This window comes from Oculina patagonica, chromosome 10, assembly GCF_052425735.1.
Source record: "Oculina patagonica isolate OP01 chromosome 10, crgOcupat, whole genome shotgun sequence".
NCBI lineage: Eukaryota > Metazoa > Cnidaria > Anthozoa > Scleractinia > Oculinidae > Oculina > Oculina patagonica.
This window is the reverse complement of record NC_135767.1, coordinates 10,967,292-11,030,682: the sequence shown is the minus strand read 5'-3', so window position 1 is coordinate 11,030,682 and position 63,391 is coordinate 10,967,292. Positions and strand designations below refer to the sequence as shown.

Here is a 63,391-nt window from a genome sequence, read left to right as displayed (position 1 = left end):
AAAAAATGTTTGGGGAGGAAAATTTTTCATACCCACCTACAATGGTCAGATGGTCCGTCCCTTAGTTCCTAGTCTTGACCAACTACAGCGATAACTGGAAAATAGAACATAGTTCCCTTTACAAAAGAAGTAAGTCAAGACATTGGTTACACTAACCAGCTGAAACAAGACTCGAAAAACATATCATTACCCTCTACGAAAAAAAAGCCGGTGATCATTAGTATCCACGTCGCTGTTTACTCTTCGTTGTTTCAGGTACCATAACGCACTGTTAATTGTTTGACTTCATGCTTCTTTTAACATTCAGTTGTCTTTACACATTTGCAAAGGTGGAACGCTGGACGTTCCAGCTCACGAGATCTTGGCTGACGGCACAATAAAAGAAATACACAAAGTGACCGGCGGCGCCCACGGTGGAATATACGTCGACAAAAAGTTCGAAAAGTTGCTTGAAAATCTGTTTGGCATTGAAATTGTCGAGAGGTTTCGCAGAGAGCATCCTGTAGAGTGGCTTCGACTGATGAATGATTTTGAGATAAAGAAAAGAGGAAGGCGAGCATTTGATGGCAAACCCACACGAATTATGCTTCCACGCGACTTTATTAATATAGTCTCCAGACCTAGTAATCCTAATTTTGCCATGCGCTTTGGAAAGCCTTGCAATCTCGCTGATGTGGAGATACTCAAAGATGAGTACCTCTGCTTGGGGCCGAAGGCGATGAAGAATTTGTTTGATCCTACGGTCAATGGAATCGTAAGACATATGAAAGATTCTGTGTTTAAGAGCCCTGTACTTAAGAAGGTAAGCTGTTTATTTATGGTCGGTGGTTTCGCCGAATCTGTCATCCTTCAAGAAGCAATCAAAACAGCATTCAGCTCAAGATATAAAATACTCGTCCCTAACTCTCCTGGCATTGCAGTTGTCCAAGGTGCGACCATGTTTGGTCAGAAGCCAACTGTTGTTACTTCAAGAGTCATGGCCACAACATACGGTTTTGAAACCAACAGAAACTTTGATCCCAAGGTACATCCCCTCGCAAAGAAATTTTTTGCTGAAGGTGTCGCCAAGTGCAAAGATATATTTGATATTGTTGTAAAAGAAAATGATGCTGTGAATGTCGGGGAGACAAAGCGTGTCACTCGGAATCCATTATACAGTGATCAGAAATCTGTTTCATTTCAATTTTATACTTCTACAGACCCGAATGTTAAGTACACAACCGATGCCTCGGTGGGTCCCTCCATAGGAAAGGTGGTGGTCGATTCACCTGACACCTCAAAAGGAAAGAACCGCGATATCGAGTTGTGTGTCTTTTTCGGGGGAACGGAAATAAAAGCGACCGCAGTCGATAAGAGCAGCGGAAATGCTGCGACTGTGTACCTCGACTTTTTGAGTAAATCATGAATTTGAAGTTTAATACTAGTGGTTGATCAAACATCTAAGTCGGACTTATCATAATAGTCCAGTAACAAGTTAAATTTATCATGCAAGGCTTCCTAATGAGGATGTTTGGTTTAAAAAGGAAAAAAATGCGGCTTATTTTCATTGTTTTCATTTTGACAGAGATTTTTTTCTTTACAGTTTTTGTGTCCAAGAAAAAAATTGAGGGTGTGGGTGAGGTTAACTGATAGCTGACAGACCCTGACAATCGACTAAATTTTTAACTGTTAGCTGAGAAACACTGCGTTTTTAACTTAGGATTAGCTGAGATTGATAAATTTTATCTAAATATCCTGGGCACACACACAAATAGGCCACTTTGAGCATAGTTAAACCTTGACGGAAACATCGAGTTGCGTGACCAAAACGGCAAGACTATACTCCCGACAGGCCTATCGGCGAATAAATGCCAATTCGGGTCGCAAGCATTTTGAAAGCTTCAGAAAGTCATGGCCTTAAGGTCGCGGGGGACACCTTAGGCTCATCATTATGCATTTATTTAAAGCGTATGCACGAAGTACAACGACTGACATCGACCACTTTACGAGATATTTTATGACTGGACAAAAATATGGGCGCCTGCGCGTGATTTGTAAAAAATCCCTGTTTCTTTGATATTTTAACCAATTTAAAACAACACTTAGCGATGTATTATATGGATGTATTATATGGATTTTAGGGAGTGTTTGAGCTTATTTTCATTTAGATTTGAATATTTCTGCAACTCAGAGTAATCACAAAAACATTCGGAATAAACAATCGTGTCCTTTTTAAAAACGCATTGTTCTCACTATAAAAGCGTGGAATATAATAACCATAAATACATCTCTCCTTGGCAAAATGATCGTATTTAGGTCGGGAGACCTTCGGAAATCTCAAAGTTTGGACTTTTCCGACAATTTTGTGGCAGAGAATACAGCGCGGATACAGAACTTCATGAGTTGCCACTGCAGATAGGTAAACTATGAATACTGTAGTGTGTCATAACAGAAGCGGAATTTTAAAAGAGCGCTTATAGAAAGAGGTAGAAGACATTAAATTCAAATTTGCGCACTTAAACCGCCATAACTTGCTGGTAAATTTTAAATTAAAAAATCCGCTTCTGTTATGACACTCTAGAGGTATTGACTGATTAGTTTTTGACAAGATTACAGTGTGCTGTCTCCTACTCGTTCCGCAAACTCTGCCACAAAATCATGTTTTTCCCAATTTGGCACTAACGAGGCTATAACATCGCCAATCTTTCATCATTTCTTTGTCTCTGTAAAATTTGAGCTTAATCGCACCCATTATAGCTGAGAAATAAGCGTTTTAAAAGATGCAGTTCAAGCAAAATTTTCCTTCATGAATTTATTCATGCTGTAGGTGTCCCCCGCGACCTTGAGGAAAAAGTTCCATGAACGCCACGAAAAAAATACTAATTAATTTACGCGTTTGACATTTATAGAAATTACAAGAATATAAAACTCACTAAAAAATCATAACTAAAATTTGTCGAAATTAAACTAATAGCTGAGAGTTGGCCAAAAAGTTAGCTGATAACTAACGTTCCAGTACCTCCATCCAGGCCCTCGAATTACTTACTCTTTGTCAACAATTGTTAAGTTTGAGTTGCTACATTTCCTTTGTTTCTTTATCAGTCGCGTGAGACAGAGTACAAATATAAGGTTTAGTCTCGCCTTTCATATTTTTGAGTAAGGGTTCGTTGTATTGAAGACTCGACCATAAGCACATGATTTTAAACTTAGTAGTTTTTCACATTGTACAAGGACTATTGGGGGAGGGGTAGCTGAAGGATTCGCATGCAATTTATGACGATTTGTACGGATGGAATTGAATTCTATTTTGGCGATTTCTTGACAAGTGGAACATTTTGAAATCAGAAATGGCGGTTTTCGAAATGAATGACGCCCTTTTTGTGCAAGGACGTCATGACTGGCAAGTGACCACCCTTAAATAAACAATTACAGATTGATTCACATCATACAAGTTACAATACCTTTGTAGATAGAGAAACTTCAAGGAAACCCAGGCAGAATAGGCTTATTTAACCTGTGCAATGTTATCTCTAGTAGTTTTTTACTAAGCAAAGTTAAGCTATAATCAAGCGCTTTTCTAAGTAGTTTTCAACTTATTTAGACATTTTGGTTAGTGACATGATGGACATTGTATTTCAGTTGACATTTTAATCCAGGATATTACCAATTGGCCAAAGAGATGGCCTTTGTATCTGTTTTGAAATACATGTATTTAGAAGTTGTTGACTGTACTGATATACATCACTGTAAATAAAGTACTTTTTGCTGTATGCTTGTGTTTTCTTGGTTTCCGTCATTATCGTTGTTATTGGTTTAATGACAATTACCAAAGCTTAGAACTAGACTTAAATACCAAAAAAAGTCGATAGGGCAGAAGTGTGAGATTAGGTGTTGATAGCATATGCATAGTGCGAGCGAAGCGAAGTCCGTACAGAAAATAATACAAGCACTGATTGGTTGATTTTAGTTTCTGGCCCTCTTCGCTGGCAGCGGACCCAGTCCAGTGTCGCAGACCGAAATTCGTCATCAACTGGTACCAGAAGTTCATGACCAGTGATTCTTATCCGGTAGGTTTATTAAATCCTCACTAAATGCACGTTTTGATAAACAACAACTTGAACAGTACGAAATTGTCGTGGTGCCGTTCGCTTGTTTTCAGTAGTTCGGCTCTTCTTGCTCAACTTCAAACATTTGTTCAACCAATTAAGGGGCACTGTAAAAAATTCTTTCACGCGATTGGTTACTAGTTCGCAGCAAAAGCTGCCTACGTGGTTTTCTCGCGCGTCGCGCGCGAGGCTTATTCTAAAATAACCTACACGCGAATCTGATGGCAAAAGACCCATTACCATAGATGTAGACTTCTGTCCTGCAGGACAAATGGTAAATATCCAGAGTAAACAATTCGTTCATTTATATATTTCGTCAAATACGGCATCATTGAAGCCGAATGTCCGCCCACCATTTGCAAACGAGCGCATAGAAAGCATACCGTTGTCTGAGTAGCCAATCAGAGCTCCCAAAGACAAGTTATTATTTATTTGCCAGATTTAGGGCCCGTCCACACCTATCCGTTTAGTTATTTACAAGCGGAATACAGTTTTTCCGCTTTTTTTAAATCGCCTCCACACGTATTGTTTTTCAATAAATTGTTTTTGCACGTCCATATGTATCTGTTTCTGTTTGAAAACGGGTATTTTTTCTAACACAGAGTTGGAGGTGTCGTTACTTCTCGCTAACTCTCGTTCCCGTTTGTGGGTCTGGTGTTAACATTCAGGTTCACTTGATATATTGAAGACCAAGCTTCCTATCTTACTACAGTGCTGTTGCAACAGACATCTCTTACCCTGCAATAACAAGTGTCTAATGTACAAGCCTTATGGCTGAAAGTTAGGCATGCCAACAACATTATTTACTAGTAACGCTTGATTGACAAGAGATTTCTCCAAAGGAACATCAATGTCAAACGCGTGAGGTCTTGCGGAAATTGCGTGCTGGGATTGGTAGTTTAGAATGGTGAGCTGGAAGAGGTTCAGTGAAGAAACACGGGTGAAGTAATGCCTGAATTAAATTCATAGACAAATATTTAAATTCTATTGAGTGATCATCACCTAAATTCTACTTACATCTATGACTACACTGTCAAACAGACAGATAGGGAGAATTAGAGAAGTATTTATGAGCTTTTATGTATTATCACATTCTTAGCAGTAACCTGAAGAGTAATGCATTGCTATCAGTAATTAGTATAAATCTACTAGCGTTCTATCACGAATGCTGTTCTCTGATTGGCTACGCTATTCGCTATCTATTCTGTTGTAGAAGGTGAGTAGCGAAACAGCGTGCGGTTGTCAACAGAATGGTCGCCGCTTTTTCGCTTTTAAAAATTGGCCGTAAAGAAGGACTTGGATTATTCACTATTCCAGGCGATGTTGGAGAAGATAAAGACTGTAACGAAATATGTAATGAAGATTTTACACGGTAAGAAAAGCAATTAATATTCATTTACGCTTTTAAAAGCGGGCGAATCTATAATTTTATAACATTCAGAGATGCGTTTCACCGAGACATTTTGTGGAAATAAAGTTTAAAATGTCTTTGCAAACTAACACAGTTTCATCGTCCCATCGAGGAGCAGTAAAAGAAAGGCTAAACAGATTCGACCTGCGAGTTTTTTATGCATCAATAAGACTTAAATAAAACAACAAAATTGAAAGCGAATTCAAGGTTGCGGGCGACTCGTTCAACTTTTCATAAATTTCTTATCGTTCACGTTTCCTACATTTAAAACAACTTGACTTCCAAAGGGCCTTTGTAAGTCAGTCTATCTTTAAATTGTCATTTTACAATGAAAATCCGGCTTTTATAATTAGTTCAATTTCGAGCAAACGACGGTTTAAATAAATCGTGAATGAAATGCAAAGGCGCACACAGAAGCTAAACAGTGCAATGTGGTTTCTTCCTTGCGAACAACTTGCTTAACTTTTTTTAATCTTTTACGTTTTCGAATTTTAAAAAACTTGACTTCCAAGGGCCCTTGTGCGTCAGTACATCTTTCAATCGTCATTTTACAATAAAAAGCTTGGCTTTTACTTCAGTTTCGGGCATATAACGGTTTCGATAAATCGAATTATCCGCGTGTTGTGTGACCTATTTACATCATTATTCAATAAAAACGAGAGCCTGTCTTGTTGTTAAGTTTTGAACGTCTAGTAGATTTATACTAAAACAATTAGATTATTCGCTCTCGATTTTTACGTGTGATAGTTGATGAGGGCGAAGCCCTCATCAACTATCACACGATAGAAATCTCGAGCTCATAATCTAATTGCTAAGCAGAAATTATGTTCTTACTAAGTGTCACAAGGATACATTTAAACTATCAAAGTCTTATTTCGAGAGATCGTAAAGGAAACTGGTACATGTATTCCAGGCCTGTTAAACCTGTTTGTTTATAGAATTAGCGATGACAGGCCCATAACGGTGACATGTGCTGGTTTGTGTTTGTTTGTACAACACCTCTGCTGCAGAAATCCTGTCTTTGGAATGATACACCAAATGCCCGAATTAATAAAAAAAAAAATACGCGTACATGTTAAGCAATGTCATCATCATCATCATCATCATTTATTTGCCACTTTAGAATTAAACATACAAAATAACTTAAATAGTTAGGGCGAGGAGACCTCCAAGAAACCACAAGGCTTATGGGGGAGGCCACCTTGGGTTAGCAATAAGTTAGTAATTTCGCTGTGAATGTGCAGCTAGGCCAATTTCAGACTCATTTTATTAGAAATTTAATCATTTTTTTCTTAAAAGAAGAGAAGCTACTCGAACCAGTGATCGATTCTGGTAGAGAATTCCAAATTTTAGGACCCTGGAAAAGTATTGTAAACTGCTTTAGATTTATACAGGTTTGCTAAACGTGTAAATGGTAACACTATTACACGAAAGGGTTTGTAGAACTATGTGACATTTTCAAATTATTATCGTCCAATATCAAAATGCTGGGAACAGAGATTATATATGTAATGGTTCTTTTTCTCACTCACCGCTGGTGGAGCATCAGGTATAGTGTTTTCCAGTGGGATGGGCGGCATCTCAGGGAACACAATCTTGACGTTACCTGGCAGCTCTGTTATTCCCTTTTTTCATGGTAGATGTTACAGTTAATCTCCGCTTTTCAGTCTCGAATGAATACACCTTACTAATAGCTATCCCTTCATCAGTATCATAAAAATGTGCGGTGTTTTAGTCCAAGCAAAAGGTAAATTTCAACTCTGTGCAAGCACTGCAAAGGGCAGTTTCAGTTCACACACACATAACCCACAATCCTCAACTTTGCTCCGATGAAGACATCAATTTTTCAAATTTGCAACTGCGGTTTTATTCACCTTGTCAACTTCTAGTTAATAATCAACTAAGACTTTAAAGTAATATTGTTGAGGTCATTATGTAGATATTACAGCGAAATATCTGCGTAGCTAATTAAATGACACTTTATTTTAGTAAGTTATCACATTTCAGGCAGATTGTTATGAACATTTGTTCAGACCACATAATTGTAGCAAACGACAGTTTGTGGCGTCATGACTCGACAAGACAAAGCAGATGATGGCCTGACAAAAATATTATCATGATAAAAAAAATATTAATATGTTTCTCAAAAACGTTTAAAGCGGCGTTCACACGACAAACTAGAGTTGGCGAACGCATGTTGGCAAACTCAAGGTGGTGTGTGTGAACTACAGAACAACAGTTGATAAACACGATGAAAAACTTTTGGTGAGAATATAGACATGTTCTATTTGTTGCCAACAGTTAGCCAACTTGTTTGACGTTGTTGCGTCGTTCACACACACCAACTTGATGTTTCCAACGTACACGAGATGCCCATTAGTTTGTGGTGTAAAGGCCGCTTAAGAAATGTAAACTTGCTATGCTATTATTAAAATTTCAGATATGATACAGAGTTACGAATTGTGGAAAAAATATTAGACCTTAAAAGGTCATTTAAAAATGACTTAAATGTATTCTGGTGTGTAGCTTCTGGGAACGAGGTTGTAAACGGTCATGTTCGATGAATTTGAAGTTCCTTCGCGCTGGTACAAACCCGTGTGCCTAATAATAATTACATCCAAAGACGGTTATACTGTTCTAGAACGTCGTCTTGGTTTTACGTCACTATTGAGATTTATTGGTATTGAGGATGACCTGGTTTATAACGCTTAATCATGCTGCTACAAAACATGTTGACACTCTGTTGTTGTACATTGTTTTCTAAAGTGTTCTGTAAGTTTCTGTATGCTAAAACAGTTTGCTTAAGAGTTTTGCGCAACTGGTGTGTAGTCAGCGCTGCTGTTGTAGAACAACCTCTCCAGCGCTTATAATTCTCCCTTCTCCATCCACCAAACCAGGCCACAGATAATAAACCTTTCGTCGTTGGTATCTCTCAGGGCTTGCCTCGGGCTCCACGACTTTGTGGCAATCTCTGTTGTAAGTGAAGGTTTGGTATTCCAGCCTCAAAGATGGAACTTGGGTAACCATTTGCCACGTTAACTTGATGCAAGCCTTTAAATAATCATCCAGGTCGTCTAATAATTTAAGCGATGGAATTAGCTTACACGACCGCTCTCCGTCCGGCACCTGACCCAATCTGAGGATTTCTTGCTTAACGCCCTAAAACAAACGTCCCAGTCGCCAGCACTTTAGTTTTTTTATGAAAGATCAAATACGAGGCAGGTACATGTAATAGATTATGACTGTGCGCTAGTATGGATAATATTCTCATGTGTGTTCGACAGTTTTATTAACAAACCATAAATTGAAACTTTCAATCTGAGGAACGATAAAAATTTGGGGCAACAGTGGTTACAAGACTAGAAAAGTGTTGTTCCGTGTCCAGCCACAATGCCACGTTCGAATTCAATTTTTGTTTTCTTCTCAATCATTTATTATCAGGGCATGCGTGTAACCTTTGTTTTGTCTTCTTGATATGTTCTTAGAGGAGGACAAAGCAATCTCGTCCCCAGAGGACGTGATCCTCGTTGCGCAAGAGATCGGGACCTCGGTCTGGGCGAGACTGAAAGCCCGCCGAACAAACGGCCAAATCTGATTGGCAGTTGATCTCCGACGCAGGTGCACAAGCAAACCGGAACCAGAAATTCCTGGTTCCGTGTTTTTGAATTGCCTAGGGCCGTTGCATTTCCCGACTGCTGGTCAAGAGGTACTCAGGCTCTGGGAACGAGATTGAGGACATAGATTGCGCACGAATAAAAAATTATTTACATAAACGGAACGGGCATACATTACGCGTATATTTTTTGTTGGTCTCTCACCCAGTCAAAAAGGAAGGAAATAAAAATGGGAAGTGATTTGTTAAATTTGTTAAATATAGTTTCGTTGCAGCTATCCGTCGCAAACACGCAAACTGCTTTCGTCCAGAGCAAATATGTCGATCACAGATACATTTGAGGAAAACGCTTTTAGTTGTTTCATTGAACATCAAAATGGAAAAGTCACCAGCTAATTAACCGCAGTACTACGAGCGATGTTACATAACCGGTTGACATGCACCATAGTGGCAGTAAGCGTTAATTATGTCTGTGTTGACTAGTTGCTCCTGTTTTTTCGACATTTTAAAGTACCAAGTTGGTATATTCACCATTATAATAAACACTTACCTTTAGGAATCTATCAGTGTCTATCTGTGGCGCGGATTCTTTGATTGAGAGTAATAATCCATCTAGGACATCTCTGGGATATTCTGATCCACTTTTGTATAAAGGAATTGAGATCTGGAGAGAGCCCTCTTTTTTCTGTTGGAGAAAACAGCATAATATATAATATTAGGGCAGTTGAAAGCAGTTGCAAGGTTAACCCTAAATATGCTGAAATTACTCCAAAACTACGTTTTTAACCGTTTATCGGATTTTTTGGCGCTATGGTGCTACATTTCTCTAAACCTTGCTAGAAATGCACTTTTTTACACTGCAGTAAGTTTTTGATGAACATTCCATGGAAAAATGTACAGTATTTTACGTTGTCGCATGCGCATAAGCCACAATTTGGCCTGCTTTACCATCATTTTTACACAAAAAACTGACGTTTTTTTTTTTATTAGCTCTGTCGGAATGCAGTCAATGTTCAAGATGTACAGTCCTATGGAGAGCTATCCAACCTCTATTAGTTGCACTTCACAAAAATCTGCTATACTACAGCAGTTTTCAAAGCTACATTGTAATAACTTTTACTTGAAATGTTTTTACTACATAAATAAATTTGATAAATAATTAATGCGGAATTTCAGTCTTACCTTCAGACTTTGTTCAGAGCAATAATGACCAATGTAAGGACCATGGTCCACTACAAACTTTGATATTTCTTTGAAAGCGTCAGTCATGGCTATTTTCGCGGCTAAAACATACTCGTAAACTGCCTGTTGATAAAATAACGACATTCTTACCTGCAATATCGATGTACCCATATAAATGCAGGCGAGACTTAAAATGGTGATGTTGGAATAGAAGTGGTTTGACACTGTGATCGGTATTTGAAAACCCTTGACACGTACATGTAGTTGTTCAAAGTGTGATGGAAATGAGAGTCATTGTAGCAAGCAAATGATCTCATTTAAGGCAATCGATCTTTGGAAGACCTAAAGGATTTTAATATGTATGTTTTCTCAAAAAAAAACATCAAACCTTATCTACTGTCCAAACAAAACTTTTAATAACTGACTTCTTGTAGCTACTATTATTTAATCTGTTTAAAATCACTTTCTCCAAAATATGTCCGCCTTACGTCTCTTTCTAATTTTATATTATATTATTTTATTGACAAAATAATACAAGTACAAAGATTGTTTACGTAGACTGTTTAAATTACAATTTTTAGGGGATAAAAGAATAAGGAAAAAACAGAAAGGAAAACACAAGGAACAAGGCGGGTTTCACATTGTAATTCGAAACACTTTGATGGGCTAAAGCGCATAATGTTGTCAAGTTTGTTCTAAATTTCAAAAACGTGTTATTTTAGAAGCGATTCTGCATGCTTTCACAAAATAACTTTTCCTTGAAAACGAGATGGAAATTTTCAAGACTTGGGGTGCTGTTATCGACCAAGCTTGACAAATTTTATATTTCGCGATGATTAGCATAGAACATGGTTTAAGGCGATTAAGGAGTGTAGTCTAGTTTATACGCGAACATAATATCTGGATTTTTTTTTTCACGTTTTAGGAACAATTCTCCGATTGTCTTACGTTTCTGACCATTTCCCACTCATCTTATTTTACTGAAATTGTTATGTTATTATGTTGTTTGTTTTAGTTTTTTTTGTTTACTTTTCTTTACTTGCTCATTCTGGTTCCTCGCCTGTTATTATATACCTTATTACATGAAATTTTCGCCACACGTTAATTTCGCGAATTTCGCGATTCCAAAAAAAATCGCGAAATTAAAGTGACGCGAACAATAAGTGTCGCGAACATAACATGACGCGAAAATAAAGTGACTCACATTATTTCAATAATCAAGAAAGAATAAGTTTAGTACCAATGAAGGAAGGAATTTGTAATGTAAATGGATGTCGTTGTCAATTGACTGACAATAACTCATGCACGTACAAGCATGACCTACTAAAATAACTCGTAGACATTGTGAGAACTGATCTGTTGTTGCTATTTCCGAGATTTAGTCCCGTCCTTTGGCATTGTTGTTCCTTGGAGTCAGTCGTTTTATTTAATTCAAGGGCATGTTAAATGATATTGCCAAGAAATGTAAATGGTATCTTCCCAAAAACGCAAAATTAAAGTGATTTGAAAGACAAAACTTTCGCAAAATCGCGAAATTTAAGTGTCGCGAAATATGCGCACCTCAAAATTGCGAAATTGACGTGTCGCGAAAATTTCATGTAATAAGGTATATTCTGTTATATATATGTTATATATTATTGAATATAATTAAATTAAACTTACTGTGGCGCATGAGGGCAAACTAGGAAACCTACAGGTTCACTTGGCCTCCACTCCCAAACTTAAAAATATAATTAAAAAAAAAAAAACTAATACAATTATAAACATAAAAAAGATTTTAATTTGTATTTTTTGTGAGCGTTCTGAGGTAAATGAAGTTGTGTTCAGTACTTAAAACAGTACCAACCTCAAATATCATACAGGTTAATCTCTTGGCATTGATATCTGTTTTTTCCTTGTATCCTCGCTGGATCATGAGGCAGGCATCAACACGCTCATCACTGGAGAAGTTCTTGAAATCCTGTACCACTCTAGATTGCCTGTTTAAGCTGAGTGTATCTTCAACATTTCGTTGGTCTCGTTTGGCTTGCTTTTCACTGCAATGTGCCAGTCTTCGAGGAATAGAAAAACATTTGGTTGTAAGTCATAATGTTGCTCATAAAATAATTTAAAAAGGCTAAAAAGAGATAAAAGTTATTAAAGTTCTAAAAAGAAAACGTTTTCTTTTTAGAACTTTAATAACTTTTTCTCTTTTTAACCTTTTTAAATTATTTGATTGTAAGTTTTCATATACACACCTGGCTTAGCAAAGGCAAACCTGGGGTAGAGGTATTAATGTAACGGACATATACAAACAGGCTGTAGTGCTGGATCTTTAGCTGGGGGTGACATTACAATTACGGAATATTTCGTCTACATTACGTTCAAGTAGAAGTTACTCCGTTCAACGCGGATAGATGGTCATAGATGACATTTTAAGGTAAAGAAAGAACAAACGTTTTCTGAGTATATTTGTGAAGTCATGACGCGCAGGTAGTAAACATCCGATAAGGAGTTTTTACATTTTTGAACATTTTTAAAGCTCTATGTTTTGTATTTTGTTATCAAAAATAGAAATAGTGATCCAATTTCACAGTGTTCATGATAATAGTCGCATTTTAAATTTCAATTGTACTTATACGTTACTTTTTTAATATTTTAGAATTTAGATAGTAACCAGACGAAATAAGTTTGAGTTAATGTTTTTAGAACTTATTTCAGTGTCGTGGTAAAGTTGTTGTTGTTGTTGCTGTTTATAAAAGGTTTAGAGGCTAACAATGGGATGCTAGATTGGAATACAACCAAAGTGTACCTTGTAATTAGTGATTCTATTTTTCTTTCTTTTGCTTCAAGGTCTCTTTTGCACTTACTCAGTTCTTCCTCCAAATATCTGTGTTAGACATTGGATATTGAAAGCATCAACCACGTTTTAAATAACTCACATTACATACATATATCCTCTAAAGTTACACCCTTATAATTATTACAAGCAACTACATATATTCTTGCAGGAGTTTGGTAATAGTCTGGTAGAACTTATAAAGGCTTGTAAGAACAGGTTTAGCAGAGGCATAGCCCTTAAAACGTAACTAACGAGATAAAAAATAGCTATAGGGTAATCCTTGTTCAATGTTATCTGATAACCATATTGGTGGCATCAATGACTCAAATTTCATTTGTTACTGCCTGGTTATAAAACAAATATACTTTAATTCCTGTGTAGTTAAATTAACATTATTTTGCTAAAGGAAACCGAAAGCTGTAAATGTTTTTTACTTGCATGGTCACCTTGCATAACTTGAATCAGCTACCTCGACTTTGTCCTCGGCATTCTTTTTGTTAATATCCTTGAGCGCCTTTGAAGGCAATTTACTTTCTTCAGCCTCTTCCATTGATGACTTGGCACCTCTGGAATGTTAATTGTTTAAAAACAATCTTGAGCTGAACCAGAACAAAAAGAAAGCAAAGTTGACTAAAAAACATTATTCCTATTCTAATACTTGCTCTATTATAACCTTTTTACTAATGGCCTGTCACTTCTGCAATAATAATTTTTCACTGAACCAAAACAACAAGCAAGCAAACTAGAATGAAAGAAATATATAAAGCATTTTTTTTAATCTGTTATATCAGAGAACCTGACAAGCTTATAATGTGTGGTATTTACAAGCAACATTTCTTAGCAGCCAAGGGTGTTATCCTTCGATATTTTAGCAAGCCCAAAAGGGGTTTATTTATTTTATTGCCTTCCGATTAATTTCTCAAAACGCGCTTTATTCTGGTTAAAAGAAAAACAAACCCACAGTGACAATCGCGCCTAATTTCAGGTGAAATTAATTTTTGTAATCACACTGTGACTTGATTAAAACGTTAGACCCGAAAAGGTGAGTTTGTTCGTTTGTTTTGCACTCTTCTTTAAAATCGGACGGGGTATATTGTCTGATACCCGTCGTCCGAATTTTGTAGGACGTGATGTGTTTTGTCCAATGTGGAGTGTCCTCAAGAGTTATACCCTTATCTTACAATAAATACTAATACACTATTGCAGAAGACGTTTTGTAAGAGCCTGGTTCAACTGGTAAAGGCTTGTAAGACCAGGTTTACCAAGGGCATAAGCCTTTTAAAATGGAGTCATGAGAAACAAATAGATATAAAGTAATCCTTGTTCAATGTTTTAGCTAAGTCCTGAGCATATCGGTGACATTAATGACTATAAATTAATCTGTTACTGTCAGGTTGAAAAAAGTAAGAAAGCTTAATTTTTGTGTTACGACTGTTTTAACAGATACTGTTTTAAAAGATACTATTGCTAAAATGAACTGAAAGCTGTAAATATAGTTCCGTCATTCATGGTCACCTTGCATGGCTTGTTTTAGCTACTTCGAGTTTGTCCTCGACATTCTCTTTGTCCATGGCCTCTGAAGGAAATTTATTTTCTTCTACCTCTTCCACTGATGGCTTATCACTTCTGCAAATTTAATGGTTTAAAAACAATTTTGAGCTGAACCAGAACAAGAAAAAGCCAAGTTTAGTAAAAAAGATAACGCCTCTTCAAATCCTTGTTCTGAATTGAAATAACTGTCACTAACTAGCACAATGATTTTGCTCTGAAACAAAACATCAAGCAAGCAAACGTGGATAAAAGAAATGTATAAAGTATTTTTTTAATCTGTTAGATCAGAGAACCTGACAAGCTTATCATGTGTGGTTTATCGAATCATGAAAAAAAAAAACGAAAAAGTTTACTCCATCTAAATGAATCAGTGCTAGTTGCAGGCCCTCCCCCCCTCCCCCCCCCCCCTCCCACCCTCTCACCTCAGCATTTTTTCAAAATGGTCTATCAAAATACTGTTTTCTAAAAACAGTTTGGATGCAGGGGACCACGCAACAAGGAAAAAAACTGCTTGGCTTGTCTGCTGCCGGATCTCTTGTTCAAGAAATGCTCGTACCAGACGTCACTCTACGTGCTAAATCTTGCCCTCCTGCCGTTTTACCAGCCTTACAATCAATCCGGTTTTACTGTTAACCATTTCACTGGAATTTTTGCAAGTTAGAATTATTACAGGAGTAAATTCTTTCTTAGTGTTTACCTAGTAACCATTCGACTGCTGGAGCTTCACAAAAATTTCTGCCGAGCATAATTAACACAATTTATTGTATATCATATTTTTAAAAATCTATGACCAGGGATGGCTTAAGTTACTTACACATCGGACATAGGTACATTGTTTTCTTCACCCTTGTCTTTCTTGGAATCGGAACGTTGCTGGCCATGTGTAGACAACTGCTGTTCTTGAACTGTCTGAGTTTGTCTAAAATTGATACACTCTTATAGTCAAAGTCAGCAATCAGATATCGACAAATGGTCACCCTCTTATTTTCTCTCTTCCTTTTCTAGCAACATTTTCTTCGTACTCAGTCTGCTCAGTGCCCGTTGAAATATTTTTAACTGTTGTTGTTGTTGTTTAAAATTTATTAATTATCGAATGTGACTCTTTGTATTTCGCTTTCTCTTTAGCCGATACCGTTTATCAAATCAGTTATCGTTGGAAATTAACCCGTATGTATATTTACTCGATCTGCTTCCTTTTTGTCTCTCTCACAGACGAACCTTAATCGAAACGGAACTGGAATTAAGAACCCACGGTCTGTATATACAATAGGAAGGAAGCCAAAGTCAAATAAAGAAATATATGCTTAGAGCAAGGAGGGAATTACCAACGGCAAACTCGACTATTAATAAAAATCACACTGGTCAGCGCTGCAGCAATAGAGTGGATCTCACTTAGTCAACGAAAAGTACAAGTAAACGAATGCAAATCAACAGGCGAGCGGCGAAACCGCAAGTATTGACAGCAGGTGTTATCGTTTTTAAGATATTGATTTAAATTTTTAATTATATACTTTCCGCCGGGCGTAGATTCTAGGAATCACTGCGTGGAAAATCCAGCTACTAATCATCATGAAAACTGTTGAGCTCTACCAAGAAAGTTATAAATACGTCCTTATACGAACCTGTCTTGGCATTGTATGTTCTGAACCATATCCTTGCCCGTCTTGATAAGCTTTTTGAGTTCTTGCTGCAAAGTATGCGGGTAGTCTCTATTCCGTTCAAGTGTTTGAGATAGGAGATCGAGGAATTCTTGAAACGATCCATCGCGATGCATTTGTGTTTCTTGGTGTTTATCCATTTTATATAAGCTCATGCACTACTCAAATAAGAAGAGCAGATGCTGGCGTACTACAGGTAGAATGAAGACCTTCAACACCTAAGAAAGTCTCGGACTCTTCCCGAAAATTGCAAAGATCATTATTTTTTTAGGAAAACGAGGAAATAAATTGCGTTACACTGTAAACAGGATGCATGATGCCTGACCCGAGAAGGTTGGCTGACAATCGCTCAAGATGACCTGGTTGACTATAGCTGTATAGGTATCTACCCTAATTAAAGTGTTGCTGTAATAATGTACTGCTGCTTATCGGCTAGTTCAACCCTGTGTAAAATGAACACCAATCTGCAGGTAAAATGTATTCCAGTCTGTCTAGAGCGATACTACTTTTTTGATTGCGTACTGAGTTGTTAATAATCTGCTTTATAGCCCTGGGCCTTTATTCTCAAAGACTCCAATGACAGACTGTACTTCGCAACTTTTCTTTTTCAATTGAAAAGTGACAATAACTCGATAAATTGTTTACAGGTAAAAATCCAATAACCCTATTTCTACATTATGCGATAGCAATTTTGATTGCGAAAGATTATTCATAACTGTAACAATTGCTTCGATTCCCAGAAAGACAGGATGTTTTTTGAAATTTGAAACGCTTGATTTGCCATCCAGTTGCTTGTGAAGAAAGTTCTGTTTAGTTCTGGTTGTAGAAAGCCTAGACCGTCGCCATCCTGAGTGGTCATTCAGTTATGCATTAAAGACTAGAAAGCTGTTTTGTAAAGGTAAGTTTACTGGCTACAAAATCGTCAGCTGAAAAGTAGAGAAATTCTAAGACCCGATTGATTCGTCATTTTGGCTTTATGTTAATCGTTTGTCGACTTTGCAACGCAAGGCTGTAGTCTTGTATGTAAAGCCTTCGTACAGACCTTTTTTTAATTCGCCAAGGTAACTAAATTCAAGCATAAGAGTGCGCCCCTAAGCTTTGTTGCAAAGTTGCGATATAAGGAGAAGGGCGTCAATTTGGTAAAAATTGTTAGCATTACCATCAAATAGAGGGCGGGCGGTGAAGCATAGATGCAGTGTTATTCAGGTTACCACACCGGAGTGTTATTCAGGATACCCGGCGGGAGTGGTATTCTGCAAGTCTGCAGTCTTCATTTGTCGAACAGTCAAATAAAAGCATGTTTACGTCGGTAAACATAACGTGTATGGTATTTCTAGATATAACGCTCGAGTACCCGTTTGGTCAATTCCAGTGATGTGATCAGTTTAGACAGTACTGGTTTGAGGAAGAGAAAGTAAAGTTAGCTCTTTTTAAGCTGTAATTCACCAGTTCCTTGTGTTCTTGGTATTTTTTTTGTCTTACCGCTGTGTACAAAAAACCTTCGTCTTCAAGACGGACTTGGTCTGATGCGAAACTTTATACATTACTAACTACAATGCCACGTATCTGTATCCTTGACAATAATTAGCTTTGATGAAACCTTGCTAAGTTTGTTTGATTTCTATTAGACGTATCGAGCTCCTTCAACAACCTTTTTTAACATACAAACAGCCTGTAAAGCAATCGGTTTGTAAGTTTACCAAAGAATAATACTAAAAGGTGTAATATATTGCGTGATTAAAGAATTCTTATCAGGAAAAGTTGGTAAACAATCCCACGAAATGCGATTCCGAGAAAAACGTCTGAGACGAAACTCGCAAACAAACTTAAAATTATTGGGATTGAAAAGAGCAAGTTATTTTAATGTAAATACAGTAATAAGGAAATGTTTTCATAAGTCAGTCTGTAATTGTAGCATAGGTAGACGAAAGGGATTATTTTTTGGTATCTTTTGCGAATATTCTGTGAGCTCCTGCTGGGGGTCAGTCCCGTTTTTATTTCCTTAACTAAAATAGATAACTCATCTTCTAATCCTTGCTCTATTTAACCTCTTTCACTAATGGTCTGTCACTTCTCCAATAATAATTTTTCACTGAACCAAAACAACAAGCAAGCAAACTAGAATGAAAGAAATATATAAAGTATTTTTTTTAATCTGTTAGATCAGAGAGAATTAACCTGACAAGCTTATAATGTGTGGTATTTACAAGCAACATTTCCTAGCAGCCAAGGGTATTATCCTTCGATATTTTAGCAAGCCCAAAAGGGGTTTATCTATTTTATTGCCTTCCGATTAATTTCTCAAAACGCGCTTTAGTCTGGTTAAAAGAAAAACAAACCCACAGTGACAATCGCGGCCTAATTTCAGGTGAAATTAATTTTTGTAATAACACTGTGACTTGATTAAAATGTTAGACCCAAAAAGGTGAGTTTGTTCGTTTGTTTTGCACTCTTCTTTAAAATCGGACGGGGTATATTGTCTGATACCCGTCGTCCGATTTTGTACTATGTGATGTGTTTTATCCAATGTGGAGTATCATGCTCAAGAGTTATACCCATATCTAACAATAAAATACTAATATACTATTGCAGAAGACGTTTGGTAATAGCCTGGTTCAACTGGTAAAGGCTTGTAAGACCAGGTTTACCAAGGGCATAAGCCTTTAAAAGTGGAGTCACGAGAAACAAATAGATATAAAGTAATCCTTGTTCAATGTTTTAGCTAAGTCCTGAGCATATCGGTGACATTAATGACTATAAATTAATTTATTACTGTCAGTTTAAAGGAAGTAAGATAGCTTAATAATTCCTGTGTAGATAAATTAAGATACTATCGCTAAAATGAACTGAAAGCTGTAAATATAGTTCATTCATGGTCACCTTGCATGGCTTGAATTAGCTACTTCGACTTTGTCCTCGACATTCTCTTTGTCCATGGCCTCTGAAGGAAATTTATTTTCTTCTACCTCTTCCACTGATGGCTTATCACTTCTGCAAATTTAATGGTTTAAAAACAATTTTGAGCTGAACCAGAACAAGAAAAAGCCAAGTCTAGTAAAAAAGATAACGCCTCTTCAAATCCTTGTTCTGAATTGAAATAATATTCGTCTTTAACTGGCAGTATCTTCCACGAATGGTCTGTCACTAACTAGCACAATGATTTTGCACTGAACCAAAACAACAAGCAAGCAAACGTGGATAAAAGAAATGTATAAAGTACTTTTTTAAACTGTAGGATCATATATCAGAGAACCTGACAAGCTTATCATGTGTGGTTTATCGAATCATGAAAAAAAAAACCGAAAAAGTTTACTCCATCATGAATCAGTGCTAGTTGCAGGCTGCCCCCACCCCCTCACCTCAGCATTTTTTCAACATGGTCTATCAAAATACTGTTTTCTAACTAAAAACAGTTTGGATGCAGGGGACCACGCAACAAGGAAAAAAAACTGCTTAGCTTGTCTGCTGCCGTATCTCTTGTTCAAGAAATGCTGGTACCAGACGTCACTCTTCGTGCTAAATCTTGCCCTCCTGCCGTTTTACCAGCCTAAGCTTACCATCAATCCGGTTTTACTGTTATCCATTTCACTGGAATTTTTGCAAGTTAGAATTATTACAGGAGAAACTTCTTTTTTTAGAGTTTACCTAGTAACCATTCGACTGCTGGAGCTTCGCAAAAATTTCTGCCGAGCATAATTAACAAAATTTATTGTATATCATATTTTTAAAAATATATGGCCAGGGATTTAAGTTTTCTTAAACATCTGGGACGTATGTACTTTATTTTCTTCACCCTTGTCTTTAATAGAACGTTGCTGGCCATCTGTAGACAACTGCTGTTCTTCTGTCTGAGTTAGTCTAAAATTGATACACTCAGCTTATAGTCAAAGTCGGCAATCAGAGTATCGATCGACAAAAGGTGACGCTGTAATTTTCTCTCTGCCTTTTCTAGCAACATTTCTTCGTACTCAGTCCGCTCAGTACCCGTTGAAATTGTTGTTAATTGTTCTTGTTTAAAATTAATTAATATATCGAATGCGACTCTTTGTATTTCACTCATCTTTAGCCGATACTGCTTTTATCAAGTCGGTTATCGTTGGCACTTCAACCTACGCTTATAATTACTAGATCTGCCTCCTTTTTTCCCTTACGGACGAACCTTAATCGAAACGGAACTGGAATTAAGAACCCACGGTCTGTATATACAATAGGAAGGAAGCCAAAGTCAAATAAAGAAATAAATGCTTAGAGCAAGGAGGGAATTACCAACGGCAAACTCGACTATTAATATAAATTACACTGGTCAGCGCTGCAGCAATAGAGTGGATCTCACTTAGTCAACGAAAAGTACAAGTAAACGAATGCAAATCAACAGGCGAGCGGCGAAACCGCAAGTATTGACAGCAGGTGTTATCGTTTTTAAGATATTGATTTAAATTTTTAATTATATACTTTCCGCCGGGCGTAGATTCTAGGAATCACTGCGTGAAAAATCCAGCTACTAATCATCATGAAAACCGTTGAGCTCGGCCAAGAAAGCTTAATAAATACGTCTTTATACAAACCTGTCTTGGCATTGTATGTTCTGAACCATATCCTTGCCCGTCTTGATAAGCTTTTTGAGTTCTTGCTGCAAAGTATGCGGGTAGTCTCTATTCCGTTCAAGTGTTTGAGATAGGAGATCGAGGAATTCTTGAAACGATCCATCGCGATGCATTTGTGTTTCTTGGTGTTTATCCATTTTATATAAGCTCATGCACTACTCAAATAAGAAGAGCAGACTCTGGCGTACTACAGGTAGAATGAAGGCCTTCAACACCTAAGAAAGTCTCGGACTCTTCCTGAAAATTGCAAAGATCATTATTTTTCTAGGAAAACGAGGAAACAAATTGCGTTACACTGTAAACAGGATGCATGATGCCTGACCCGAGAAGGTTGGCTGACAATCGCTCAAGATGACCTGGTTGACTATAGCTGTATAGGTAGCTACCCTAAGTGTTGCTGTAATAATGTACTGCTGCTTATCGGCTAGTTCAACCCTGTGTAAAATGAACACCAATCTACAGGTAAAATGTACTCCAGTCTGTCTAGAGCGATACTACCTTTTTTTGATTGCGTACTGAATTGTTAATAATCTGCTTTATAGCCCTGGGCTATTATTCTCAAAGACTCCAATGACAGACTGTACTTCGCAACTTTTCTTTTTCATTTGAAAATTGACAATAACTCGATAAATTGTTTACAGGTAAAAATCCAAGAACCCTATTTCTACATTATGCGATAGCAATTTTGATTGCGAAAGATTATTCATAACCGCAATAATTGCTCCGATTCCAAGAAAGACAGGATGTTTTTTGAAATTTGAAACGCTTGATTTGCCATCCAGTTGCTTGTCAAGAAAGTTATGTTTAGTTCTGGTTGTGGAAAGCCTAGCTCGTCGCCATCCTGAGTGGTCATTCAGTTATGCATTAAAGACTAGAAAGCTGTTTTGTAAAGGTAAGTTTAATGGCTACAAAATCGTCAGCTGAAAAGTAGAGAAATTCTAAGACCCGATTGATTCGTCATTTTGGCTTTATGTTAATCGTTTATCGACTTTGCAACGCAAGGCTGTAGTCTTGTATGTAAAGCCTTCGTACAGACCTTTTTTTAATTCGCCAACGTAACTAAATTCAAGCATAAGAGTGCGCCCCTAAGCTTCGTTGCAAAGTTGCGATATAAGGAGAAGGGCGTCAATTTGGTAAAAATTGTTAGCATTACCATCAAATAGAGGGCAGGCGGTGAAGCATAGATGCAGTGTTATTCAGGTTACCACACCGGACTGTTATTCAGGATAACCGCGGCGGGAGTGGTATTCTGTAAGTCTGCATCTTCATTTGTCGAACAGTCAAATAAAAGCATGTTTACGTCGGTAAACATAACGTGTATGATATTTCTAGATGTAACGCTCGAGTACCCGTTTGGTCAATTCCAGTGATGTGATTTAGACAGTACTGGTTTGAGGAAGAGAAAGCAAAATTAGCTCTTTTTAAGCTGTAATTCACCAGTTCCTTGTGTTCTTGGTATTTTTTTTTGTCTTACCGCTGTGTACAAAAAACCTTCGTCTTCAAGACGGACTTGGTCATGATCATGCGAAACTTTATACATTACTGACTAAAAGGGCACTATCTGTATCCTTCACAATAATTAGCTTTGATGAAACCTTGCTAAGTTTGTTTGATTTCTGTTAGACGTATCGAGCTCCTTCAACAAACTTTTCAACATACAAACAGCCTGTAAAGCAATCGGTTTGTAAGTTTGCCACAGAGTCATACTAAAAGGTGTAATATATTGCGTGATTAAAGAATTCTTATCAGGAAAAGTTGGTAAACAATCGCAAGAAATGCGATTCCGAGAAAAACGTCTGAGACGAAACTCGCAAACAAACTTAAAATTATTTGGATTGAAAAGAGCAAGTTATTTTAATGTAAATACAGTAATAAGGAAATGTTTTCTTAAGTCAGTCTGTAATTGTAGCATAGGTAGACGAAAGGGATTATTTTTTGGTATCTTTTGCGAATATTCTGTGAGCTCCTGCAGGGGGTCAGTCCCGTAAGGGGTGACATACAAAACCTAAAATCCGTTGCAGGTTGAACTTATTAGACCTATCAAACATATTTAATTGTTAATTACCTATCTATACATCTATTTTCTATAATATTAGTATTTTTATATTTTACATTTGTATTTATGTTAGTGTCCCCAATTAGCTATCTTTAGCTAAATACTCTTACACTTAAATAAAGTCTATGTATTTATGTATGTATGTTGCCATTGGAACAATTCAAGTTACCTTTATGCGTGTGTATAGAGTGGAATTAAGAGAAGAAGAGACGAAAAAACATGGGTTTGAGGACATTTATCAAGAGATTTGGTGGGCAGTGTATTAATATTCCCTATAAACATGTCTTGAAATCGAATTTAAACACTGCACTGGACAGTATACAAAGGAGTAAAGTTCTTCTCTCGTACAGGCACTTTGTGCTTTAGTCACTTTTGAACAATTCGTGTTTGTTAGGGAGTTGTTTTTATCTCTTTTAAAGATAATTAGGGATATTTCTTCTTTTTGACGGTTTAGGGCCTGTTTACAAGCAGGTAGAGTAACCCTAGTGCTAGGGTTACTCTAGCAAGAGGGTTAGAAGATAGCCCAGGTTTATAAGCAAACATTCGCAGGTAGGGTAACCCTACTACCCTATACCCGCGGGGTCAACTTACACCGGTTACACACAGTTTACACTTCAGTTAATCTTGTAAATATAGCATGTAACGGGTAATAATCTTAGCGCCAAAACCGATTTTCGTTTTAGTTACGCAGTTTATCAGTTCCAGTAAAATCATATTTCAATTTCCAAGCTCATTAACGTTCCAAGCAAAAAATTTTTTATAGTTGGAACGCGTTTGGCGAAGAAACTATAAATACTTATGTTATCATGTTATGGAATGACCTTACATATGCAGCGCCAAACATTTTACCACAAACTTTGTCGTAAGAGGCTGTTATTCGAAAATAATTCCGTTCCAGTGCAAAAATATGACAAATTGTGAATGAACACGATGTTTCTTGGTCACAATTCGCTGTTTTTGTCGGTATTTTTAAACATATTTAGCTTCTTGGAGCCAAAATAAAGTTGTCCCGGGTAGGCGAGTTATCCTTAGCAGAGCGTTTACAAGACCCTAGGGTTACCCTGGCGCTGGGGTAACCCTAGCTGCCTTGTAAACACGTCGATCAAAAAAAGAAGAAATGTGGGAGCGCTAGGGTAACCCTCCTGCTAGGGTAACCCTAGCACAAGGGTTACCCTACCTGCTTGTAAACAGGCCCTTACTCCCATCTCTTTCACGCAACATATTGCATTGTTCTTTGGCCCTTATAACCGCTTTGAAGTTTATTAATGATGTTATGTTACATTTTTTTATGTTTTATTTTCAGTGTCAACTGATTTTACAATATACCTACATGGAAAAGAAGTCCTGAAGTTGGGGAAGATCTAGCAACCGGCAAACAACAACAACGAAACATGGAGGTATGTTATGTTATTTTATGTTTGTTTGTTTATTTATTTTGTTTTCTCAAAGGGATTATCTCCCACGACTAAGTCAACTTGTGTCGTAATGCAACCTAAAGCAAGGCCAAACGGGCCTAAAATTTCACCGAAACATGCCACTACAATGTAAAAGGTATTTACGATACAAATATACCCAAATCCCCCCCCCCCCCCGTCCATGTTGCTTGTTATGCGGTTCATGGCTTTAGAAAGTTAACGTACATATTATTTTTCATAATGAAAAGGTAAAAATCATACTTGCGTATGATTGCTTATTTGACAAAATAACAGCTAACTGATGATTCACTGCTTCGTTTTGGTTGGATATGGTTCTTGGTTTAGTAAATACGTTTCTTTTAACGTCTATTTTTTTTGTTTAGGAATCTTGGAGAAAACGATTTCAGCAGGAAGATGAAGAAGAGGCTTTAGCAAGGGTGTTAGAGCTCTCTCGTATAGAGCATCAGCAGGGCCAGGCGGAAAGTACAAGCCAACCTGATCATAACAGCAGCCCTTCGTTGTCAACGCAATCTCCTCAAAGGGACCTGGTAAATAGCTGAACTTGTGTTTCAACCTTATTCAGACCGAGGATTTTAAGGCCTACGACAAAACATTCCTCCCTTTCTCTCCGTATATCCTTACTACTTATCCTATAACTGTCCAATTTTTAAACGAAAATGATTTGTGGTAGAAAAAATTGACATCATCTTTACGTCACAAATGACAAACCTAGTAAAGAATCTGGAATTGTTTTCAAACACGAAACTCTCTAAGACTCGGATCAGTGAAAACAACATAAATAATGTTTTCATGAAGAGGGAAACATTGAAAATTGTGTTTTACTTGTTTTCCTTTATTTTATTTTATTTTCTTAACTTTGCCTCCAATGTTTGAACGGACTATGTGTTCAAAACTTTAGCCTTTTTGCATAAAATATTTTGCACTAGATAGTTTTTAATTTGATTTTGATTTTTTCCATAACTTGACTTGGAAACCTGATATGCAGATGTTTACAGAAATGTAACATGACGCTCTGTTCTAATTTTCTCAGGAAAACACTGGGCTTGGAGAAAAAGATTGCGAACCAAATCAAAAGGTATCGGTTTTTTTCACTACATTATTATTGTTTTCTTTTTTTTTTTTTTTTTTCAATTTGATTCAATTCAAATGCTTCCTACCGCATTCACCCAATCTAAAATCTCACATCGAAAGTTTAGACCGGAGCTAATAAAACCTGCTCTTGTGGACTGTCTTCTTTGCGCTGTTTTGTTTGTTTGTTTTTACGTGTTTTTTTTTTTTTCGTCTTTTTTTATTATTATTTTCTATACAGAAAAGAATCGGTTTGCACAGAGATGATTGTTTTCTTTCATTAATATTTACAGTTCTTGGCTTATTTGTAACAAGTTTAACGATCCAAAGAGCCTACGTACGATGAATGAAGGAAATATTGCATGGTTTTTAAAATATATTTTTCAAATAATGATAAATAAAAAGTGGCGAATAGCTGCTGGGTAGATTACCTGGGCACGGTGAAAATACGGAAGAAAAAGGTATTGTCTTTTCTTTCCATATCAGCCAATACATGAATCACTATCGCCGAATAATATTGTTTATCCATAAAGATTCCAAAATAAACGTGTTCTTGAATTTAAGCTCTGGTACACTACAAGTGATGGAGTTTTATTATAAAATAGAATACAGTCTCGCAAAGCTGACACGATCACATTACACATGTTTGGTCACAAACTTCAGCCAAAGGTCATACAAAAAATTACCACATATTAATTAAACATAATTGAAGTTTGAGATAAAATTAAATAAATAGTAATAATAATCTCCACGCCGAGATAGCGTTAAAACTTCTTCTTATTGGGCGGCAAACAAGCCCAGGAATTGGATTTTTGAATCGTTGTGTAATTATTGTTTTAATATTATTAATACACATTAAAAAAAGTCCTGAATGATTTTTTTAAGTAAAATATGGATCTTCTAATGAACAGACAGATTTTAATATACAACCAACCTTCACTTGTATCATTTTTTGTGGCCCTTGGTGTCACAAACAATCCCTTAATGTCACATGTCACCTTTCTAGGAGTCTTGGGTGAAACTATATCAGATGGAAGATGACGATGATGCCTTGGGAAAGGCAATGGAACTTTCTCGTACAGAGCATCGGCACAGTCAGGGCTCAACTGCAAGCTCACATGATCATAAAGACCAGCCGATGTACTCGAATCCACCTGCTCTCGAAGAATCGGTAACTTAGCTATGTTAAACCTTAGAATATTAGGAGTTTGGTTCGTTAGTTTGTTGGTTGGGTAGTTGGATGGGTGGTTGGTTTGGTAGTTGGTTGGTTAGTTTGGTGGTTGATTGGTTCGTTGTTAGGTTGGGTGGGTGGTTGGTTGGTTGGTTGGCTGATTGGTTGGTGGGTGGGTGATTGGGTGGTTGGTTGGTTTGTTGGTTGGGTAGGTGGGTGGGTTGTTGGTTGGTTGGTTGGTTGGTTGTTTGGTTGGTGGGTGGGTGGGTGAGTGGTTGGGTGGTGGGTTGGTTGGTTGGGTAGTTGGGTGGTTGGTTGGTTGGTTGGTTGGGTGGTTGGTTGGTTTGGTGGTTGGTTGGTGTTTGTGTGGTTGGTTGGTTGGTTGTTTGGTTGGGTGGGTGGGTGGGTGGCTGGTTGGTTGGTTGGTTGGCTGATTGGTTGGTGGGTGGGTGGTTGGGTGGTTGGTTGGTTGGTTGGTTGGGTGGGTGGGTTGTTGGTTGGTTGGTTGGTTGGTGGATAGCTGGGTGAGTGGTTGCGAGGTTGGTTGGTTGGTTAGTTGGTTGGTGGTTTGGTGGTTGGGTGGTTGGGTGGTTGGCTGGGTGGTTGGTTGGTTGGGTGGTTGGGTGGTTGGTTGGTTTGGTGGTTGGTTGGTTGGTTGGTTGTTTGTTTGGTTTGGTGGTTGGTTGGTTGGTTGGTTGGTTTGGTGGTTGTATGGTTGGTTGGTTGGTGGGGTGGGTGGGTGGTTGGTTGGTTGGTTGGTTGGGTAGATGGGTGAGTGGTTGGTTGGTTGGTTGGTGGGTCGGTGGGTGTTTGAGTGGTTGGTTGGTTGGTTGGTTGGTTAGTTGGATGGATGGCTGGTTGGGTGGTTGGTTAGTTGGTTGGTTGGTTGGTTGGGTGGTTGGTTGGTTGGGTGGTTGGGTGGTTGGTTGGTGGGTCGGTGGGTGTTTGGGTGGTCGGTTGGTTGGTTGGTTGGTGGGTGGGTGATTGGGTGGTTGGTTGGTTTGTTGGTTGGGTAGGTGGGTGGGTTGTTGGTTGGTTGGTTGGTTGGTTGTTTGGTTGGTGGGTGGGTGGGTGAGTGGTTGGGTGGTGGGTTGGTTGGTTGGGTAGTTGGGTGGTTGGTTGGTTGGTTGGTTGGGTGGTTGGTTGGTTTGGTGGTTGGTTGGTGTTTGTGTGGTTGGTTGGTTGGTTGTTTGGTTGGGTGGGTGGGTGGGTGGTTGGTTGGTTGGTTGGTTGGCTGATTGGTTGGTGGGTGGGTGGTTGGGTGGTTGGTTGGTTGGTTGGTTGGGTGGGTGGGTTGTTGGTTGGTTGGTTGGTTGGTGGATAGCTGGGTGAGTGGTTGCGTGGTTGGTTTGTTGGTTAGTTGGTTGGTGGTTTGGTGGTTGGGTGGTTGGGTGGTTGGCTGGGTGGTTGGTTGGTTGGGTCGTTGGGTGGTTGGTTGGTTTGGTGGTTGGTTGGTTGGTTGGTTGGTTGTTTGTTTGGTTTGTTTGTTGGTTGGTTGGTTGGTTTGGTGGTTGTATGGTTGGTTGGTTGGTGGGGTGGGTGGGTGGTTGGTTGGTTGGTTGGGTAGATGGGTGAGTGGTTGGTTGGTTGGTTGGTGGGTCGGTGGGTGTTTGAGTGGTTGGTTGGTTGGTTGGTTAGTTGGATGGATGGGTGGTTGGGTGATTGGTTGGTTGGTTGGTTGGTTGGTTGGGTGGTTGGGTGGTTGGGTAGTTGGTTGGTGGGTCGTTGGGTGTTTGGGTGGTTGGTTGGTTGGTTGGTTAGTTGGATGGATGGCTGGTTGGGTGGTTGGTTAGTTGGTTGGTTGGTTGGTTGGTTGGGTGGTTGGTTGGTTGGGTGGTTGGGTTGTTGGTAAGTTGGATGGTTGGTTAGTTGATTGGTTGGTTGGTTTGGTGGTTGGTTGATTGGTTGGTTGGTTGGGTGGTTGGGTGGTTGGTTAGTTGGTTGGTTGATTGGGTGGAACAGTTGTTGGTTGGTTGGTTGGTTGGTTGATTTGTTGGTGGTGGGTGGGTGAGTGGTTGGGTGGTTGGTTGGTTGGTTGGTGGGCTGGGTGGTTGGTTGGTTGGTTGGTTGGTTGGGTGGGTGGGTGGTTGGTTAGTTGGTCGGTTGGTTGGTTGGTTGGGTCGGTGGGTGTTTGGGTGGTTGGTGGTTGGGTGGTTGGTTGGGTTGTTGGTTGGGTGGTTAGTTGGTTGGTCTCGTGGTTGGTTGGTTGGGTGGTTGGTTGATTGGTTGGTTGGTTGGTTGGTTGGTTGGTTGTTTGCTGGGTCGGTGGGTGTTTGGGTGGTTGGGTGGCTGGTTAGTTGGTTGGTTGGTTGGTGTTTGTGTGGTTGGTTGGTTGGTTGTTTGGTTGGGTGGTTGGGTGGTTGGTTGGTTGGTTGGCTGATTGGTTGGTGGGTGGGTGGTTGGGTGGTTGGTTGGTTGGTTGGTTGGGTGGGTGGGTGGGTGGGTTGTTGGTTGGTTGGTTGGTGGATAGCTGGGTGAGTGGTTGGGTGGTTGGTTGGTTGGTTAGTTGGTTGGTGGTTTGGTGGTTGGGTGGTTGGGTGGTTGGCTGGGTGGTTGGTTGGTTGGGTGGTTGGGTGGTTGGTTGGTTTGGTGGTTGGTTGGTTGGTTGTTTGTGTGGTTTGGTGTTTGTTTGGTTGGTTGGTTTGTTTGGTGCTTGGTTTGGTGGTTGGTTGGTTGGTTTGGTGTTTGGTTGGTTGGTTGGTTGGTTGGTTGGCTGCTTTGGTGGGTGGTTGGTTGGTTGGTTGGTTTGGTGGTTAGTTGGTTGGTTTGTTTGGTGGTTGGTTGGTTGGTTGGTTGGTTTGGTGGTTAGTTGGTTGGTTTGGTGATTGGTTGGTTGGTTGGTTTGGTGGTTAGTTGGTTGGTTGGTTGGTTGGTTGGTTGGTTTGGTGGTTGGTTGGTTGGTTGGTTGGTTTGGGGGTTAGTTGGTTTGTTTGGTGGTTGGTTGGATGGTTGGTTGGTTTGGTGGTTAGTTGATTGGTTTGGTGGGTGGGTAGTTGGTTGGTTGGTTGGTTGTTCGGGTGGTTGGGTGGTTGTTGTGGTTGGTTGGTTGGTTGGTTGGTTTGGTGTTTGGTTTGTTGGTTGGTTGGTTGGCTGGTTTGGTTGGTGGTTGGTTGGTTGGTTGGTTGGTTTGGTAGTTTGTTGTTTGGATGGTTAGTTGGTTTATTTGGTGGTTGGTTGGTTGGTTTGTTTGGTGGTTGGTTGGTTGGTTTGGTGTTTGGTTGGTTGGTTTGTTTTGTGTTGGTTGGTTTGGTGGTTGGTTGGTTTGGTGGTTGGTTGGTTGGTTTGGTGGGTGTTTGCTTGGTTGGTTGGTTAGTTGGTTTGTTTGGTGGTTGGTTGGTTGGTTGGTTTGTTTGGTGGTTGGTTGGTTGGTTGGTTGCTTTGGTGGGTGGTTGCTTGGTTGGTTGGTTGGTTGGTTGGTTGGTTGGGTGGGTTGTTTGTTGGTTGATTTGGTGGTTGGTTTGTTGGTTTGGTGGGTGCGTGGTTGGTTTGTTTGGTGGGTGGTTGGTTGGTTGGTTGGTTGGGTGGGTGGTTGGTTGATTTTTTGGTTGGATGGTTGGTTGGTTTGGTGGTTGGTTGGGTGGTTGGTTTGGTGGTTATTTGGTTGGTTTGGTGATTGGTTGGTTTAATGGTTGGTTGGTTGGTTGGTTTGGTGGTTTGTTTGTTGGTTGGTTGGTTGGTTGGTTTTTTTGGTGTTTGTTTGGTTGGTTGGTTTGTTTGGTGCTTGGTTTGGTGGTTGGTTGGTTGGTTTGGTGTTTGGTTGGTTGGTTGGTTGGTTGGTTGGTTGGCTGCTTTGGTGGGTGGTTGCTTGGTTGGTTGGTTTGGTGGTTAGTTGGTTGGTTTGTTTGGTGGTTGGTTGGTTGGTTGGTTGGTTTGGTGGTTAGTTGGTTGGTTTGGTGATTGGTTGGTTGGTTGGTTGGTTGGTTTGGTGGTTAGTTGGTTGGTTGGTTGGTTGGTTGGTTGGTTCGTTGGTTTGGTGGTTGGTTGGTTGGTTGGTTGGTTTGGGGGTTAGTTGGTTTGTTTGGTGGTTGGTTGGATGGTTGGTTGGTTTGGTGGTTAGTTTATTGGTTTGGTGGGTGGGTAGTTGGTTGGTTGGTTGGTTGTTTGGGTGGTTGGGTGGTTGTTGTGGTTGGTTGGTTGGTTGGTTGGTTTGGTGTTTGGTTTGTTGGTTGGTTGGTTGGCTGGTTTGGTTGGTGGTTGGTTGGTTGGTTGGTTGGTTTGGTGGTTTGTTGTTTGGATGGTTAGTTGGTTTATTTGGTGGTTGGTTGGTTGGTTTGTTTGGTGGTTGGTTGGTTGGTTTGGTGTTTGGTTGGTTGGTTTGTTTTGTGTTGTTTTGTTTGGTGGTTGGTTGGTTTGGTGGTTGGTTGGTTGGTTTGGTGGGTGTTTGCTTGGTTGGTTGGTTAGTTGGTTTGTTTGGTGGTTGGTTGGTTGGTTGGTTTGTTTGGTGGTTGGTTGGTTGGTTGGTTGCTTTGGTGGATGGTTGCTTGGTTGGTTGGTTGGTTGGTTGGTTGGGTGGGTTGTTTGTTGGTTGATTTGGTGGTTGGTTTGTTGGTTTGGTGGGTGCGTGGTTGGTTTGTTTGGTGGGTGGTTGGTTGGTTGGTTGGTTGGGTGGTTGGTTGATTTTTTGGTCTGATGGTTGGTTGGTTTGGTGGTTGGTTGGGTGGTTGAGTGGGTGGGTGTGTGGCTTGCTGGTTGGTTGGTTGCTTTGTTGGTTGGTTTGGTGGGTGGTTGATTGGTTGGTTGATTTGGTGGGTTGTTGGTTTGGTGGGTGGTTGGTTGGTTGGGTGGGTGGGTGTGTGCGTGGTTGGTTGGTTGGTTGGTGGTTGGGTGGTTGGGTCGTTGGTTGATTTGTTGGTTGGTAAGGTTGTTGGTTGGTTGGTAAAGTGATTAGTTTGTTGGTTGGCTTGATCGTTGGTTGGTTGTTTGATTGGTTGGTCACCTATCGACTAATATCCAACCCTATTAGCCAAACTTTACAGAAACAGAGATATTGTTTCCGTTTCTTAACCCTATTCAGACCGGGCTTTTTTTGGTCTTTTCAGAGCGGCGGGGGGCGGATTCCGCCCCCCCCCCCCCCCCCTCCGTAACTTCCAGAATATTTAAGCAATCGCAATGAAACTTACAGGATAAATAGTATGTCCCAAAATCTATCTTTTAGTATATGTCACGTGGGATGATGACGTCACATCACGTGACAATTACATCATAATGTCAAAACAGCCGCCATCTTGGATTTGCCATCTTGGATTTCGAAATTTTTCCAAAACGTCAGAAAACCGCCCAAAATTACTGGAAAATACTCAAAACGAATAAAAATGTGCTTAAAACCCGTAAACAGGTGAAAGTAATTGCTTTAAAGTTATTTTTCATTAATACAAACACGAAAATTACAAATTTGGGAAAACATGCCTGTCAAAATGCCGTTGCCATGGTGACGTCAAGTTTCTGACACAACAACCTACCCTACCAAATTATTCCCAGATAAATTTTAGATAAAGTCGCAAAGTTTGGCAGCGTTTGGTTGAATATTAAAAAAAGTTATAAGCGTTCAAAGTCGGCGCGGGCACTTTCCCCCCCCCCCCGGTCTGGATAGGGTTAAATTCACCCTAACGACTTTTTTTATTTTCTGGACTTCCAAATGCAGCGAGTTCAATCATATAGAAAAGAGACAGGTCAATCAAGAACATCGCCACCGTCATCTTTAAAACAGCCTGGAATGGGTTTAAAAGAGCAAGTTAAACATGTTTCTCCTGGAGGTAGGGTACAATTGCTTTCTATATAAATGCAAATATGCAAAAACCACAGTGTAACAGCTAAGTTTTTGAAACTGAAGAAAAAGTGATCTACCTTTTTTCTGTTTTCATTGCTTTTTAATCTTGCAAGTGACATGTCAGAATCAAATTAAATTGTTCACGAGGTTTTGATTTCAAAAATCACTTCCACTAGTTTTACAAACCTGGGTGATTTGGTTTCGCTACAATACTTGCAGCGCAAACTGATATAATGTTGTAGCATCGATCCTTTAAGAAATAAGTGCTGGAAAGTGCTGAAGATTGTTGTCAATACAACTTAACACATTTTTGTCACTTTCTATGACAGGAGCTTATGCTTCAAGGAAAAAAGAATTAGCAATTCCACTTTGTTTGCCTAACAACTTTGAGTGGGACCCACAGACTGGCAAGTGTATAAAAACAGGGGACGAGCGTTCTTCGCTGTATGTGATCGAGGAAGCGCTCGAACAACTCAGCAATGTTAAAGGTAGACGGATTAATTTTCACCATTATGGACGGCTAACAGCAAGCTTAAGTTGCAACTCAAGCAACTTACATTGTTATGCTTGGACTTACGGCATCGGGAGACCTCACCAAAATTGGAAAAGCCCAATTATCCACATTGTAAATAACTTAAAAAGCGCTATTGGATATCGATAAAAACGGCACTATATAAATAAAGCATTATTTTAATATCATTCTTTTCATATTTCAAAGCAAATTAGCCTCGTTGTCTGCCCGGGGGAGGGGGGGGGATATATTGTACTTATGTCGTTTCTCCTAAAATCGGCTCGTCTAAGCAGTGTAATATATACCTGCGCCAAAATCACATTATAGAGCCAAGTTATGGAATAATGATTTCGATACTAAAGTAATGTTAAATGTAAGTAGTTACCCGATAACTTGACTTAACTACGCAACTACGTAAACCATGCAAGCAGTTTTCTTATAATAGCACCGAAATTGCTAAAACTTTAACATTTTCACCACAATGCTGAAACCAAAGCATGATCATTTATGTCATCAGACATAATAGGAAGCCATCTGAAATTTTTTAATCTTGTTTGCCCTCGCAAGCTTCGTGCCTAATTTGCATTATAACGTAAAAAACAAACATGGTGAATAAGGCATATTGGGTTTTGTACACAGTAATATATAACTGGTCACAATTTCTGGTCGACACCTATTCCTGTAATTTAACCTCTCCACTTCACTTTTGTACTACCTCTTAAACTACCGTGTGTATATCGTGGTATAAATTCTACGAGTCTTCCAGTATGTCTATCAATATGTATAAGAAATACAACAATTTTTGAATAGGTCCCGTGTGCGTGGTGTCCATATCGGGCCCATTAAGGAAGGGAAAGTCTTACTTGTTAAGTGAAGCTTTCAATCAACCAAACGTGTTTCCTCTTGGACATGAAATTCATCCAGAGACCATGGGAATCTGGTTATGGATTGTACCTGAAAAGTACAAGGTACGATTATTCACATTAAAATATTTCTTTGTAAACATCATTTTTTACAATAACTGAGAAAAATTCCCGCGCGCTGGTTGGTTGGTTTTCATTGTCATTATGAGTATACACGCATGAAACTCGTTGCTGACGCAATCAGCGAAGGTTTTGTCAAAGTTTTCAGCACTGACTTCGGCGCCGTATTCTTGATGAGGCGAGAATTATATTACACCACAAGACTAAAAGTCGTCAGTGAAGAAATCATCTAAAATTTACTGGTTAAACCTTAAGCAACTATTGCAAACTGAGAGAGTAAAACATTAGGATGTTTTTTGATGAGGATTCAGACCTGAAGATTGGTGGTGAGCGGGAATATGTGCTGTCAATGGATTAAAGAAACTGAACCACGTTTAAGCGGATTATTTTGTGAACACTTTCCCCTGGATTTAAGGTTAGTTGAGCAATTCAAATTTTTCCTTGTAATTTGTGGCCGTATTCTTACCAAACTTTTAATTTACGAGCCTATGATTCTCCGAATTACAGCGAAGAAATTTTGAGTCTGCAGCAGTGCCGCAATCGCATCTTCCTCGTGCATTTCCTCCTGCATTTCTTTCCTTCGCTTAGTTTTGGCTTTTTGTTATTGTAAAAAAACAAATTGACATCAGTGTTAAATGCGTCTGTCCTGTTATTCATGATAAATTTCGTCATACCATTGTCAAAGTTTGTTGTAGATACACTCGCCTAGCGGCTCGTGGATCTTCAACACTTTGACAGTTTTATGACGCAATATATCTTCAATAAGAGGACAGACGTATAAATAACTGCAGATGTCAATTTGTTAAGTATTGTAAATTGTACCGTGTTTTGAGAGATTCTGTTCGTCGAAGCCAAAATAGTATTACTAAACAACATCTTAATTTGGAAAAAAAACTTATTTGCATTTTCTTTCGACTTATTTACATACGCCAATAATTTAGTTGTGTATGTAAATTAGGTCATACAATGTACTTTTTCAATATTGTTCACACAGGATTCCAATGGACAAGAATTTACACTTGTTCTTCTGGACTCTGAGGGAATTGGCGACACTTCCAGTAAAGACCGTGGTGATCGACAGATCTTCACTTTGACTGTTTTGCTGGCGTCTATGTTGATATACAATTCACAAGGAGTACCCACTAGAAATGATGTGGGGGAGCTGGAGTATCATTTCAAAAAATATTTAAATATATATTCTAAAATGATTCGAAAAGGCACTTTCCTTTTCCAGTAAACATCCCATTTTAATAATCACCCTCGATAAGTGTCCTCCCTTGAGCTCATTAAATAAAATATAAAGGGCCCCATGCGTATTGCAGTATTTAAATCCCATCCCACCCCATGAATGAACGCTGTTCTTTCTAGTGGGAGCAAAGCATGAAAAATAATCAGTCTAGTTAAGCATTCAGATTGGCTCTGCATAATGACGATCTCGCAATGAAAGAACTCCCAGTTTTGTTTTACTCGCCACCCAAGCTGGTGTTACGCTTTGTTACCTGTGGGAGTTCTACGTGGCACGTCTAAAAAATATATTTATGTTACGTTTTATACTCTTCTAACTTACCAGTCGCATAACGTACCAGTCACATTCACTTCTTCAATGTAAGTGACAATAGCATTTACAGTAATAGTCACCGTGAGCGTCAACTTGACAATAGCAATGACAGAGACAATACATAACTTAGTCACAAGTGGCAACTTGAATGATCGTTAATTAATACAAAACAATTCAATAGTTATAGTTTTTCCTTAACGATGAAAAGCTTTATCGTTAACCTCTCGCAACAGATTCAGATACGATCACAGTCTCGACGTTCAAGTGGTTATAAAGATAGCACATACTTTTGTAACACATTTCCTTACTTCTTTTGGCTGCTGAGAGATGTGACACTATCCATTCCAAAGGAGTATAAGGATGTCAAGGACTACTTTTTGAGAAAGGTAATAATTTGTAGCAACTGCAGAATACAGGGCAATTTTATAAGTAGTTCCGCTTATGAGGCTCAGTGGCTCATCATTTAATTCACTGAGATGTGGTCACAGATATAAGAACGCATATGTCAGAATGAAATTTAAAATGTATATAAATGTGTTAATTAAGTCTGTAGGGCCATTTAGTAGCGGAGGTGCTTGGTTTGTTATTCAAGAAATGTGAAATCTTCACCATTTTTTCTACTCTCAGCTAGCAAAATTCATATGCCAATTTATACCCCCAAAGATGGCCATAGTCCGCGTCGTGTTGACTTACATTTTTAACCACCAGTACGTTGCTGATGACTTTCAAAAATTATAGAAGAATCGTGACATTGAAAAGACAGCTATTATCGGCCGATAGTATTATATCTTAATCTTTTTTAGTTTAAAGCACGAGTAAGTTGTTGATGACTTTCTAAAATTGTGGGAGAATGGTGACAATGAAAAGACAGCTATCATCGGCCAATAATATTATATCTTAACCTTTTGTAAGTTTAAAGTGAATGATTAACGCATTGGCAAACTACAGAAAGTTGGCAAACTCATCCCTTTACATTTGAAACTGGCCTCAAATCACAACATGCATGCCCGCCGTAGCGCAAAAAACATGATCATAACTAATAATATAGATAGATGAAATATATTATATACGAACAGAGTGGCATCAAAGTTCCTTCAGTATATTTAGATAGTTAACAGTTCCGCAGGCACGGCGGAGCCGGGGGGGCTGGGGGGGGGGCTTCCCCAGAATTTCCGAAAAATAAAGACTTACTAAGAGAAAAGTCTTTTTAGCCCCCCCCCCCCCCCCCATTTCAAGTCACTAGTCAGCCCCCCCACTTGGAAAATTGCTCCGCCGTCCCTGTTCCGCAGTGTTGGATAAACTTTAAACTTTATTTTTCTTTAGGTTTTTAATGAACAAGATTCGTCATCTTCAGGCCGTGAAAGCAAGGATGTAGTTGACAGCATCTTAAAATTTTTCCCTGGTTTTGACGCGTTCACTTTACCGCCTCCATCAGTTGATTCCGAAATGATGCAATGCATAAACAAGAACAAGGATCAGCTCAACCCTGCGTTTCTGAGAGGTTTAGACCAGTTCAAGGTCAAGATGAACAACATTTTAGCACCTAAACGCAGTTTCAATGACAAAGAGTTTGTCACTGGAGAAGGTAAATACTTTGTCCTCACCGTTTGCCTGGTTTGCCTACTAAACTTGTCTTTCTGAAGCTTAAAAAACTAATTTTTAAAGACAGTTCTATTTCATCTTGCTTTAAAAAAGAGAGGGAGGGAGGTAGGGGAGGGGACGGGGGGGGGGGGGGAACCAGGATTGATCCTGATTCTGTTTGTTGCTTTTGCTTTTATTAGCCCTTGCCACCCTTGTCAGTACCTACGTTGCGGCCTTGAACACACCTGGTGCTGTTCCAAACGTCCAAAGTGCTTGGGAGACGTTCCTTGAGAAAAAGTGCTCAGAGGCAGTTGAAGCCGCCATACAGCTGTATGAAAGTACAATGACGTCCCAGCTGGATGGTGAATTGCCATGTGACAGTGAAGAGATTCGACGAGTTCAGCAAATAGCGGTGGAACAGTGTATGAAAGCATTTCAAGAAGGAACTGTTCAAATATCTGCTGCAAGTAGTGAAAAGTATTTGGAAGAGCTCACGGTAAGAAGGTTTTTGTTGAATAAAAACCCAAGGAAGTTAACTGTGCAGTAATCAATATGTTAATACCAAACACGAAACGGTTTCGTAAATAAATATATGAATAAGTCGCACGTTCGAGCTGCGGATACGATGACAAAAAGTGAATGAATGTTTCAAGCAATTTATAAAATTAAGCCTGAGCTTAGCGAAAAAATTCACCTTTTTTGAAGATTGTTCATTTTTCTACACTGGTAGATAGTACATATTTATTTTACAGAAAGTTATTGCTCAATTTAAAACAGAGGAAAAATGATAGGTTATACAGAAAAAAAACGCTGGGGGGTTTAATTGAGAAAATAAGGTATATTGGTTTCTTGTCTGTCTGATTCAATAAATTACTCCCGTCAGAAGAGCCAATCAGAATGTTATTAAGTTATTAAGCTACAAACAGTCATACATATTTTTGTTCTTCAGAAACACATGGAAAACGGTTTGAAGCTATGGCAAGAAAAAAACCGACAACTTACAAAGGAGTGCTGTCACAGACTACTGCAGTACCTCAAAGAAAAGCATTTGGATTCCATTCTCAAGCGACTGAGAGGACCGCAAGGGTCTTCAGTCAGTTTCCATCAAATAGAAAAAAGCTTCCTTGCTATTGAACAGGACTTTCAGAAGCAAGCGCGAGGAGCCAAGGATGTTTGTGCTCAAGAGTTTTTCAAGTTCCAACCGGTACGTTAATGCTTTGACCCCTTAACTTAAACTTTGGATTTTCAAAAATGGTAATTACGCTTAAGGTATTTCTACTTAATTGCATTGCGCATCCTTGCTGCGCATAAATTTTCGAGTCATTTAGCGCGCGCACACAGAACACTAGGTACCAGATTTCCTTCATGCTAAGCTCGGTAGAGAAATAAATGGTCGTTTTCTTCTAAACGAGGACGGTGACACCCATTTTTGAATGAACTCATTTAGAAAACAAACACCATGTCACAAGGTCGCCTACAATACATCGCAATTCAAAGAAAAGTTTAAAATTCTACATTAAGATATTTTTATTGGAATGCCGTTAGGTACTGCTGTTAATGTGCGCACGTGGCAAAATCTTTAATTTCTTTCATTATCTTAATTCCTGTACAATAAGAATAGTTTATAATATAAGATCAACGTCTAGAGATTTGTTGAGCTAGACTAATATCAAGTATTGATTTTTTTTTCTTGAAACGATAGTTCCCCATTCGGATTACTAGGGTTCCTACTATATACCTTGCGGGTCGTATATTTACTATAATGGCCATCCATTTTGCACAAAAACAAGCGTTAATCGCGACCAATTAGTCCGAAGCTCAATTTCAAGATGAAAACGTCGACAGTACCTTTCACTTTGAAGTAAACAATTTGCTCAATCTTTTGGACATACATAGAAATAAAATGGCAGACCATTTTTAACATTAATGCATGCATAATTTTGCACTGCAGGAACTGCAGTTAGAAATGGAGAAACACAAAGCTCACTTAAAGCAGCTAAAGGATTACGATGAAAAATTGGCTCAAGAAAAGAGAGACAAAGCTATCAAGGAGAAGGAAAGGCAACGGATACAGGTAAAAAAGTAAATGTACTATTTCCGTTCTTAGGACCTTGATAGTACTGATTTTGCTCGTAATATAGCAACAATACGAGCACCTAAATGTACATAAAGGCACTTTTGCTTCTGATTAGTTCTGCTTTTTTTGACTATTGAGAAATTTTCTCTGAAAATTTAACGAATAGCCCCAACAACACAATAAGAATACCAGGAAGTAGGCCCTCTGTAAAATCCTTTTGATGCTTAGATAAAGGCTGGTGATATTCGAGTAGACAAACAGCAAGGGAACAACTCCAAAAAGAATCTGTAGTGAGAAATGTAACGTTTACCAATATGCACTGTTGTTTGTCGCATGACTTCAACACTTGGAATGTTGATAGCGGCGTTTCGAACACTCAAAGTTATCATCTCCTCATTCTTCGTGTGTCTGTACGTCTGTACCAATGCCGATAAATACATATATTTGTTGTTTCTTTTCAGGAGGAAAATGCACGTTTGCTAGAAGAACACCGCACAAGACAGAAAGAGGTTTGTTTAGCGCATTTGTTTTTCTATATGTTTTTAGTTTGACTAACCGGTACTTTTTGTCCTAATATATATTATCCTAGACATGCATTATCATAAAGAAGCCGAAATTAAAACTAATTGCTTATACTTATTAGCCAATAATTAGGAATCATTTGTTTATATCTCGATTAGGGAGGAGAGTGAGTTGCGCTAGGCTCAGGATGAATATAAAGTTTTGGAGTGTTTTGAAGTATGGAGAGGCAATGTTTTGAATAAAGAGGCGATCTTTTTTGGCATCAAAAATATAAAAGGCGACATATTTTTCCAATGTCATTGACTTAAAATTGCATGTGCTTATGACGGCATGCGATGAAAAAAGATACAATAAGGACTCTTAATTTCCGGTGGCCTGTTTGTCTATCGCTTTTGTCATTTTTCTCTGTCCTTTAGTTTTAAACACGTCTGAAAGCGTTTTGATCATTCCTCGCGAAGCGAGGCCGAAGGCCGAGCGTAGCGGAGTGTATAATTTTGTCCCTCAAAGGGCTCAGGCGGGATGAAATCTCGTGTGGAGTTTACGGTCATATATATTTGTGAGCTTGGTGTGTGGCGGAAATGACGTCACACGGCCGCGCGCTGGTGGCCTAATGGTGTGAGGCGTCGAACTTGAAATCAGATCTTCGGGACTGAGGGCGAGGGTTCGAATCCGGCTAGGGTTTTTTTTTATTATTATTATTTTTTTATTACTTTTTTTTGTGGGTTCCAATCCTGAGCCTTTCATTTTTATCGTTTTTCTTTTCGGATTAAAATAACACTGATTTCCACATAATATAAATCACCAAGGGAAAAGCCCTGGGAACGAGGTTGCTCAACGGCTATTCAGGCTATAAACCTTTCATCGCCATCAGGGGCGCGCGAGCGGAGGGTTCGAATCCTCCTGCCGTTCGTTCTTCTTTTTTTAATGCCCTCAAATAAATGTCCAAAATGCGACGATTCCAATAATTTGTCGATGATTTGGAAAATAGCCTGCGCTTCCCAACGCTTTATACCTCTTTACGAACCAGAAAGAGCCGCCATCTTCAAAGCGGAGTAGACCCTGGGAACGAGGGTGTCGCGGCCATGCCCGTTACGAGGCAACAATAACAAATCACCATTAAATATGCTGATCTTTCACCAGCGCAAGCATTTACCTGGCGATTTGCATCACACCCGCGATTTCCACTCCTTATTTATACTTATTTACCACAGTGAAGTGAGTTCGATTCGAGCCCGAAAAGCGGCCCATTCAAAGCGACGAAGTCGCGAAAAACGAGCCACGCAAGTCGCGATAGGTCAACCGTCCCGGCGTGTTAAATTAATAAAGACGACGGACTTTTTCTAAAGTCTAGCTTGAGTCTAGCTGAGATCCCCCACCACAGCAAAACATGACAAAATGATGTCAAGATGCTGTTGCGTTCTTGTAATTAAATGATTTACCGTATCAAAATTAATAATCATCCAAAATAGAAAATTAATTTCCAATCAAATGTCTGAATTGTAGAAAAGGATGAACAGCAAAGAAAAACCGATAAACAACGTCGAAACTTCGGGGGCAACCTAGTGTCAGCTATTTCTAGTCATATTACACTATATACCAGAACAAAGAAAAATGCAAATTTGTACCAAGGGGAAAAATTGAACTACAACATAGCCAAGCAACGGTACATTTTTGGCGTATTTTGGGGAGGAAGTAAATAATACCCATCACTTTTTTCTAGATGGAGATTTTAAAGAAAAAGCAAGAAGACGACATAAAACGTCTGAAGGAAAAGTATCAAAAGGACATGAAAGACCAAGAAAATCGGATGCAGAACAAAATGAAAGCAAAAGTAGACGAACTGCAGAGAGACAAGGATGCCATTGTCAAACAAAACAAAGGGATGAAGGATGAGATCCAGCAAATACGCCAAGCCGTGGACGAAAAAAGTCATCAAATAAAAAAGATGAAGGTGATTTTTTTACCAAACCGAAAATATCTGGAAGTTTTAATAATAGAATGAAAATTAAGTTCTTACAGATTTGTTGATCTAAAGCTGGTATTTTAGGTTAATCGTTCTCCACAGGTTTCGTTAGATTTTGGTTCTAGTCCCCGCTGCTGACTGCTTGAAAATGTGCGAATATTGTCAGAAGAACAATATCTTGTTTTGTTGGGTTCTACGAAAGAGAACGTATTCTGGAACGTGCGATGTCCTGTGCACATACTGCGCATGCCTCGTTTTCAGATTATCGACCTCGATTTAATGGACGTGCACACGTGGACTTGCCACACACGACAACGCATACAACGTAAAATTTGTTGAATTACAAGGGCTTCTTTCTTCTTTACTGACTAATTTTGTTATGTTTTATTGCGGAATAAGGCGAAAGTCGAGACGTCTTCGGATGTTCCTAGCCTCGAAAATCTTGCTCAAAATGCAACAAAATGCTCGAAAGGAAAAAAGTTGCTTAAAGGGGAAAAACTTGCTCGAAATGTGAAAAGTTGCCAAAAAGGTGCCGAGCAACTTGTAGAAAGCCCATATAGCGACGTCTGGTGAATACATTAAACAACAATTGTCGTTTTGTTGTCAACCTTCTCGTCTTCAATGACTAATGTCCATGCTGCTTCGGTGACTCAAACAAAGTGTGTCCTGATCAGCCATTTTACACAGCAGTCTTTAAGCGACATGGGAGGCGCGGTGGCCTAATGGTTAGCGCGCTCGACTCCGAGTCGAACGGCCCGGGTTCGAGGCCTGACCGGGGCGCTGCGTTGTGTTCTTGGGCAAGACACTTTACTCTCACAGTGCCTCTCTCCACCCAGGTGTATAAATAGGTACCGGCGAATTTACTGCTGGGGGGTAACCCTGCGATGGACTAGCATCCCATCCAGGGGGAGTAGCAATACTCCTAGTCGCTTAATGCTACGGAAACCGGGATAAGCTCCGGCTGTATGGGCCTCATGGCTCGGAGACAGACTTTTACCTTTAAGCAACATGACCACGGCCAGTGGACGCAAAATAAATCCGGCTACCAAGTTGTTTGTCTCGGCGGTAAAGACACTATAAATCTATGGAATTGTTTTCAGGCTCCAGGGCTATTGCATCATTCTATCATGTGTGATTTTAACACGTACCAGTGAATTCTGGAGGACAATCGTGTAAAGCGGGCGAATTTAAAACACACAAAACTGACTCCAACACACTCCGCTAATCTATGATTATTACAAGTAAATACCTCTTTTAAATTAAGATAGGGTTATAGTTGATTTGAACCTAGTCGGCTATTATTCAGGGGCACCCAACAGACCGTTTCGGTGTATATCTGTTCGGAAGACCTATAATTGCCTGCGATTTTCGGATTAAAGTGTGATGAAAAACTGGAGATTTCTACAGCTCAAACTTTCGTTTTGGACATGAAAAAAGGCCAGCTACGATTTTCGGGAACGCAACAGCGGCTCGTAAATTCGGGTAATAATATTTCATTCCTTAAACTTTTCTGAAGTTTGAAAGTTCAGCTAGCTAGCACATCCGAAAAGATTAACTTTTCTTAGCGTTTAAAAGTAAGGCTTTTTAACGTTTAAATAGGATACTTATAACGTAAAAACGGTGTTCCGACGCCTATGGTAAAATTTTCTCGTTTGGTGCCCCTGATTATTCTTTAACACAATATCCTGTTTCTACCCAACAACTCGTCTATAGATGTCCTCAGCCTCAATGTACATGGCGGTGGTCGCAATTGATTTTGGAACCACATACAGTGGCTTTGCGTTTTCGTTTAATGACCAGAGCGGTCAAGAAGGAATCCACATGAACAGGAATTGGGGAAACGAAGAAGGACGCAGCACCTTAAAAACTCCAACATCGATTCTTCTTCGTCCCAATATGGAGTTTGATTCGTTTGGATATGACGCTGATTACAAATATGCTCACTTTACGCATGGGGAAGATAAGGAGTATTATTACTTGAAGCACTTTAAAATGGAACTACACAAAACAAAGGTTAGCTTAAATGACTCGCCGACCGACCGACCGACCGACAGAGCTACTGACTGTGAACTAACATTGTAACCGCCGTGTTCTACTCATTTCAATTCCAACTCGAATGAATATAATATACCTTACCTGACTGACGGACGGACGGACGGACGGACGGATCGACCGACCGACCGACCGACCGACCGACCGACCGACCGACCGACCGACCGACCGACCGACGGATGGCCTGACTTTAAACTGAAGGACGAACGGACGACGGAGGAATAGACGGACGGCCGGACGGACGAACGGAATACAGGCCAGTTTTCTGTTACAAATTTTAAGATTAGTACATTGTATAATTCGTAGAAAAGTCATAATCATTGATAAAAATCGAAATTTATAAACAAGAAAACAAGGCAACATTACAAGTATTCATCTTATCTCATTTCATCGTCTCATCTCATCTCATCTCATCATATCCCAGTTCATTTCATATTATCTCCTCTCCTCTCCTCTCCTCTCCTCTCCTCTCCTCTCCTCTCCTCTCCTCTCCTCTCCTCTCTTCTCTTCTCTTCCCTTCTCATTTCTTCCCTTCTCTTCCCTTCTCTTCCCTTCTCTTCCCTTCTCTTCTCTTGTCTTCCCTTCTCTTCTCTTGTCTTCCCTTGTCTTCTCTTCTCTTCTCTTCTCTTCTCTTCTCTTCTCCTCTCGTCTCGTCTCGTCTCGTCTCGTCTCGTCTCGTCTCGTCTCGTCTCGTCTCGTCTCGTCTCGTCTCGTCTCGTCTCGTCTCGTCTCGTCTCGTCTCGTCTCGTCTCGTCTCGTCTCGTCTCGTCTCGTCTCGTCTCGTCTCGTCTCGTCTCGTCTCGTCTCGTCTCGTCTCGTCTCGTCTCGTCTCGTCTCGTCTCGTCTCGTCTCGTCTCATCTCATCTCATCTCATCTTATCTTTCCGTCCAAGCTAGGGTTGAGGGAGGAGTCTTAGTATATCTTTCACGGTATAGAAATACCGGTTCTTATTTTTGAACATGTATTACGGGTGAAATCTTGCATATAACATGTATAAGATATAATTCCCTGTCCTCAACACATTTGGCTCTTTTTTTATTATTTTTCAACGTCATAGGACTTGGATCGAACCACTCAGCTGACAGCTGCCAATGAGAAAAAGGTTGACGCTATGATTGCGTTCTCGCTTTCGATGAAATACTTGAAAGATGAAGCGGTTAAAACCATACGTGAGGTAACTCAAGATCAATTTTACAGCGCCAACGATTTTCAGTGGGTGTTAACTGTGCCTGCAATATGGACAGCGGCGGCTAAACAGTTCATGAGAGAAGCAGCGTACAAGGTGAGCTGGAAACGTGTCACTAACGGACTTTTTAAAAGCACTTAAAGCTATGTTGATGATACTTGATGTTCCAAAGGCAACAGTCATTTGGCAGGCACGTTTACCCATTTTAAAAATGGTCCTGTAACCAGGTGGTTGATTCATGATTAAAAATAAAACACGTTACTCTGGTTAAAAATTTGTTATGGAGTGTTGGTAAAATATCCGAAATGTCCCAACGTTTCGGCTAAAACTTAAGCCTTCATCAGGGGTAAGTGATATGTGAATTTATAAAAAGCACGTTCTTATATAATATGCAAATCGAAAGCTAATTATGTCTGTCCTTAAAGGCTAAATTTAGAAATTCGTGCGGTAAATGCATGCCGTCATCGCGGTTTAGCGGATTCTTGCAAGTATTAATTTCCCAAGCCTCCAAAATACGTCTTTTGCGCCAATTTGTGCTTGTACGTAGGATCTTTGACGATTCCCAAGAGATGGTGTGGCCAGTTGACTTGTATGAGTGTTTATGAGTGTTTCAACTGCTTTTTGATGCTCTTTGAGTCGGGTGGAAAATTTTCGTTTCGTTTCTCCGATGTAGCTTTTGTCACAAACTTGACAGGGAATTGAATAAATTGCGCCACGAATCTAATCTTTTGGAACTGGATCTTTTGGTTTGGGAAACAACTTGCCGATGGTTTGGTGTGGTTTTGAAGCAACTTTGATATTATAATTGCTTAAAATTCGCTTGATTGGTTCCGTAGTACCCTTGACGTACGGCAAAATGCAGAAACCTTTTTTGTCATCCGGTGCATTTGCAGGCGTTTGTTGAGAAGGTCGTTTCGGTTTGCTAACATCAATCACAAAGCGCTTCGGGTAGCCATTCGCCCTGAGTGCCGCGGTCACATGTTTCATTTCCTTTGACTGTTGATCAGCAGAAGGTGGAATAGTTTTTGCACGATCAGTCAAAGACTTGACCACAGCCCTTTTGTGAGCAGCCGGATGGTGGGAGTCAAACGAGAGATATCTTTCTGTGTGTGTCGGTTTGCAATAGACTTTAGTGGAGAGTTGGCCATCGTCTTGTCGACAGACAGTGACGTCAAGAAAGTAATTTTCCGTTCTGTTTCTCTTTCCACCGTAAATTGGATGGATGGCTCGATATTGTTCAAATGATTCTGTAAGGTTAGCACCAGGTTGGATTTAACAGCGGCACATACATCATCTACATATCGTTTCCAAAAACACAGTTGGGAAAGGGAGGTGGATAGTGCTCGTTTTTCAAGGTCTTCCATGATCAAATTTACCTATGTTACCGAAAGTTTGTCCTTCTTCAGTTTTCTTTTTCTCTTCTTTCCCAAGTACTACTAAAGAGAACTAAACCTTATTATTTTATGTTTACAGTAGTGCCAATGACGTCTCAGTTATGACGCCAAAATTACGTCACACCATACAAAGAGTCCGAAATCTAAGATCTCTCCTCTAGGATTTCATTTTTCTTTTTCAATAATGTCACAAAATTACCAATACGATACGATAATCCATATTTCAACACGGACAACTCTTCAGCTATAAAAAAAATTACTTTACATTATCGTTACAGAACAGAACTCACAACCGTAAGAAGGGTTACTTTGGATAAATACGACCCTTTCAAACATCTATTTAGCTGGTATGACAAACATTGATTTGAAAAAAAAAATGAACCCCCCCCCCCCCCCCCCCCAAACCTAATGCAAAAAAGTTAAGATTAAATCATTAATGCTGAAAATGGTTGTAGTTATTTAGCAACAGCAATGACGTCACTTAGATATATTTATTTCAGTTGATAACCTAAGCAAGCGGACTCCGAACGTCTAGTAAGATATGGAAGGTTTTCACACGAGAAAGCAACGTTAAAATGTTTCCAGTTGGGGCAAAACAGGGTTAATAGCGAGTCTGAGGTGTTTTGTTTTATTTGTTATTTTTAGGCTGGAATTGCTTCTCCGGATAACAAGGAACAGTTAATAATCGCTTTAGAACCTGAAGCCGGTGCAATATTCTGTAAGGAGAGAAAGATGAAAGACTTCGCTGGCCAAACAGGAGATGCAAATGTGTCAGATGTCCTGTTTCGCCCTGGGCTAAGATATGCGATGATGGACATTGGAGGTATATTTAATTCTCTTGTTCTTCAACATTAACTTACATGCATGTACATGTTTTAAGAACACACATACGCACGACATCCTGCAAACAGTACTACCCAATTCAACGCCAATCGACAAATTAAAAAAACTTCAAGTAATACGCTAGTTCAGTTGCTGGCTCAATAACATCTATATACATTTATGGGACACTCGGCTGTGTACCTATCGGATTGTAATACACAAGTTGATCTCAAAATAAGTGATTATTGGTTAGTTTTGGCTAAAAAAGATATGACATTGTAGCTTATTAATTACAATTCTTTGGTGTCTGGGGCCTTCTACAAAATTGTCGCTTTTTCTCGTTTCTCCGAAGTTTCGGAGGAAGATTAGAAAAGATGAAGTTAGAGAAATACACGCGAAGTTAGGAAAACTGCCCCCCCCCTCTCCTCCATAGAGCTCATGATCTCGAGCTCATGATCTAATTGTTATATATATAAATTCAAAGGTGGAACACTTGATGTTACAGCCCACGAGAGCCTTGCTGATGACACGATCAAAGAAATTTATAAAGTAACTGGGGGTGCTTACGGCGGAATCTATGTGGATGAAAAGTTTGTGAGCTTGCTTGAAAATCTGTTTGGCATTCCAGCCATAAAAGATTTCCGCCTCAGGTATCCTGCCGAGTGGCTTCAGTTGATGAATGATTTTGAGATGAAGAAGAGAGGAAGACGAGCGTTTGATGACAAAGTTACAAGGATCACACTTCCCCCCAAGTTTGTTGAAACGGTCTCAGGCACCTCTGGTTTGGCCGGACATCATGACGTTAAGATACTCAACAATCAGTACCTCTGCTTGGGACCGGAGACGGTGAAGCAGATGTTTCAGCCTGTGGTCAGTGGAATCGTTAGCCATATGGAAACCGTGCTCAAACGCCCTGAACTGAACAGTGTAAACTGTTTGTTTATGGTCGGTGGTTTTGCAGAATCTGTTATCCTTCAAGAAGCCATCAAAACAGCATTCAGCTCAAGATGTAAAATACTCATCCCTAACGACCCTAGCATTGCAGTTGTCCAAGGTGCGACCATGTTTGGTCAGAAGACAACTACTGTTAGTTCAAGAGTCATGGCCACAACATATGGTTTTAGTGCTCACCAATACTTTGATGCTAAGGTACATCCCCCAGAAAAGAAGATTATCGTTGAGGGTACCGCTTTGTGCAAAGATGTATTTGACGTCGTTGTGAAAGAAAATGATGTTGTAAACGTTGGCGAGATAAAGCGTTTTACTCGGGCGCCATTTCGTAGTGATTCAAAAAGTGTTTTATTTCGCTTTTTTACTTCTACTGACCCAAATGTTAAGTACACAACCGATGCCTCGGTGGGTCTCTCCATAGGACAGGTGGTGGTCGAGTCACCCGACACCTCAAAAGGGAGGAATCGCGATATCGAGTTATGCGTCTTTTTCGGCGGAACGGAAATAAAAGCGACCGCTATCGATAAGACCAGCGGAAATGCTGCAACTGTGTACCTCGACTTTTTGAGCAAATCTTAATTCCCAAGTATAATCACAACTTCTTGGGTTAAATAAATCGTAGCAACTTCCATTTTATCAATCAGCTTCTTGCTGAAAAAATAACGTGAAAGGAATATTTGCACCAGATGCTAAGGAAGATATTTGATCTCACCCAAAAAATCGAAAAGCGATACTTGTTTTGAAAAGTGCAAAGTTTTTTTTTCCTGTGTTTGTGCCCAAGTGAAATCACGTTGTCTTCGTCAAAATCTGGAAACTTCGAGTTGCAGTATTATTTCTTTATCAGTCATTGATCCCTCAGATCTTGATCAGTAATTTTGGCTTTCATATTTTTGAACGGGTGTTTGTTGTACTGTAGTAGTGAAACCCATCGTGAAGGGGAGGGGCAAGGGGGCGTAGCAGAAAGATACACTGACATTTTTTGACGATTAGTATGAATAGAATTGCTTGACTGCAAAGCCTGCACTTTTTTTTGGTCGAGCACTTTTTTTATTTTTATTTTTTATTATAAGTTTTGGCAATTTCATAAGTTGAAAGGTTTTTTTAATCTGAGATGGCGGATTTCGAAATGAATGGTGGCTTACTGTTGTGAAGGGCGTCATGATTGGCACGTGACAACCCTAAAACATTGTTGATTCACGCCATACAAGTTTCAATATAGATAGCTAAAAAAACTCCAAAAAGCCCAGACAGAATAGGCTTATAGGTGTTACGGCATATTTTGTAGTCGTGTTCTACTTAGCGAAGTTAAGCTAAGGAAGCCAGCGCATGTCTAGTCTTTAAAGAGTAACATTTAATATTGGATGTAGTGTATTTAGGGTGGCATTTGCGACAGGATATATATAATCAACTGGCCAAAGAGTTGGTCTATGTATCGGTTTTGAAATATTTAAAAGTACTTGTAACTGATTGTACTGGTATATACCACTGCCAATAAACCACTTTTTCTTTGTTGTATGCTTGTGCTTATTGGTTTTTGTCATTACCGTTATTGGTTTCATGTCAATTACTCCCCCCCCGCCCCGGTCCTTAATCTTACTACATTACTGTCACAACAGACATATCTACACCGCAATAACAAGTTTCCACTGTACAAGCCTTATGACTGAGAGTCAAGCATGCCGACAACATTATGTACAAGTTACGCTATATTGAAGAGAGATTTTAATTTCCAAAGGAACATCAATGTCAAACGCAGGCGCCTTATGGCTGAAAGTTTGGCATGCCGACAACATTATGTACAAGTAACGCCGGATTAACAAGAGATTTCTCCAAAGGAACATCAATGTCAAACGCGCGACGTAACGGGCCTCGTCCTGATGTCTTGCGGGCATTGCGTGCTGGGATTGGTAGTTCAGAATGGTGAGCTGGAAGAGGTTCAGTGAAGAAATACGGGTGAAGTAATGCCTGAAATAGGTTTAATACATAGATAAGTTATTAACCCTCAATAACCTCATTCTACTTTTATCTATCGGTGCATTGGACAAATAGACAGATGGCGAGAATTGCAAATTCATGCTGCAGCAACAAATTCTTAGAAATATTAACATAAAAAGAAATGAAGTGCTATCTGCAAAAAGAATATTACAAAATGGCTGAATTTTCCTAAGTTTCTCCAGAAAAATAATCTAATTGCCTTCGCCAGAGAACAAAGAATGGATATGACGTCAGAACACGCGCACGAGCACTCTAACGGAACATTTGCAGTTACAGTCACATGCATTCTATTTGGTAAATGGAGACATATGTAGGAAAGCATGTTTTATTCATTAAATACAATATTCTCACAGAAATGTGTTATCGTAGCTTTTATCGCACGCTCCATTCTCCTAGGTTACCATTTCGGTAAGCACGGTAATACTTTCTAGGGCGTTGAAATATTTCCCGTTTAGGGTGTTATAAGTCCAGCTTTTACGCACGACAAGTAACAGGGAAGACGCGGGTTCGATTCCTGCTCGGGAAAATGAGGACTCCACCTCCGTTTTGTGCCACAAGGATTCATTGTAACAATCAAAGTCTTATTTCAAGAGATCGCGACCAAAAAGGAAACTCGTACATCTATTCCAGACCTGATAAACCTGTTTGATTATGAAATTAAACATGACAGGCCAAAACGTGGCACCAATTTGTTTGCTTTGTATTTACCTCTGCTGCGGAAATCCTCTCCTTGGAACGATACACTAAAAACCGCTTGAGCAAATCCACTGCCTGAAATAATAGTAAAAAAATACACGTACATGTAGAGCAACGCTTACAGGTTTGCTAAACGGGTACATGGTAACACTTACCAGAACGGGTTGGTAGATAGTTCCATATTCAAAGAACTATGCTAAAATTTTAAATTATTACCGACCAAGAAGACAAAAGCACTGACAAAGACCAGGGGCGGATCCAGGGGGGTGGATTGGGTAGCTAGCCACCCTCCTTGGTCCACCAGAAAAATGAAAATAAACATACTGAATAAACATAGTCAGGCGACCGTTCAAAGTTAAGGACGGCCATTTTTCTAAAATAGGAGATTTTCGACAGCCTGTTTTACGAACTTTTTGCTTAATGTAACAAAACATGTGTGTATAGTTTTAAAAAATTAGATTCCTTTTAGCTTTCAAGAGTTGTTTTAGCCTTGCTGCAATGATTTTCTTCTCCATTTACATCTTTTTTAGCGAGTTTTCTTACCGTTTATTCGCAATGAAGCGATTTTGCAAGCAAGCAAAGTCGCCTAAGTTGTCCGCAGGCCACTTTGCCAAGGGCTAAAATTTCCACGCACGTGGCTGAGCAAAAAAAACGCATATCTGTTCTTTCCTGTAAGTTCGTGGCCTGTCAACTTTAAATTTCAATCACTGTCCATTGTGTGGTTCCAGAAAATAACCATATCCCCCCCACGGATGGTTTTTTCGTTTGCACCCCCCTACCCCTTAGGAATTTCCGTTCCAAAGGGGTCATTGATAACCCCCCACCCCCCAGGAATTTCCATTATTTTTAAACATGGACTGCTCTACCCCCTGGAAAATCCAAATGGTTTTGGTCTTTTGAAAATGAAGACTACAACTCAGTTACACAAATACGATAGCCTTTAATCAAACTCTAACAACAATGCGCGTTGACATCGACTCGTACTACGGATACACGTAATCTAGCTTTATAGATCCTTACCATCCAATTTGAAATTACTTCTATGTTGATAAATATGTGTAAAACTTAGTATTTAAAGTTGAAACCGAGTGCCTTACATTTTTCTTTCTTCTCTGTTTTGAGCTGAAGTCTAATTCGCCTCCATCGCAGAAGCGTTTGTGGTTTGATTTCAAAGTAACTCTTGGCGTAACTCTGAACGTAATAAAAATCGCAACTTGCAGCATTCCTTGCTGTCTTAGATATTCCTCTAAAATTCTGTCTCGTAGTCTACTAAAGCTTTTCCTTTTAAGATTTCAGCAACTAAAACAGCGCATTCGATACCGTAAACATCTTCAAGTTGCACGTTCGGTTCGGCCGAAGTTATTTTACTGGCTGAGAGGCCAGGCCTTCTGAGAGGACCAGTGGAAGTCTGGGAATGAGTTTCGCCTGTCACGTCCGCCATTTTGACTCGGTCACGAAAAACGAAGTGTCTTTGGAATTGTAGCGCTAGCAAACGCTAGAAAACTCAAATGAGACACATAAATATTAAAGCTTATGATTTAAACCTCATCTCAATGGAAAGGAGCTTTATTTTTTACAAAACAACGTATGTGAGTATGCTTTGAATCGATCGTGTGCTGCTTCAATTTTCTTCATGTTTTTTCACCCTCTGGAAAACAAACCGTCTGTGAACCCCCTCCTCCCCTCGGAAATTTCTCGGTTTAAACCCCCCCTCCCCCTTGGAATTTCCAGTGACCATCCGTGGGGGGAGTATGGATATTTTCTGGAACCACACATTACATAAGAACTAGACTTTTTCTCCGAGGAAAGAATATTTTGCCAAATTATCATAGAAAAAGAGTGGTTTACTAACTTAATTGACAGCTGTATAAAGCTTCTCAGAATCGCAGAAATCACGTCTAAGAGGCTTTAACTTTTCAAAATTTTCTGAGGGGGCATGCCCCCAGACCCCCCCCCCCTACGGCTCCATGAAATATGGGCCTCAGACCCAAAATAATTTGCACTCCCACTTTCAAAGAACTGCCTAAAAGCCTGAGACCCCCCCCCCCCCCATGAAAAAAATGGGGCTTGAACAGTATAGTAAACAAAAATATTGGTAAACAGCCACCCCCCTTTGAAAAATCCTGGATTCGCCCCTGAAGACCATGTGCAATTAGTTCTTATCTACACTCACCTCTGGTGAAGCGTCAGGTACAATATTCTCTAGTGGAATGGGCGGCATCTCAGGGAACACAATTTTGTTGTAGTCTGGCAGTTCTGTCATTCCCTGTTTGAAGCAAGAGAAGGTAACAGTAACATTGTAACTGCCGTGTTTTTTTTTTTTTCATTTCAATTTCATCTGGAATGAATACACCTTTCTTGACTGACTGACTGACTGACTGACTGACTGACTAGCACTTAGGCTGACATTCCAGATATAACATTCTCTTGGAGTGGAATAACTCGATAAAAGCATTACTAATTAGACCGTTATGTGCGGCCGTATGTTTTGCACATACCTGCCCTTGACTTGGTGTTCCAAGTACCCTGAGTACACATAAAAGCTGTGAAATGTCACTTTCACCCTGAAATTAAACCACAAAGACATGACAAACAGAGGTCTTTATAAAAGAAACAGATCCTCTCGTGTATATTGCACTATTGTATATGTTTGCATGTTTACATCATCTCAAGGAAATTGTTAATTTAAATTGAATACAACTGACTAAACATTTGAACGGACGATAAATGTTTTTGAACGCCAATAGAATTACTTTGGCATTTGACAGCTTGTAAAAAAGGTTTGTATCTTAAGATGAGCAGCTTGAGTAAAAATACTTAAAGAAAAAAAAACAATAGAATAACCCCTATTTGGCATCAAATAATATGCATTGAAGTTGACATTTTATTTCTCGAGCTTCGCTCTCGGAAAACTTTCATAGTATGTCCACGGACAAATGCCAGTGCATATTTTTTTTTGCGCCAAATGGAGGTTATTGTTTATTTTTAATAATATTTCGAAAGCCTTTATCAAGATTGTGCGGTCTTTAGTGTCACATTGATAAGAATAAAAAAATAAGTTACATGTATAAGTACCAATTTAACGTTGCAAACAATGTTACTTTCCCACCCTGGACAAAGATATTGTGTTTGGGTTTCTTTTTGATTTGTTTGTTTGCTTGCTTCCTTTCTTGCTTGTTTACTTACTTTCTCGCTTATTTGTTTGTTTGTTTATTTGTTTGTTTGCTTGCTTGCTTGTTTTTGTGTGTAAAAAAATCATGTAGCCAGCGCTACACCACGTAGATGCACATGTTTGACATGCTCACTTACCGGAAACAGAGGCGAATTGTTGAGAAGTTCTCCAAAAATACACCCAACTGCCCTGATAGAACAAAATCAAAATAATACTTTGTAGCTGCAGGTTGCACTAAAACAAATGCCATTTCCTCCAAGAAAAACTTTACTTAAAGTTTCTCAACTTGTACTAGTTACTTGTAAGCAGTTGGTATATTAATGTAAATTAATGAAACACCTTTTCTTGGAGGAACTACGTGATGTTGTTCAGTGATTATGCAGGGAGTGAAATGAATATGAGTTGTGTAAATAAATACTGTATACACATGTAAGCTGCTTTCAGCCCAGAAAACAGCTAAACAATGCATGATGTACATGTACTTCGCTGTAGTTCAGCTTGGATTATTTTGTGACTGAAACTGCAAGTCTGTTTAAAACATGGACACTCAGACAACTCAGCTCAGAAGCTGAGATGGCCGAGGTTCAAAAATCCAACCGTGAGACTATTTTACCTCATACTAAAACTTATTTTAAGATAAATCAGAATGGCAATTTACAAGCATATCCGAGCCTACAGGTTTCACAGAAGCGATTGGGATGTTGAGCTGTTTATCATGGGTTTTCTTTGTTTATCTGTTGTTGTTGCTGTTGTTTTATGGTGGTTCATTCAAATTAAACTTTTGTTTGGCTTAGGAGATTACAAAAATCAAATTACAAAATTCAAGATTCCAAGAACAGCTTTACTTTTTAAGAGATCAAGATTTGGAGATAAAAGTTTGCGAAGCCGAGATTTCAAGACTCCCCTAAAAAATGTGCTGAGACCCATTATATTTCAAGGATCATTCTATACCCCTTTTTGTTTTTGTTGTTGTTGTTGTTTTTGTTGTCAATTTGTAATAATGACTTCTCCTTACTGTGTGTTCTTCAAGATAAAAGTGAGAGGGGTATACACCTATTTGAACTATTCTACTTACCACAGATCAACTCCTTCATCATACTGTCTGGCTCCATACAGCAGCTCAGGTGCTCTGTACCATCTGATCAAAAAAAGAAAAGAGAGAATGCCAAGAGACTGAGTAAGCAAAGCTTAAAGCCACAATCTAGGCCCTATTTACATGACAAGGGGAAGATCCAAGCACAGTAGGATCAACCTCTTTCCATGTAAATAGGATGGATCCTAGTGCTAGGATCATCCAAGCATGATTATGTTTTCAGCTTTTAGTTTACTTGTGAAAGGCTGCATTTGGCCCTTAAGTGCTACAGGATCATGGTTCATCTCAGATAGGATGATCCTAGCACTAGGGCCAAATACAACATTTTACATGTAAACTAAAAGCTGAAGAATTAACATATCGTGCTTGGATTATTCTAGAGGTAGGATCCATCTTATATTTAGTACATGGGAAGAGAATGGTTTTAGTTCTATGATCGTCATCTTTCCACGTAAATACATTTTGCTGCCTTAGTGGACACGGAAAGAGTTTGGATACAGTGTACCTTGTAGCAACCTGATGACTGTACTGTCTGTTGCCTTCATTGGAGTAAACCCTGGCAAGACCAAAGTCTGCTATCTTCAGGTGTCCTGTGGAGCTGATGAGTAAGTTTGCAGGCTTCAGATCCTACAAGAAGGGAAATGCATGCTATCAAGAAATTGTCTCTTTTAAAAGGACTGTGTCACAGATTTTAGCCAAACTTAGGCATAGGAAATGACCATCAAATTTGTTTAAATATATAAAATAACCTCTTAAAACAGTGGAGGAATATTTAAACACCCAAATGCAAAAGAAGGTACTGATCGTTGGCCAAAAGTGTCAGAGATTGAATCGGATTGCGATATGGGTTTTTTTTAAATACAACTGTATGGTCCGGAAGAACAGTTTTCAAAGTTAATCTTGTCTGCTTGTAACTTAAAATTATATTGTAATAAAAAAATTATTGTAAAATTTGTAAATTCTGAGGGGGTGGGGGTCTCAAAAGCCAAATTTATTGTTAGAGAAGAGCATGGGCCTTAACTGGAATTGGGGTGAGGGAATTCAAACCAAAAAAACTTCTGTGGGAGGGGTATGGATATTTTCTGGAACAAGACAATGCACATCTACAATGTACAGTACATGTATCTCCAGTGTCAGAAGCATGAAGTGACTAGGAGTAACGGTATTTCTACTCCCTCTTGGATGCAGAATGAAAGTCTACTACAGATTGGGTCACCCTCAACACTTACATGTACATGTACATGTAATTCACAAGCTTAAGAAACCTTTGGTGTGACAAAATGTTATGTTTTTGTTTCGTTTCCTCAGAAACGATACGGTATTATTTTGGCTTCGATGTGAACTATTTACACAGTGGGAGCTACTATCCAATCAGAAGAACGCTCGTGACCACAACTGTAAATACGTTTGACCGAAGGCAATTAATTTCGTAAAAACATGTTCTTCAAATATCGGAAAGATATTCCTCAGCATGATCAAAAAATATTGAGATTCGTTGCAAACAGAAATATCTGACGACTGCAATGGTTTTAAGTTTGATTAAAGCGATGTGTTGTAAGAAAACTAGAGAAAGCTCTCGTAGCGTTTAATTGTTAAGTAAACATTCTAGCGATTTTCTGAAACGGAAGTAAATTTCCACCAATCAGTGTTTGCAAGCGCAAACAAAAACGGGATGACTTGTCGTGTTTGCTCGCACGGGGGGCTGCTATCCAATCACAAGAACGGTCGTAACCACAAAGTAAATACGTATGACCGATGGCAATTAATTTCGTAAAAACATGTTCTTTAAATATCGGAAATATATTCCTCAGCATGACCAAAAATATTGAGATTCGTTGCAAACAGAAATATCTAACGACTGCAATTGTTTTAAGTTTGATTAAAGCGATCTGTATTGCAAGAAAACTAGAGAAAGCTCTCGTAGCGTTTATTATATTATTCTGAAACGGAAGTAAATTTCCACCAACCAGTGTTTGCAAGCGCAAAGAAAAACGGGATGACTTGGCGTATCTCGTGTTTGCTCGCACGGGAGAGCTTAAGTGTGCTACAAAGAGAAGTGCATATTTGCAGGTGAGTTACAAAGTTAATTTCACTTCATGTAACAGAGGAATGTATGCATGTGGGAGATTGCCCTCTTCTATTTGTACAGGAAAATTCACGGCATCTTCGACGTCACAAACAGCGCGAATACACGCAAAATTGCGTGGGTTCTCGCGTGGATGAACCCGGAATTGCGTGATCAGTGTCACGTGCGTCGCAAAAACATTCGAGTCTGCAAGGAAAGTTGAGAACGAAAAAAAAAGACAGTCAAGTTCTGTTCAAAGTTTAAATTTTGTATGGACAGTATCGTATAGCAAGGTGTACAACTGCCGTGTCGAACTAAATTCGTCTTCTTAGTTGATGTAACGCTCAACATTAACTACAGTTGCAACTGCTGGAGCAGATTTCTGAGATTAAATTCATGATATAAACATTATTTGGATTATTCAAAGCCATCGTGGTCTGATCGAAACTCCACAGTATCGCCAAAAATGCAAATCGTTATTATCAGTGTTACCAATGCAAGGCTGTTACACTGACAACAGAAGCAAGTTCTTGGCTGTGTCTTGTTCTGTGGAGATAATTTTATATTTGCCGGGAGAGCGTGCAGCGCGGATCTAGCAAAATACAATCCTGGTATGACTATTATATAAAACAATAACATAAAACTTTCTTTAAACTTGAATTTTGCTTAATTTAAAAATCTGTGTGTGGTAGCTGCCCTGGTTGTTTACAGTGTCTTTGTAAAGTGACAACAGGCATTTGATTTTGAAGAAAGGGCTTCGAAACAGTGTGCTTCTCTCTGTTCTTGTCGACCAGGCGGTTTTTGTTTGTCTTGAATTTGGCATTTATTTGATTTGAGCATGTGATCAACTCAGAAAAGTATATACCTCAAGCTTTTTGTCAAAAGGTAATAATTTCATCTACGATTAAGTGTTGTTTTGCATTTTATCAGAGATCAGTAGTCACAAAACACTTTATTTATAGAACTGATTTATTTTAGGATTGTTTGTTTCAAAAAATAAACCATTTAAATTAATTGCATTACTCTGATCTTGCATTTTACTCTTGTGGTTTGATGTTTCCCCACATTGATAGGAATATATTTAAATATTTTTCCATTCATGTAACATTCAAAGTTATGCTATCAGGTGCCATTTTTAAGCAAAAAAGTGTTCTGTAGAAATCAAAAAATCATTTTAATTTTCACTGGATGAGTAAAAACGATAAAGGCAAGCTCCCTTCACTTAACTTAATTTGGAGAGAAAGATACGCGCTATTTCTATTAAGATAAATATTTATGTGTTACTTGAGCTCTGCCAAACTGTAGCAGGACGTAGTTTATGTCTCCTTTACATAAAATGGACAGTAGGTGTTAAATGGGGATTTAAGTTACTACTGAATATGAAGTTCTTTTTATTCTTCACTCGTGCATAAATTCAACATACACTAGGATCTTCTCCAAATTAAACCCATCTCTCCTTAAACATTACGCTATTCTCACCCTTCCGCAATCTGGAAACGAAACACTATTTCTTTTTGAAATAGCTGCTTGTTGAATTTTTTTACCCCGTTGAGACACAGATACCATTCCAGTGTACTGTATACACCTTTGTGGAAAGAGGCACTGTGAGGGTAAAGTACCTTGCCCAAACCCAACATGATGACCGCAGCCAGGGTTTGAACCTGGACTGCTCTATCCTTAGTCCTGAGCGCACTAACCACTATTATAGCACAACTAAAGCGCGCGTTCTGATTGGTTAATTTAGCGTCTACTATTTGCCCATGGGTGCACGCTGACGTATGCTTCAACCTGTGCGCGCGCGCTGATCTGTTGCGACATGACATAAGAAAGTGCCACTACTTTACGAGTTTTCTCGATTTTCCTGTGAATTTAAAAAGCTAAACATAAGAAAAACCATTTCTCCATAATGCTGAAAGACTTTGAGGTATAATGCAAGTTTGAAATAATTCAAAACTTTGTTTTGTTTGTTTTTTTCTTTTAGGTTTTCGTCAGCGTTTACGCGAGCACTACACGCAATTTTTCAAATAAGCGCGCGCACTTTTACACAAAGAAACTTTAATAAATATCCTAAAAGTTGTGCTATAAAACAAATGGTAAACGTCATAGCGTGCACTATTGAGTCACAGATGCACTTGGGAGGTTTGCTAAGCACTCAAGAAGCTAGAGTCGCCCTCGGCTATCGCCTCGGGCGACTCTTACGCATCTTTCATGCTTAGCAACCTCCCGCGTGCATCTGTAACTCAATAGTGCACGCTATGACGTTTACCATTTGTTAATTTCACTTTATTATGTTCTCCAGAACTTATGAAAACTTTTTGGATAATTCATAGTATCAGCTGGCCATGCATTTTATGAATGTGGTTAGGGAGAAGTTTGTACCTATGTCAATCTAAATGGCAGAAGTATAGTGACAAGAGTGTTTAATAGATTAATAGTAAAATTATATTCTGTATAAACAAAAGTTACATACCCTGTGCATGATGGAGTTTTCATGACAGAACACCACACCTTTCAACAACATTAACATGTAGCTTTTGATCTGAGCCTACAAAAGAAAGAAAATGTGAGCACCTGCATTTAAGGACATCAATAATAACATTTTGATGGTAGATGCACAATCTGATTGGATAATCCAACTTGTATTTTGTTGGCTTTTCTGTAGAGAATGGCTTTTAAATTGCATTAAAATGATTTCTTTGTTTGTCTTCTTTGTACATAGCCTGATGCAAAGGCTTGGGGAAACTTGTATGGCCTAATTGCCTTTATGTATGTACATGTACATGATGTGCGGGAAATACTTACCATGGTACATGGTTTAAGGCTATTGGTCTATTTACAAGAAAAAAAGATCACCATGATCTTCATTCTTAAGTCACAATGCTTAATTCCCTCTATGAGACTTGCAAGCAGGGAATCATGGCAGTTGTATTCAACATACCTGTACATGACATATTCAAGACTTGACGCAGCCGCCCCCTCCTGAATACATGTACTATGATTCCCTGTGCGCAAGTCTCATAGAGAGAATTGGGAATTCCTGCTTTTGTTCACAATTTGTTTGGCCCACAGTTCAATTTAGTTGTAATAATATTAATGATGCCAAATTTGATATCACACATGGCTATTTCCTTGAAAATGATCAAGGTATCAACATCAAATTTACTACAAACCTCAGTCAATGGTCTGGATGAGTTGCGCAGAACTTCCGACAGATCTGACAGCATGTACTCAAAAACCAACACAAACCCAGTTCCATAAGGAAACACATCAATCAACTTCACAACCTGATGAAAAAAAAAAAAAAAAAAAAACAGAAAACAAAATTATTCTGTATCACTGTGACAAAGTACATGTAAAACTACATACATGTAAAATTATTATTACTGTGTAGTCATCACTACAAGTCATACACAATGCTTAATTGGTACATGTACATGTAAGCTTTACTCACATTTTGGTTGTCTTCTATTTCTTGGAGTGCTTTGATCTCTCTGGGTTAAAAGTACAGAATGAGGTAATCAATTAGTTCTTAAATAATCAATAATCTACTAACATGTTATAAGATTACGATGTGTATGGAAGATTGTATTGGTTTTATTATAATTTATGGCTCTTTGTTTGGAGTTTTGAACATTCTATGGTCTTGAAGAGTTACCTAAGTAGCCACCTAGCATATTCTATAATTTGGAAAACCAAGAATGTCATTGGTTCTCCCACTATTGTCTATTTTGCTGACTGAACAGGATCATGTACATATTACCCACTGAAATCCCTTATAGCGTCTACCTTAAAACAGTTAGACTACCTGCCCTTGTTTTCTATGAGCGATAGTCACCTCTGCTATGCTTGATGACTGTAAACAAATGAAATAGCCTGGACTGGTACAATATTAATATACATTGTATATGTACATGGCCAAGGTATTGACACAGTAATAGCAGTAACTAGAGAAGTCATAAGGGGTGTCGAATGGTAAATGCGAGACAGCGAAAACCTTTTTAGACCTTTTTAGCCTTGCAAAAGAAGTCGAGACTCCGAGAAGGCGTCAAAGAAAAGTTTGGACGAGATCCCTGAAATTTGGCTAAAATTTTGCGAGACATGCATTTTTTGAAGGACCATTCACCAGTAAGTAAGTAAGTAAGTACTTTATTTAAACACATATCACCAATGAGCCTGGGGTTCATTTAAAAGTGAACGTGTATTCTAAAAATTACAATGTAAAAAATTTAAATATGATTATCTATTAAAAAAAAATACAAAAATTAGACTATAAAATTGAAAATTGAAAAACTAGACTATAAAATTTAAAAACACCACCCCTTAGAGAAACCCTCACAGCTATTTGAACAGGTTGTGGGTTCAACAGTAAACTATATACAGTTTTATGTCCCAACCCAAAAGCTAGGGTAGGAAGTGACAATGTATTCATGTTTATTGATGAGAAGGAGTAGATAACTTTAAAGACTGCACAATTTGGTTTTCCAGCCAGATGGAAATATAAAAAGAAAATCAAAGTAATTGATTTAACAAATTTAGGGCTATAAAAAATTAAAAGAACATTTAAAACCTTAAAGCAGTATTTGGTATCCCATCTTCCAGTTTTCTCAAAGGAACTTTCTTTAAAGCAACAACTTCTCCACTCTGTAAATTATAATAAAAAATAATAAAAATAACAAAACAATTTGGTTTACAAATGAAAAACTATAGTCACCTATAAAACAGTAAAAAATCTTCCACTCGTACAGTGCATATAGTGTACATCAGTAAACATGTAAATGTCATATTTACATAAGTCTATGGTGTTATTTAAACAAGAAGCCAGAGTTTTATACTTCATACAATAAATGATGATTGCAAACAACCATCCTTCCTTGGAGACCATGAAGGAGCAGTTAGTCGTGACAGCAAAAACGAAATCTGTAAATGCTTTCACAAATAGCTGGCATTATGTAAACAGAAATACGGGAAATTTAGACAAGCGATAATAAAACATACCTCGATATGCTTAGCTTTAAAAACAATTCCGTGAGCTCCTTCGCCGATGTTACCAAGAATTGTGTACTGTCCACAATGTTCCATGACAACCGAATGCGTACAATTAATCACTTCAATTTACGATCACATACTACAAAATACGGCTCCCTTGTAGAAAAGAACTATTGCTGAATAAATATTATATCATTTTTTCTCCAATCTTAAACTCTTCAGCTGAACATTACAGCATAAGATTTGCGAGAAGCTATTGAAAACAACCACCTCAAGAAGTCGCCATCTTGAAGACCGAGAATTCCTGGGGACTAAAATGGAGGTGCAATGCAAACGGACAGCGGCTAACGTAAAGATTATGCGTAAACACTGTTTAGTGCCCAGTCTTCACCAGTAACATGTGAGATGTGATGTGTGACATGTGTGTTTCTTACTTTGTTTGTAAGTCTTTCTACGTTTTACACGGCCATACTTATAGCGTTTGAAGCATTGTGAAGACAAGCACTTTCTGAATGGAGGTTTCTAATAACCTCTAAATGTTTCTTAAGTTTTCAAACTGAGAAATGCTCGCGCTCGAGGAGGCCGTGTTTCGTGTTGTGTTACATGTCTGTTTCACTTCGATTTGGTGTAGTTAACGTGTTGTTGTGTTTAGCGTATTTGTTTTAGTGTGTGCGTGTTTTAGTTTAGTATTGTGTGGTCACTAGTTTCGTTTGTCCGTAACATTGTTGTTTATGTTCCTCGTTCCTTTACTGCCAATGATGACAGAAGGCGAACCAGAAATGAAACATGGTGAAACCCCAAAGGTTCTGAGGCAGATTTGCAGCTGGAATCAGTGTTTATGTTAATATGGTTCAATTTTATCCTTGGTTCAAATTTTATTTTCCTTTGTTTTAAACTCATTATCACACATTGGCATACCAAAAAAACAAAGAAAATAAAACTTGAACCCATAATGCTTGAACCATGGATAAAATTGAGCCACAAGAAATACCTTCTTTGGAATGTCACGCAAGAAGACTAAGTGTGACATCATACACGAAGTAAAGAACGAACAAGAACTACGTGGACGAGTATTGCGAGCCTTACATTTCAGGTCCGCCGGCATTCTCTTTCAGACTTTACATAACGCTTTCCGACACCGCATTGTATTGAAGCCGATTACTCTAGTAATTACTCTCTAGGGACGAGATTGTTGAGACGCCAGTCTCAAACCGGGTAATATCAAGTCCCGCACGCGGACGAACTACTGAAATATATGTTTACTTCTGGAACAAAAAAAAAAAGCAAAATTTTGAAAAAATCAGTCCTGAGATGTGGTTCAGCAGTTGACCCCAATTTACATAAGACAAAATTTTTAATTT

At 38.9% G+C, this 63,391-nt stretch overlaps 4 protein-coding genes across 9 annotated transcripts in view; 2 read left to right on the top strand and 2 right to left on the bottom strand.

Annotated features, from left to right (window-relative positions):
* Positions 1-1,423, top strand: part of LOC144628552 (heat shock 70 kDa protein 12A-like) — a 6,945-nt gene extending 5,522 nt beyond the window's left edge. The window contains exon 5 of the mRNA XM_078486668.1: positions 330-1,423. Within this exon, the coding sequence (XP_078342794.1) occupies positions 330-1,405 (1,076 nt within the window). The 3' untranslated portion in view covers positions 1,406-1,423. The remainder of the gene's footprint in view (positions 1-329) is intronic.
* A 5,480-nt stretch (positions 1,424-6,903) lies between these two features.
* LOC144628505 (uncharacterized) lies at positions 6,904-21,172 on the bottom strand. 4 transcript variants are annotated; one of them, XM_078486613.1, is made up of 10 exons: positions 20,887-21,172; positions 19,202-19,312; positions 15,478-15,582; positions 14,628-14,738; positions 13,559-13,678; positions 13,083-13,160; positions 12,138-12,342; positions 10,292-10,414; positions 9,660-9,794; positions 6,904-8,655 (listed from the first exon to the last, which is right to left on the bottom strand). In XM_078486613.1, exons 1-10 carry the CDS (start codon positions 21,075-21,077, stop codon positions 8,326-8,328), a joined length of 1,509 nt encoding a protein of 502 aa, XP_078342739.1. In that variant the 5' UTR covers positions 21,078-21,172; the 3' UTR covers positions 6,904-8,325. The 4 variants fall into 4 exon arrangements, with proteins under 4 accessions (XP_078342739.1, XP_078342740.1, XP_078342742.1 ...); XM_078486614.1 differs by lacking the exons at positions 19,202-19,312; positions 20,887-21,172 and adding an exon at positions 16,286-16,833 and having other exon boundaries at positions 6,906-8,655; XM_078486616.1 differs by lacking the exons at positions 15,478-15,582; positions 19,202-19,312; positions 20,887-21,172 and adding an exon at positions 16,286-16,828 and having other exon boundaries at positions 6,907-8,655.
* LOC144628468 (uncharacterized) lies at positions 19,002-48,610 on the top strand. 3 transcript variants are annotated; one of them, XM_078486564.1, is made up of 20 exons: positions 19,002-19,020; positions 24,285-24,378; positions 24,780-24,944; positions 25,448-25,492; positions 26,492-26,656; positions 32,298-32,409; positions 32,753-32,911; positions 33,745-33,902; positions 34,912-35,084; positions 35,684-35,861; positions 36,799-37,060; positions 37,257-37,552; positions 38,006-38,260; positions 39,008-39,130; positions 39,595-39,642; positions 41,376-41,606; positions 43,332-43,631; positions 44,728-44,952; positions 46,896-47,073; positions 47,557-48,610. In XM_078486564.1, exons 2-20 carry the CDS (start codon positions 24,373-24,375, stop codon positions 48,600-48,602), a joined length of 4,125 nt encoding a protein of 1,374 aa, XP_078342690.1. In that variant the 5' UTR covers positions 19,002-19,020; positions 24,285-24,372; the 3' UTR covers positions 48,603-48,610. The 3 variants fall into 3 exon arrangements, with proteins under 3 accessions (XP_078342690.1, XP_078342689.1, XP_078342688.1); XM_078486563.1 differs by lacking the exon at positions 19,002-19,020 and adding an exon at positions 21,296-21,387; XM_078486562.1 differs by lacking the exon at positions 19,002-19,020 and adding an exon at positions 21,411-21,817.
* Positions 48,611-49,765: 1,155 nt separating this feature from the next.
* Positions 49,766-62,335, bottom strand: LOC144628520 (cyclin-dependent kinase 20-like). The gene is made up of 12 exons (XM_078486636.1): positions 62,040-62,335; positions 61,612-61,685; positions 60,496-60,535; positions 60,215-60,328; positions 59,515-59,589; positions 55,485-55,606; positions 54,962-55,024; positions 54,024-54,075; positions 53,213-53,278; positions 52,888-52,980; positions 50,727-50,789; positions 49,766-49,988 (listed from the first exon to the last, which is right to left on the bottom strand). The coding sequence occupies exons 1-12, from the start codon at positions 62,121-62,123 to the stop codon at positions 49,785-49,787; spliced, it is 1,050 nt and encodes a 349-aa protein (XP_078342762.1). The 5' UTR covers positions 62,124-62,335; the 3' UTR covers positions 49,766-49,784.
* Between the last annotated feature and the right edge of the window lie 1,056 nt (positions 62,336-63,391).

Excerpts from the sequence above, each read along its gene's own strand:
- LOC144628505 (XM_078486613.1), bottom strand. The coding sequence starts at position 21,077 with ATGAGCTTATATAAAATGGATAAACACCAAGAAACACAAATGCATCGC. Across the intron at positions 12,343-13,082 it reads ATAGAATCACTAATTACAAG|ACTGGCACATTGCAGTGAAA; the intron begins GTACACTTTGGT and ends TATTCCTCGAAG. Across the intron at positions 8,656-9,659 it reads ACACTGATAGATTCCTAAAG|GGCGTTAAGCAAGAAATCCT; the intron begins GTAAGTGTTTAT and ends CGTTTGTTTTAG.
- LOC144628468 (XM_078486564.1), top strand. Across the intron at positions 32,912-33,744 it reads ACAACTCAGCAATGTTAAAG|GTCCCGTGTGCGTGGTGTCC; the intron begins GTAGACGGATTA and ends ATTTTTGAATAG. Across the intron at positions 37,553-38,005 it reads AGTATTTGGAAGAGCTCACG|AAACACATGGAAAACGGTTT; the intron begins GTAAGAAGGTTT and ends TTTGTTCTTCAG.
- LOC144628520 (XM_078486636.1), bottom strand. The coding sequence starts at position 62,123 with ATGGAACATTGTGGACAGTACACAATTCTTGGTAACATCGGCGAAGGA. Across the intron at positions 59,590-60,214 it reads CATCCAGACCATTGACTGAG|GCTCAGATCAAAAGCTACAT; the intron begins GTTTGTAGTAAA and ends TTTCTTTTGTAG. Across the intron at positions 54,076-54,961 it reads GATGAAGGAGTTGATCTGTG|GGCAGTTGGGTGTATTTTTG; the intron begins GTAAGTAGAATA and ends TTGTTCTATCAG.